Source organism: Peromyscus eremicus, chromosome X (assembly GCF_949786415.1).
Source record: "Peromyscus eremicus chromosome X, PerEre_H2_v1, whole genome shotgun sequence".
In the NCBI taxonomy this organism is placed as follows: domain Eukaryota; kingdom Metazoa; phylum Chordata; class Mammalia; order Rodentia; family Cricetidae; genus Peromyscus; species Peromyscus eremicus.
The window spans coordinates 127,893,869-127,965,957 of NC_081439.1; the positions used below are offsets into that span (position 1 = coordinate 127,893,869).

Sequence of the window (72,089 nt, forward strand, 5' to 3'; positions counted from 1 at the left end):
GTCAAATAAGGTTGCTTTCACAAGTATTATGAGTTGTATTTAAGACTTCAATTAGTCTGTTTGGAAGGTATATTTTCAACCTGTAATATTATCCAGGTTCACACACAGTAGGAGACTAATACCGAATATAAGCCTTCTCTCTAAGACTGTAATATCATTGAGACTGAGTCAGTATGTATCATATAATTCATATGTACATTAATTGAGGCAATTTTCCCCCTTCAAAATCTGTTATTAAATGAATGGCTCATCTCCCATCTTGCCAACATGTTATAAGTTGTTCTAGGCCTAGGGAGATAGGTCTGTCCGGAAAATGCTTGCTGCACAGCATGGTGACCTGAGTTTGGACTCTCTGCATCCATGTAAGAAGAAGGAAGCTAGGCATAGTGGTACATGCTTATAGTGCTAGTTTTATGGAGGCAGAGAAAGGAGGAGCCCTGTAGTTTGCTGGCCAGCTAGCTAGTTATGCCTATTCAGTGAGTTCCAGGTTCATTGAGACACCATGTATCAATAAATAAAGTGGAGGGTGATAGAGGAAAACATCCAATATTGACCTTTGGCCTACATATGCATGGCCACATACATGTATACACACCCACACACGTGTACATACAAAATACACATATATATGCACATGCATACACCACAGACACACATTAAAAGTAAGCTATTCTATAATAAGAACAAAAAGCTTCTTTGTGTCCATGACCTGAAAGAACCTGGTAGGAAAACAGGAGTGTGTGTGCCCAGAGGTAATGTCTACAGCCTCTAGAAACTTTGGAAGGAAAGAAGAGGTGTGATACTCAATTCATTTCATAGAATTATTGACCATATGTTGTATAAAAAAGCTTCAGAGCTGCAACGAGGTGGCAGGAGGCATCAGACTTCCTGATCTGAGTCTTCAAGGAACATAGACCTAGCACAGTAAAACAAGACTTCATATGGGCTATTTTGAGGCAGAGCTGGTTGCTCTAGGTGACAGAAAAAAGAAATCAAATGTAGGACATCAGAGGACTCCAGTATAGACATAATGGATACTGTAACTAAATGATTTACCTGAATTAGAAATTCCTCTATGGTTGCATTTGTACAGTGAATTCAGCATAGCTTAATTATGGCTAATTATAAGAGGGAAACAATTTTGTGATAAACGCTCAGATTCCAGACTGGATGGCTTGCTGGAAAAGAGGATGTTGCAGGCATCTTGCCCAAGATAATTTCCTCAAGTTGTTTGGGAACTGTTCAGGCTTGTGGCTAGAGATTGTTGTTCATTCAAGTGCCCTTGGCCATGTGGCTGCTGTTTAGCTATTGCTGCTCAGAATTATTTTCTGACCTAGTAAGCATAGAGAAGTCAAGGATAGGTACAGACACTTGTGAAGTGTTTTCTCTGCTTGTAATTTCCTTTTCACTTTTCACAGCCTGAAATCTTATTTGTCCTTTCAGATTCAACTCAAGTTCAGATTCAATCAGTTCTCAAGTTCTGGAAACTTAGTCTCAATGCTGTTTTTGATTATTCATTTCTGTTTGTTCTCATTGCCTCGTACAGCATCTGGCACAATGCAGAGGGTTTAGAAACCATATTCTGGATGAAAGAAGCTGAAGGACTAAAGGTTATAGGCTAACTCTGCTTAAAGGATGCTTAGAGAAAATAAAGGGAAGGAGAGGACATCTATCTAATTTTAGGCAAAAGGTCCCAGAAGAACAAGACAGAAGCACAAAGGGAAAAAAAAGAAAGTGAAGGGGAGACTGAGAAATGAGATCAAGATGGGGATGAGAACAAATGCAAGTTTTGTGTGAATCTAGTCAATGACCTCTGGTAGACCCATCCATCCTGTTTTCTGTGAGAGCAGAGGAAGCACTGAGTAAATGGCATGGGCACAATCATGCCAATGACTCCAATGCCTCAGCCTCATGGGAGTGGCAAAGCCTTTCTGGGTGAGGCTCAGAGGGATGGTAAAGCTTTCCTGAGGGTTTTCAAAACTACTGATCAGTGTGTACAAAAACTAGCAACTGAAGCTTCTTCTTTCTGGCTGTTTACAGCCTGTGACTGCTCACCTATAGAGACTTCCTACTAGGACTATCTAAACCCTCCCCCCTCTGCTGTGCCTAATAAACATGCTGAGGCTCCCTCCTATGGTGGCAGTAGTAAGTGTCACTCTGTCAGAGTGCACACCACACTTGACCCAAGCTTTTCTGTATTCATCCATCTGTTCTTTTCACCATTCCTTTCGACCCCTAGTCAAGATTCCAGGACCTAAGCAGTGCTGGATGCAGCAGTCTTCCATTTATGTTTGGCTATGTTCATTTGACCTTGGCATTACAGAAATAGAGTCCAAAATAGAGGTTCCCCAGATCCTATCCTCCCCATCTACTTAAGAAGGCTTTTTAAAACCCTTGGCAGCTGGGAAAGTTTAGAGAGGAAACAGGGAGACCATGTTGGCTCTGAAGGTCAAGGTACAGTTTTACCACTCTGCTTCCCAATAGAAAACAGCCTTTGATCCTTCAGTAGGTAGGAAATCCTACTAAGAGAAGGTGATCACCAATCCCATGAGGGTTGGTGGCCTATCTTCCTTTGGTGTTGTCCTGGATGCAAGAATGGCCACTGGCTCTTTAGAACTCTCTTGTCCTCTCTAAGGCTTTTCTGGTTACAAGTCCTAAAAGAAGCTTCCCTAAGTTGGTTGCTACTTATAGTCTCTGGAAGAAGGCAAAGGAACAGTTGTAGATGTCATTAGAACCATAGGTATTTTCATCCCTTCTACTGGCCTCCCAACTCCTCCAGATTGTCAAGTTCTCAAATAGAGCTGTGTAATCTATTAAACTCCTCTTGTTCAGACTTCAGACACAACCACCTTATAGGAAGATCTCAAGACAAGAAAATTCACAGGTTTATGAAAATCACACTAAACTCAGGAACAATAGGTTCTCTTAGGAAAATACAGGTTGCATTTTTTAAACGAAGTCTCTCTATGTATCTCAGGCTATTTTGGAACTTGATATGTAGACCAGACTGGCTTTGAACTCTCAGAAATTCACCTGTCTCTGCCTCTTGAGTGCTATTAAAGGTGTGTGCCACCACACCTGGCCCAGGTTGCTTTTTGTAAATGGACAACATCCTGGGGTCTGCAGCAATTCTTTAGTTGGTGGGACTTTAGGGAAATAAGTTAGGTCAGTCTTGGGAACTGGTATCTGTTTCTTGTCCGAAGAATTTGTCAATCTATCCTCTAGGATAGATCAACACACTTTAATAGGTCCAAGAATAGATACTAGCTGTCACTTCTCCCACTGAATTTAGTGGTAAAACTAGTGTTTAATCTAAGTCTTCTAAATCTATACCCTTTCCACTTTACTAATGAAGCCCATGGAAGAACCACTGGTAGTGTGTATATCTGAACCACAAAGAAAAGCTTCCTTCCTCTAATCCAGGTCTCTTAATTTAAGTGTCATAATGCACTATGATTCTCTCCTTTAAGTCTCTGATCTTCAGAAGTATGTCACAGAGGCCAATGTGAATACTAGTAGAGCATAGGGCTAGGCATCTAGTGCATTTGAGGCAGTCAAGGTAACTCCCAATCTTGAAGACTGAAGATCCGGACTTTGTGATAGTCCAATTCCTTCAGTATTTTTCATGGCAACTGGGTTTGTCAAAATAAAAGAACATAATGACAATAGTTGGCATACTTTTGTCATGGTATTCAGGATAAGAAGTCCCCATGGCCTATCGTAGAGAGAACTACTAAAATTGAATTCATGAGCCTGTAGAAAAGTATCTCAGTTCCAGGAATACCCAAGAATTCACCAAAAGTAGCATTTGGACTCTAAGTAACTGGCCTGGCCACTTTCTGTGAAGCTTTTGAGAAAACTGTGATACAAGTTATTCAAGCATTAGAGTTGACAAGCTGTTTTCTTGATGTCTGCTTGAGGTGAAACCCTCAGGAAATAAGGTGACGCTGGCTACTCTGTACATTGGCAGTTAACTTTTGTTAGCAGTGTAACCTCTAGTTTGCTGGAATGTTAAGTTGCATCTTTGTTCCTCCACCTTCACTAGCTACTTTGTACAGGACACATTATGCAAGTTTCTCTATACTTTAGCTTTTCTGTATTTTACTATTCACTAGGAGAGTCCTCAGGGCTAGACATTGGGCATCATCTGGAGGATGGTCAAGGAAGGTGCTATAGTTGGACTTTTTCTGTCCTGCCAGCTAGCTCCCAAATAACCATGTGGAGACTTCTTATTAATTATGAAAGCTTGGCTGAGAGCTTAGGCTTGTTTCTAACTACCTCTTATAACTTAAATTAACCCATATTTTTTATTAATCTATGTTCTACCATGTGGCTTTTACCTCTATCCCATTTTGTGTGTCTGACTTGTCCTATATCTGGCTGGCTTCTCATCCCTTCTTCATCCCAGCGTCCTGTGTGCCTGGAAACTTTTCCAAGCTATTGGCTATTCAGCTTTTTATTAAACCAATCACAGTGAGATATCTTCACATAGTGTAAAGGAATATTCCACAACAAGGTGCATCAAAATTTCTGAGAAAGGGTCATGGTGCTTCAGCAGCTGGATGCTTCATTCAGGTTACTCACTCATAAACCACTCATACAATAATATCCATTTCTCAGTGGGTGTTAGGGATCATAATTACCACTTGTGGAATGTTTTCAAGTTTCCAGAAGAAAGATGATACATCACGGCAAAGTATGATTCTCCAAACTGTGACCTTCTTAAACTTCCCCTGGGGCTAACCAACATAAAATTGCCATTCATGAAACTCAGCTATTGTAACGAAGTATGACTATTACCCATAATGATTCCAGATTAATGTTTAAGGTATTGGTGTGCTCATGAAAACAACAACAACTCTTAAATTGGTTGCAAGTAAAGATGGTAGACTAAGTCCTCTGTTATGAGGCTGTATTCTTGGATTTAAAAAGCAAATAGAATCCTTTAAAAAGGTTGTCACCTAAAAGAGCAACAGCATTCTTTGAGCATCTAACATATGGTAGGCTATGCATCATGTATGATCTCTCTGAAGTTTCCTAACCAAGGTGGAAAAGTAGGTTTTTTTTCATCTCCATTTTGCAGAGGACAAAATCTGAGCCCCCAAGGTGTTAACTTGCCAATAAGATGAACCTGGCAGTTCTAAATAGTATGGCTGGGAGTGGAAAAAGCCAGATTTGAAGCCACTACAAAGTCCCGACAGGAGCCAAGGAGACTCTTGAACTAGATTAGGATAAGGATGAGTTCTACATCTCCAGTTTGGGCATCCCGATGAATAGACCTGCTGCCAATCACAGTGGGGACCCAGGATGGGAAAATGGTTGACAAGGTAAATGACTTTGGTGCCGGATAATGTGAGTTTGGAATAGTCAGGATCATCTGGTTACGCTAGGGGCATGGAAAGGAAGTTGATATGCAAACTGGATTTACTGGCAACTCAGGTAGATGTAGCTCAAGGTTCAGTCAATTTTGGGGAAACCCTCAGTACGGGTCTGGGTGACAGGTGGCCAAGGGGTCGGGTGTCTGCGATGATCTCACCATGGGACTCCTGTTTGGCGTTCACTCTCCTTAAGGGCTTCCATACAGTCAGCTCTCCCCACCTCTGAGGTTCTCCATGCCTTCCCTCCTCTTTTTGTAGTCGCTCTGCCCGGCAGGCCGGGACTGGGGAGCAAATATAACCACAGCCAGCCAGCCTGTAACCTCCGGGTCTGGCGAGCTCTGGGACGAGGCTTAGAGCGCATGCGCATCCTAGCTACGGAAGCCGGAAGGAGTGTCAGAGGCGGTTGGTTGCTTGGGTTTCTGCTGGTGGCGGCGTTGGCGACGCGGCTGGCTTTGGCAGCATGAACCCGCTCTAAGGTGCAGGCTTCGCGGCGCGGGGGGCGGGAGGGGGGAAAGAGGAGGACGCCTCAGTGAAGTTTTCCGCCATGAACCTGAGAGGCCTCTTTCAGGACTTCAACCCGAGGTGAGGCGGTTACGTTGGCGGTGCCAGACGGGGGCTTGGGTTCAGGCAGCGGCTGGGAGAGGAAAGGCGGCCACGGTGTTGCAGCCTGAGGACCTAGGTACCGGCCCGAGGCTCCTCATGGCTGCTAGCTGCTCTCCAGAAAGCAGTGTTGGCCTCAGAGTCGGTTCATCCGCTTCTTCCTCCCGCACCAACTGGAACCAACTGACGGTGGCCCAGGTTGCCCAGCTTGAAGCTGTGTCCTCCTGGAGGGAAGCCCATTGCTCTCCACTCGTCTTCTTTTCTTGGTATTCCAACTTCTCTGTCTCGATTTCTTTTTTTTTTTCTTTTTTTTTTCCCCCTCACCGCTCTGCCTGTTCCTATTCTCTCAGCCAGGGCCATCTCACTTGATCCTGACATTCCCCCCCCCCCCCCCCCCCCCGCTCCCCAACCACCTTCCCATATGTTTCCTCTAGTTCCAGCCCGTGGGGTTTTCCTTGAATTTATGCCTGTCCGCCGTTTCTCTGCTTATTTATAGAACTGATATCTGAGATACTGAATTTTTAGAGTCATTGCCAGGGTATGGTAAATCTTACATAATACCTTTGGGGGTGAACTTGATCATTTCCATACGCATTATCTTAGCCTTTGCTATAAGTTTATTCACAAGAAGTAGATACTGCACTGCTTATTTCCCAGACTTGAAATACCTAATGGGCAGTGTGGAGAAAACATTGGCTAAAGTATAAATCCTTGTCCTTGCATTTGCCAAACTGTTGTAAAAACCCAAAAACAAACAAACAAACAACAACAACAACAAAAAACCTGTTCCCTCTGAGGGCTGTGAGCTCCTGAAACAGAAACCACTTCTTGGTTGTCCCCTTCCACAGCACCTCCCACCCACCCCATCTGTCATATAGTAGACACTTATAAAACGTCTTTGAAAGTAAACTGAGGCAAGACCTAGATTGGAGCCCAGGCCATAGTTAACTAGTGATTCTTTGCTCTTCTTCAATAAGCTGTGAGATGAGTTCACTTCACTGATCTCTTTAAATCCATTACTATGTAAAAGGAGTATCTGTTCATTTATTTGTAATTCGAAGACATGCACTCAAGTAAGCTAGTCTTGCTCTGTGTGCTAGGTCCTGTGCTAGGTACTTAAGATGCTTGTCAGTCCCAGCCTGGAAGTAAAGGGAAGGTAGATAGATGATTTGCTGTATTGTGCATTCCTGAACTTTTCCAGCCCAGCGAAATCACTTTCTTGGCTGTTTGTTGGACGTGAAAGGAACTGGAGAGAGAAGAGGGGACTATTTGTAGTGCAATTTCCTTGAGGGTGGTGACATTTTAAATTATAAAGCCACTGGTAGTGGCTGGGTGCTCTTATTTGTCTTTGTGTTCATATTCTGCCCTTGATCTATGATCATTACTGTTGGCCTTGAAGGTATTCTGCAGAGAGGAGAGTTCATTTAGAGTAAGTATACTATAGTTTTTCCTCTGGTGCTCCTATGAGTTAGGTTTTGTCTATATGACAACTGCGATAGTACTGAAGCTGGACACTTTGTGTATTTTCATTATTTGGAGAGGATGATAAGAAAGAGAAATAAAGGCTGAATTGTTTTGTGTCCTTGGGAAACTCACTTATCTGTCAGTTTCATCTGTAGAATGAGTAAAATTTTTCACAAGGCTATTGAACCTGAATTAATGGCTGATTGCAGTGTTACAAATAGAAAGTTCTTTTTTATTACAGATCAGCTAGTCCAGAAGCTGCAAGATGATGTTCCAAGTTACCTAGGAGTTATGGAAGCAAAATAGTGGTCCACTTATAATGAATGCCCTTAACCAGTTTTTCCTTTAGCATTTTTTCCCTGCAAATACAAGTTTAAAAATTATAATGAAATACCTTGAAGAGATTTATACTGATCATCAATACACTTATTAGTGCTTGAATTCTAAGTGGGGTAAAATGCATCTCTCCCTAAAAAAATTTAAAGGTCTCTTGTAGCCCACCATTGTCCTGACTCAATGTTATTAGTGGGAAGGAACAGTGTTACCTTAAAGATGTTTCAAGAATACAATGACCAGGTGATACTAAGTCAGAGTTTTCTTAGCTGGTGGTGTTTCATGTATTGTGGATGATCTAGCTTTTAACATTGTGTTTTAATCTTGTTCCATGCTGACAAAATCCTTTCAGATATATGGGGAGCAAAATGAGGGAAAACACCCTGTGCTAATAACCTCAGATCTTTATACTGCTGTCTGGTTCTCTGTCTCTAATTCTCAACCAATTCATGTATGTTCCTCTTACTCTAGGACTTTATCATACCTACTTATTTAATAGGAATGATTCCTCCTCTACTTGACTTGATTAACTTCTATTTATCATTGAAATCTCTGCTCACTTAATAGTTGCTGAAGAATGTTGTCCTGACTTCTCCAACCTGGTCCACTACTCCTTGTTTGTACAATCTCTGTAGAATCCATAGGTTCCCTGTAGAGCACTTACCTGTGCCCTTGCATTTGTCTTTGTTTATTTAATATTTCTCTTCCCTACTGAAATTCAAGCCATGTGAGGCCAAACCCATGACTTTTATTACTGTTGTTTATTTGCATGAGAAAATAGCTGGCTCTGTAAGTATTTGTGAAATGAATTATAACTCACCACAGCCTGTAGGAAAAGTCTAGAGCTGCTTCTTTCAATGATTGCTTTCCTGCTCATTGTATGGACTATTTTTCCTCTATCTATGTCCCTTCAGAGTGCAACTGTTCCATTGACAAGATGGGAAAGACCTTAACAGTATAGGAGAATGTTCTCTGGAGATTATTTATGTATCACAGAAATAGCCACTGTTATGGTTTGGTGGTCCCTACCTTTCAAGTCTTGGTCAGTGAGAATTCACTGCAGTATTGTCAGTTTTCTAGAAATAGTAGTAACAGAATGATTCAAAAGTGTTTAGCACCCAGCTATGAAGGGCTGACAGCTGACCCTCTACCTATTTCCAACTGCTACAGAACTGGTTGATCATGAACTTATTTTCATAATGGCCTTTTAGTTGCACAAGTTAAAATTCTTGAAACATACTATGTCTACCAAGAATCCTGACTGCCTAAAGCCTCTAACATCTTTACAGATTAAACAGACTATTAGAAGTATACAGAAATGGAAAACTGATTCCAGAATGTCCCTGGGAGGTAGAGATTTGGGAGTATGTGGCTTTAAATGGGCAACCTGACTACATCACAAGTCCTCAGGATTGTCTGCTCTTTTGGTAGAGTTGTTATTTCTTAGAGAAGGCCCTTCAGCCCTGGTAGCTATACAGCATTGGAAGGCTGTGAGAACTCTGCTTGGCATACTGGCTCATTTGTAGTGGGCTCCTGATGCGAGTGAGGTATATCCCTTGGGTATTATATACTGGAACAAAGACTGAAAAATGCCTTTTGGGGTGGGGGGTGTTATGTGGACATGTGTAGATGTAACAGTCTTATTAAATAAGAAACACAGAGCCAAATGCAGAGTTAAAAGCCCAAGAGGTCAGAGCAGTAGCTAAGAGCTGATACTCAAAAATTTTTCTTACCCTTCACTGCTGCTGTCATCCTTCCCCTCAGAAAGAGACCTACTTCCTGTGTATCTGTCTTTTTATTGACTTTCTGTACTGCCTTCTCATCGGTTGTAAACCCAACCACATGACCTCCTCATCACTGCCTGTCTATACAGACCTCCAGGTCTTCTATGGTTGGTATTGAGATTAAAGACATGTGTTTCCATGCTAGCTGTATCCTTGAACACACAGAGATCTGTCTGTCATGTGATCAGGATTAAAGCTGTGCGCCACCACCACCTGGCTTCTGCTATGGCTTGCTATTAGCTCTGACCCCCAGGCAACTTTATTTGTTAGCATACAAATAAAATCACATTTCAGTACAAATAAAATATCATCATAGACATGTAATTGTAGCAGGAATCTTAGTCTTATTAATAAAATCAAACCTGAGCCCAGTTATTGGGGTCAATGCTGGTAGATCAGAGAGACAGAACAAGCTACAGCTATCTCACCTGGCCAACTTCTCGGCTGGTCCTGTTTCCTCAGACTGGAAGCCTTTGTGTCCTCATATCCAAATGGCTCTCAGCTGAACTGCTGCTAGAAAGCCTGAAAGCTTAACCAGCCAAATGCTTAACCAGCCTAATGCTTAACCAGCCAAATGCTTCTAGTTTCTGGTCCTCACGCCTTATAAACCTTTCTGCTTTCTACCACCACTCCCTGGGATTAAAGGCTGCTTTCTGGGATTAAAGGCGTGAGTCACCATGCCTGGCTGTTTCCAATGCGGCCTTGAACTCACAGAGATCCAGAGGGATTTCTGTCTCTGGAATGCTAGGATTAAAGGCGTGTGCTACCACTGCCTAACCTCTATGTTTAATATTGTGGCTTTTCTGTTCTCTGACCCCACATAAGTTTATTAGGATACACAATATTTTGGGGAACACAATACCACCACATTTCCTCTCTTTTTGCCTAAAATTAAAAAAAGCTTGTAACTAATACAAGAAAAACTAATAAGTATATACAATATATACAGTCAAAAATTACATTAATGATGTCTAGTCCATTAACATTTGACAGATTCAGATAAAAAATTCCATTATATATAACAATGTCCAGTCCAGTAACATTTGACAAATTCAGACAAAAAATTTTCATTACTTATCTTATTTAAAACAAGTAGTTCCTTTTTAAAAGTAGATTCCACAATCTCCCTTTTTATCTTATCATATCCATATTCTTTCTTTTTTCTTTTCATAATACATTCAGTAGTCTACCTTTTGTCATTTTATATCTTCTCCTTTTTTTTCAGTGTAGATTCAGTGATGTACCTATTTATCCTATTATTTCTTTATCTTTTTTCTCAGAGTAGATTCGATGATATATCTCATACCTATATTCTCTTTTTTCTTTTTGCTTTCTAGGGGTGAAGATATCTTTAGGGAATCTTGAAAAGAAAATTTTTGAGTTACTTGTCAAGTCCTGTATCATTTGTCCAGTCACTGATAATAGGAAAGTTCAGGGCTTGTTACAAGTTCTTGCTCGAGTAGTCTGTCAGGCTGGATCATCTCAGCTAGCCATCTTGAAATTGTCCTAAACAGTTTGTAGTCCAAAGTCAATCTTTCCTTGGTGTTAACCAGCTTAACGGCTTTACCATAGTCCATGTGGATTGTCATTGTGGGATCCTGTCATCTTTTTGAAGATTTCAAAGTCACTGTTAGGCGTGGTCATGGTTCCTTGCAGACTTTTTTTTTTTTTTTTTTTTTTTTTGTGCTTCCTCTGTGGTTTGGAGTAATCACAGTCTGATAAATGTCTGTCTCTCGGAACCATGAACATTCTTCCCTAGAACAGAAAATCTTCACAGCAATTTCTCCCCACCATTTGTCTTGACAAACTTTTCCAAACTGACCTTTGCCGATGCTTTCTTGTAACACGATGGTCCTGGCAATTCTTCTCTGAACCAGCAGCAGTAAACCCTTCGTCCCAGGTGGCAGCATCACCGCAGTCACCAACACAATGAGAAAGAGCTGGCAACGTGGAGCAGTAGCCACTGCTTCCATGGTCCCACCACTGTTTGTGGCTCAGTCCGGGCCGAAGCTTCTCCCAAGCCTCCTAGGCCGGCCTCAAACTGCCTCTGCCTCCTTCAGCAAATCCTACTGGCGTGCGCCACCACAACCGGCCGAGTGTAGCTCGGGCCTGAACTGGGGCCTAGAAGGTCACAGGCGAGCACTTTTTCGTGAATTCGTACCACGAATGTTGGGTGCCAGATGTAGCATGAATCTTAAAAATTCTTATTAATAAAATCAAACCTGAGGCCACCACATGTAATATTACTGAAGTAAATTATCTTTGCAAACTTATTGTATGCTTCATCTTCTGAAGCCATTCTTTAGTCTTTGTAAGTTGTCTTTTATCTGAAATCAGAAAAAAAAAATTAATGTGGTTGTTGGTGACAGTTCACTAAAGGCCTCTGCAGGCACCAGGTACTTACATGGTGTACAGACATGCATACAGGCAACACACCCATTCATACAAAATAAAGTAAATTTCTTGAAAAGAATTGTTTAAAAAGAAAGGGCAGTGTTGTATGATCACTGCAGATAATGTGTGCAGTGTTTTAAAAATACATGTATTTTTAATACATGCTGTTGAGGTTAGTGTATAGTTCAGTGGTAGAACTCTTGTCTAACATGTGCAGGGCTTTAGGCTTGTTTCTCTCCAGCACTGTAAAAAAGTACATAGTGTTAGTTACTCCAAATAACCCTTACAGATTGTATTTTTTAAAAGCAGGCCACTGATCTGTCAATATGAGTGTACTGTCTGTACTGATAATGAATTACTGTCTGAATGACTGCACATCTGTTGTTGGGGTGTATAAAGACACTGATAGAATATTCTCATGACTTTTATTGATTAATAGTTGTTAATAAATGCTATGACTTAAGAGCATCCACCATGTGTCAACACAGTATTGGCACTTTACTTTTCATTATCTTTACTCTTTATAATAGCCCTACATATCAGAAAACAGCTTCATCTTATTTTATTTTCTAATTTTAATACATTTTTTGTTTATTGATTGTGTGTATATGTGTGTGGATGTACATATTACATAGTGTGCATATGGAGATCAGAGAACAGCTTGCAGGAGTCAGTTCTCTTCTTTCAGCATGTGGGTTCTGGGATTTGAAGTCATCAGGCCAGTGGCAAGTTCTGTCTGTTGATTCGTCTCTGGTCCCAAACAGTTTCATTTTACAGAGTCTGGACTACTCTAAAGTCAAACAGGCAATTATGAACCAAATCAGGATTCTAATCCAGGTTAGATTTCTTCTGAAGCTTTTTGTTCCACCCTACATGTCCCTTCCTTCTATAATAGAGTATGTCCAGTGTACTGAGGGGCCATTTTGGCTAGTGTTTTGTCAACTTGGCATCAGCTAGAGTCATTTGGAAAGAGGGAACCTCAATTGAGAAAATGCCCCCCCCCAACAGATTGGTCTGTGAACAAATCTGTGGGGCATTTCCTTGATTAACAATTGATATAAGAGGACTCACCACTCCTAGGCTGGTTGTCCTAGGTTCCGTAAGAAAGCATGTTGAGCAAGCCATGGGGAGCAAGCCAGTAAGCAGCATCATCTGTGGCCTCTCCATCAGCTCCTGCTTCTAGGTTCTCTGTCTGCTTGAGTTCCTGCCTTGACTTCCCTAAGTGATGGACTGTTAAACTGGAACTGTAAGATGAAAACCCTTTCCTCTCCAAGTTGCTTTTGGTCATGACGTTTTATTACAGCAAGTGAACCTTTTATTTAGGAGTTGTAAAATGATTATACAAAGCATACCTTATATTGGTATTTATATATTCAAAAAAGTTGGGAAAAGTAAAATGTACCCATTCCACTGCTCGGAGCCCTTGTTAATATTCTAGAATGGCCTTTAGAGTCACTTCTACAAATCATTTAAGAAAATCTGTCTTGGTGTATTATAATAATCATTTTTGAACGAAAATAGTGCCACCTAGTTTGATCATATATCTTTTCACTAAATTTGGCTCTGGTTGAATTTTGGCAATTTCCAGAACTCAAATCCACTCTCAGCAAAGATTTGGCACTATTTATTATATTCATAATAATGTACTTCAGGCTCTTAAGGCACTTTTGAGAGGAATGTTCTAAAGATGATTTGAGCAATGACAGTAGAATTAATGCTTTACCTCCAATGGGAATGGTCAAAGGATGTAAATTCCATTTGCATGTATAATTTCTGGGTTTGAAAATATTGCCATTACTTGATAACTTATATTCATAGTTTTTATTGGCTGTGATTTCTTTGAGGGCCATAACTTTGAGGCACTGAATAAATGTGCTGAATGAATACATGTTGAGTACAAACTGGCATAAACCATTGGAAAATTCTGTTGTAGGAAGGAAGCAGTATATTGGAGAAGTATTAGTTTCTTAGGACAATGGGAACTAAGTTTACTAATATTATGCTATGACTTTCTGGTTGCTTTGCCTAGTGATGGATCATAAGTGTACAAGGTGACTAAAATTTTCAGATAAAGGTCTTGTATTGAATTTTAGGTGTAGATGCTGTATAACTGATAACATATGATTAGTCATGTCTGATAGTTAAACTGTGATCCATCAATGAGGAAAATTATTACCATATAAGATTTTTACAACTTGTGTCATTAATAATAAATACTACAGCAATAATATATAAAATATATTATTTGCACAATGTTTTCACTTACATTTATCTTAATGAGTCAATGTGTAAGAAATCAGATGAGATAAATAGGAGATAAAGAAGTTGAGTGTCCATCTTCTTACTGGCCTGGACCTTTCTAATATGGTTTAAGAATGATTTTTTTATCTGCATTTTTGTGTATATATATATATATATATATATATATATATATATATATTCTATTTATGTGCTCTTAAATATTTTTCATCTTAATAAAAATTTCCACTAAAATATTTCTAGTTTGGTAGTAAAGTTTTGTTTAATGTAAGAGGTATAGTCCTTTTAATAGTTTGCAAAAATATCAATAGTTTGTCAGTTGGAGCCAGTCTCTCAAGTCATAAACAGGAATATGTCACTTAGAGTATGGTGTGTGTGTGTGTGTGTGTGTGTGTTACTTGCATTCATATATACCTGTATCCATACTCTCTAGTTAAACCAGGAGATTTCACTGGAAAAAACCAGTGAATCTAAAAAGAGTCCCATTGTATCCTTTTAATTTTCAGAAAATAATATTTAAAACTTTTATAGTTAGAGTCAGCTCTTTGGTGTCTATTCATGAGACTGAGCAGTAAGCTCCTTATACATTTCAAAAAAGACATTAGCTTTTGTGTTCTGATCCATGATATACTGCCCAGTGGTAAGACACTAATGTTAATAATTCAGATGTGGGTAATAACTCCATTTTAAAGGCATTTCTTTGGTTTGAATATAGCACCAAACTTTTGTGTTTTGGAAACTTAATCCTCAAATTAGTGTCTTTAAAAAATTTATTTATGCTGGGCGGTGGTGGTGCACACCTGTAATCCCAGCAGTCAGAAGGCAGAGGCAGGTGGATCTCTGTGAGTTAGAGGCCAGCCCGGTCTACAGAGTGAGTTCCAGGATAGCCAGCATTGTTTCAACAGAGAAACCGTGTCTTGAAAATCCAAAAGTTATTTATTTTATCTGTATGAGTATCTTGCCTGCATGTATATCTATGCACCACATGCATGCAATACCCACAGAGGACAGAAGAGGACATTGGATCCCCTGGAACTGGAGTTATAGAAAGCTATTAATTTTCATGTGGATGCTGGGAACCAAAGGTGAGTCCTCTGTAAGAACAGAAAGTGTGCTGAGCCATCTCTCTAGCCCTTTCAATTAAAACTTGATGGCATTTAGAGGTAACTTGAGAGATTATTAGGATTCCACATACTTGCATTTAAAAATGCCATCTTCAGAAGCAGGAAAAAACACAATAATTTCATTTTATCTTGATATTTGGGTATAAAACTAATTTAATACTTCATGTGATGAATTGGGAAGAACAGTAAGTCTGCAGTAGATTGATACAGCAGTGAATGAATGCAGGAAAAAAACAGTGGTGTGCCTGATTTTAAAGCTATTGTATACATGAGATACTTCATTTAGTATTGAGAGCTGCTGGTAGTGAAAGTCAATGAGATTATACAACAGTGACTAAAAATAGAGTTCAGAAGGTCAACCAATCAGAACTAAGGGTTCTGTTAGAGGAAATAATCACGCAAGGCGTTATGGAATTACTGCCTTTTGAATGAACTGGCTGTCTCTTGTTGTAAACTTCTTATGCAGTAATAGATATGAGTCTCCCTACTTACCATGCATCTCCATGTTATGTGTACATGTAATCTCACAATTGCATCTCAATCTTGGGCACAACTTTCCCTGTACATTTGGGGTAATTGGATAACTGTCCCCAGCTGTGTTTTTTTTTTTTTTTTCATTAACATATATCTGGCCAGGGCCACTCTCCAAACAAAAGTATTTCAGCAAAGATACTTTTTTCTAAGGACAAATGCAGAGAAATAAACATTAGCTCATCTCACCCACAGATAGAGAAAAGAACCACTAACAATTAAATCCTCAACTCCTTACCCTCACCCTGGGTTATTTACACAAGACCCTAATTTAAGAGATTTCCTGCTCACATTCCTGGAATGATGTTTTAGCCATTTGCTAGATACTGAGTTAAGGCAGTTACTTCCCACTGACCCAAGGAGACTGCCTACAAGGCCAGGCAGGCAATAGGTGCCAAGCTTCTTTCTTGTGCAAATTAAGTTTTTATTCCTCCTCAGCCAGGTGCTATTCCTAGATTTTCTCCTCAGCAATTGCTCTGAGTGAAAGTGCTTTTACTAACCAAATACTACATGCTCTGACAGAGGTTGCTTAGCCACCTAGCATATGTCCCCCTCCCTATCAGAAAGCAGCTGCAGCCGGGATGAGCAGGAAAAGTGGCGCCGCCAAAGACAGTTTACTTTCTTGTGACCTATTGACCCCTAACATTCTACCTAGCCATTTCTAGATTATAGTTTGAGCACATAAATTCCCTAATTGGTCTTAGCCTTTAGGTGACCCTACCAGAGAACTCCCCTTCAGTCACTCCCCTTTTGGGTTGTAATTGGAAGCTGACAGTTAATTGCTTTATGTGTGGATCCTTATCACCTCTCTCTGTGACCCTGAAAACTTCAAGCCTCTCATTGCTTTACCAAAGAATTACTGTGTGGGTGTATATACTGGTTCTCTGAGAGCACTGGGAGGATTGATGGAAATGAACAAAGATGAGGACGGAGATGGAAAGAACTAGGTAGAATGATGAGAGAACAGCAGAAGGGACTGAGAGCAGGAGGGACAGAGAGGAGCTAAGTAAGAGAGCAGAAAAGAAACTGTGCAGATAGAATCGCCATAGAAGAATAAAGTGAATGGACTAAAGAACTCAGTGTGCTTAGATTCATTGAATATCCCTCAGATTAGAATCCTCAGCTGGTTGGTAGACTCTTTGCGGACCCACGGAACAAACAATATAGGCCGGACCTAATATTGTTTGGGTTAATTTAGAAGAACAACTAACAGATAAGTGATTAATTGTATTAGGGTTATTTGTATTAGGGTCTTTGACAAACATCTTGAAAATGCTAGAGGTATACCTGACATTTCAAGGAAAAACAATTCATGATAGTTTTAAAAATGGTAAACTCTGAATTTTTATAGGAAAATAAGATATTTGTCAAAAGCTTGTAAACACTACCATTGGCTTGGACAACCTCAGCATTTAAACCACTTGAGTGAAGTAGGTAGTTATAAGTGATGTGTTTGCTCTTGTATAGTGAAATATATACTGTAGAAAAAATCTTCATAACTTAGTGAACAGATATTTCCTATCAACCTTCATAGTATTGCACAGCTATACAGGGATTAAAGAGCTACTCAGCTCACAAGAAAGACCAATGCATTTTAATATAGCAGAGCACAAAAAGTTCACTGATGAGATTTCAGACTTATTGAAGTTCACCTTCAAGAAACCACCACTGTGGCTGGAGAGATGGTTCAGTGGTTAAGAGCACCTACTGCTTTTGTAGAGGACCATATTTCAATTCCCAGTACCCACATCAGGTGGCTCACAACTGCCTGTAACTCCAGTCCACAGAATCTGATATCCTCTTCTGGCCTCCATGGGCATCGCACTCATATTCACAACCCACCCCCCAGACACACATACACATAATTTAAAATAAATGTTTTCAGAACAGAAAAGTAACCACCATGCATTGAGTTGCAGTGTGCTCTTGAATTCCCACCATTATCTGAAGGAGCTATTAAAACACTCATTTATTTTCTAACTATGTATCTCTGAAAAGCCAGGTATTCTTCATATACTTGAACTAAAACAATATACTACAATAGAATGAATGAAATGTGGATCTTATAATTTGCATTAACTTCTGTGAAGCAAGACACTTCATGTTTTGTAAACTTATAGAATTGATGCTACGTACTAAATATGTGAGGTTTAGAATGCAGTTTTGGAAATGAGTGGTTTTGGAGAATAAGATTTTTGTAAAATTGTAGTTGTATAGTATATAATGTGTTTACTATTGTTCTTTTAAAATAACAACTTTTTTGGTCTCCAATTTACATTTAAGATTCACTCTTTTTTAAAGATTTATTTATGTTTTTTTTTGTGTGTATGTGTGTATGGTGTTTTGTCTGTATGTAAATCTGCATACCAGAAGAGGGCATCAGATCCCATGGGAATACAATTATAGATGGTTGTGGGTTGCCATGTGGGTTCTGGGAACTGAACTCAGGACCTCTAGAAAAGCAGCCAGTGTTCTCAACCACTGAGCCATCCCTCTAGCCCCAAGAGTCACTCTTAAAGTTGAAAAGTCAATGTTTTTAAAAATTCACACAGAATTGTGCAGCATTCAATACTGTGTAAATTGAGAATGTTTTATTATTCACCTCATAATCATTAGCAGTCATTCACATTCCTCAGACTCAGAAACCACTATGAAGTATGTTGTTTGTATGAATTTGTTCTGTTAGCCTTCATACATGTATAGAGTATACTTTGTTCATATTCAGCCCTTTTATTGTCCTTTTTGCTGTCCCTTTTTTCCCTTTTCCCATTTCATACCTCCTTCATGTCATTTCTCTTCTACTTTCCACAAATGACAGAAAACATGTAACAGTTGTCTTTTGGAGTCTTGCGTATTTTACCTAACAGGATAATCTAAAATTCTATCAATTTTCTTGCAAATGACATAGTTTTATTCTTCGTTGTGGCCAAATAAGACTGCGTTGTGTATATATTCCACATTTTCTTTCTCTATTAATTCCCTTGATGGGTACCTTGGCTGATTCCATGATCTTACTATTGTTAATACTGACTGCCACAATAAACTTGGTTCTTCAGCTTATCTTATTAGAAGTTGATTTCAATTCTTTTGATTTTATACTCCATAGTACAGTTGGATCATATGGAAGTTCTATTTTTAAATATACTAATTTCCATAGTGGCTGGTCTTGTACATTCCCAATAGCAGTAAATAAGATCCCACTCACTGCATCATAACTAATATTTATTTTTATTTGTTTGAATTTGTTAGGGTTTTCTTGATGATAACCATTATGTCTGGAATGAGATAAAATCTCAATGTAGTTATGATTTGCTTTTCCCCTTTATCATGTATTCATTGGCTGCTTGTATTTCATTGTTTGAAATTATTGGTTCAGTTTATTGGTTCATGTATTAATTGGCTTATGTACTCCTAATGTTTTGAGTTTTTATATATTCTGGATATTAATACCAGAAGTTGAATGGCTGGCAAATATTTTCTCACATTTTGTAGGCTCTCTGTTCACTTAGTTATATATCTCTTTTACTGTGCAAAAACTTTTAAATTTAAAGCAATCTTATTTTTCTATCCTTGTTATAACTTCTTAGACTATTGGATTCTTTTTCTGGAAGTCATTGCTACTGACTATATCTTGAACTGTTCCATATGTTTTCATTTAGTAGTCTTAAAGTTTCAGATCTTTTGTTGAGGACTCAGCCATTTTAAGTTTATTTTTGTACAGGATGAGAAATATAGTTTCAGTTTTCTCCATATGGCTATCCAGTTTTCCTAGCACCATTTAACTGACTAGCTTTTATCCTTTTCATGTATTTGGCATCTTTGTCAAGAATCAGATGGCTCTAGCTGCATGGACTTATTTCTGAGTCCTCTGTTCTATTACATTGGTCTACATGTCTGCTTTTATGGTAGAACTATGTTACATTTGTTATATGTGGCTCTGTAATGTCATTTGAAATGAGGTATTATGGTACTTCAGCATTGCTAATATTGCCCAGACTTAATTTGTGTGTTTAGAGCCTTTTCTGTTTCATATAAATGTTAGGGTTATTTCTTTTCTATTTCTGTGAGGAATGTCATTGGAATTTTTAATGGGAATTGAGCATTGTATCTGGAGATTGCTTTTGGTAACATGGCCATTTTGACATTAGGAAATCTAACAACTCATAAACATTAGAAGTTTTTCCATCATCTAGTGTCAATAAGTGACAAGAAAGAAACTGTCTTTGATGCCACTTTTCCTGCTCTTCCCGGCTGCAGCTGCTTTCTGATAGGGAGGGGGACATATGCTAGGTGGCTAAGCAACCTCTGTCAGAGTGTGTAGTATTCGGTTAGTAAAAGCACTTTTGCTCAGAGTAATTGCTGAGGAGAAAATCTAGGAATAGCACCTGGCTGAGGAGGAATAAAAACTTAATTTGCACAAGAAAGAAGCTTGGCACCTATTGCCTGCCTGGCCTTGTAGGCAGTCTCCTTGGGTCAGTGGGAAGTAACTGCCTTAACTCAGTATCTAGCAAATGGCTAAAACATCATCCCAGGAATGTGAGCAGGAAATCTCTTAAGTTAGGGTCTTGTGTAAATAACCCAGGGTGAGAGTAAGGAGTTGAGGATTTAGTTGTTAGTGGTTCTTTTCTCTATCTGTGGGTGAGATGAGCTAATGTTTATTTCTCTGCGTTTGTCCTTGGAAAAAAGTATCTTTGCTGAAATACTTTTGTTTGGAGAGTGGCCCTGGCCAGATATATGTTAATGAAAAAAAAACACAGCTGGGGACAGTTATCCAATTACCCCAAATGTACAGGGAAAGTTGTGCCCAAGATTGAGATGCAATTGTGAGATTACATGTACACGTAACATGGAGATGCACGGTAAATGGATGGGGAGAATCATAGCTGTTATTGCACAAGAAGTTTACAATAAGAGACAGCCAGTTCATTCAAAAGGCAGTAATTCCATAATGCCTTGCATGATGGTTTCCTCTAACAGAACCCTTAGTTCTGATTGGTTGACCTTCTGAACTCTATTTTTAGTCACTGCTGTATACTCTCATGGACTTTTGCTACCAGCGGCTCTCAATAGGTAAGGTAAATCTTATTCCTGTTTTTATACTAAGGCTAGAATTAGAAGTGCTTGACAATGTAATATATTATTTCAAAGACATCTACCAAAGTTCTTTTCTATTTGTGATATGAGTGTGTGTATATATAGATGTAGCTGTAATTTACTCAGCCATTTAAAGTATTTTATATATGTACACTTAAATGTATCATATGAATATGACAAATAACTGTTCATTTTTCCTTTTGTGTGTTTTTTGTTTCTTTTAAATATTTTTGATTTATGCATATGTATACACTTGTGTAAATGTATACCACTAGTGTACTTATACCTATAGAGGTCAGAAGAGGGTGTCAGATCTGTTGTTCGAATCTTAGATGATCTTTTAATAAAAAACCCAGAGCCGGATATTGGGGTGAAACTTGAAAGATCAGAGAAGCAGAGCAAGCCACAGCCAACCTCATGTTGCCAACTCCAAGAATCCTCTGACTGAAATCCTCTGAGTCCTCACCCAAATGGTTCTCAGCTGAACTGCTTTAGTTCCTGTTTCCTAAAGCCTAACATACCTTTCCCCTCCCAGCCATGCCACTTCCTGGGATTAAAGTCATGAGTGCTTCCCAGTACTGGGATTAAAGGTGTGTGCCACCATTTCCTGGCTGTGTTTCCAGTGTTGCCTTGAACTCACAGAGATCCAGACGGATCTCTGCCTCCCGAGTGATAGGATTAAGGTTGTGTGCTACCACTGCCTGACCTCTGTGTCTAATCTAGTGTTCTGTCTTCTGATCCCCAGGCAAGTTTATTAGGGTACACAATATATCACTACACAGATCCACTGGGATTGGAGTGACAGGCAGTTGTGACACAACTTGTGTCCATGCTGAGAACCAAACTCAGATCCTCTAGAAAAGCAAGAAGTACTCTCAACTGCTTAGCCATCTCTCTAGCCCCGTTTCCTTTGTCTTTGAGACAGAATTTCATGATATTTTTTCAGGCTGGCTTGGAACTCACTATTTAGCCCAAGATGGCCTGGAAGTTACAGTGCTCCTTCTACCTCAGCTACTTAAATGCTGAGATTATAGATGTGAGCCACCATACTTGGCTATTTTTATTGTTATCAGGACATTAATGTCCAAAGGGATACCTTCTTGAGAATTGGATCAAAAAGTCAATGACAAGCCGGGCGTTGGTGGTGCACGCCTTTAATCCCAGCACTCCGGAGGCAGAGCCAGGCGGATCTCTGTGAGTTCAAGGCCAGCCTGGGCTACCAAGTGAGTTCCAGGAAAAGGCGCAAAGCTACGCAGAGAAACCCTGTCTCGAAAAACCAAAAAAAAAAAGTCAATGACAGAGCTTGACCTTATCCTAAACATGTCAACTTTCACCACTATCCATATTGTGGTATAACTAGTTCCTACTGCTTAAGATACTTCCTCATCCAATTTGTTTTTCTATCTGATAACCCTCCAATTACTTCTGAAGCTCTGTGGTCACCGCATCTCTTCTTCCTACTGCCTCAGTCAGATACCATACTTTCTTTTCCTAGCTCCCGTCTCACTTTGTCCATACCACCATTTACACAAATATTATACTGTATTTGAATTGCACCTTTCTGTGTGTAGAGTCCATCAGAAATCCTTTGGAAGCAGGAGACTTAATTACTTGCTTTTGTTTTCTCATCCCCGACACAATATGTTTTCTACATAGAACTTTTAAATAAATGATTGTTGAATTAGTGACTTTAAATATGTTTTTATTTATTTTATTTAATGTGTATGAGTGTTTTGCCTGCATGTATGTCTGTGCACCCTGTGTGTGTAGGGCCCTCAGAGGCCAGAAGAAGAGGTTTTACCCCCAGAAATGGAGTTATAGATAGTAGTTAGCTGCCTTTTAAGCACTGGGAACTGAACTTGTGTCCTCTGGAAAAGCAGCCAGTGGTCTTAACTGTTGAACCAGCCCTGAATTAGTGACTTTTTTATGAGCTGAATATGTTTCTGTTATTTCTCCTCATTTCATTATCAGCTATTTATTACAAATTAATTCTTTTTCATCATTTTGCTTTTCTCCTAGTAAATTCCTCATCTATGCCTGTCTGCTGCTGTTCTCTGTGCTACTGGCCCTTCGTTTGGATGGCATCATTCAGTGGAGCTACTGGGCTGTCTTTGCTCCAATATGGTTGTGGAAGTTAATGGTCATTGTTGGAGCATCGGTTGGAACCGGTGTTTGGGCACGAAATCCTCAATATCGGTAATACTGCTTTATAAAACCCACTGGTCTATATCTTGAGAGAACAAAATCTTGGTGGTTCTCACTAGAGATACCATAAGGACAATTTCTTCCTATTCAAGATTTTATGAACACTGCAGTTTTGCAAACATTTCTCATCAGTGTTTTAAAAACTTAGATGCTTGTTATGAATTTTCTTATAAAAACAGTGTGTTAGTTTAGGTGGTTTAGTGCCTAGATAGCCCACAGATGTAACCTCAAACATCCCAAATACAGAAATGCTATACCATTGCAGAATAAGAATCATGGAAACACTCTGTATGACTTCTCCACTTTACTTTTAGAACTAGGGTTCCCTTTCTCCTACTCTTCTAGTCCTGGGGTAAATTGGTCATGATGTCAGGGAGTGAGCTTGGTCCAAAGGCCATGAGTCCTTGAGATAGGAACTAGGGAATGAGGTAAACTGAGAATCAGATGTTATGAAAGAAGGCAGATCTTTGGGAGTCATGGAAGTGGAAGTAGCCTGGTGTGGCTGGATTCTATGGGAATCTCTCCCTTTCCTTTCTCAGAGAAAAGGGAGGCAAGGGAAGGAAGTGGAGAGAGAGGGCCATTATAAACCTCTATGAAGAAGATGAAGAATGCAGTAGTTCTTGATAGGACAATGAGGAAGGTAGACAGAGAGACAAACAGCTGTTTAAGGAAAAAAGTATAGAAGATGGGGCCACTTCAGCTTTAAAAATTCTTGATTATCAACTTTTAAGATAAGATAGGAAAAAAACAGGCAGTGGTGATGCATGTTTTTAATCCCGGCACTTGAGAGGCAGACCCAGCACTCGAGAGGCAGAGGCAGGTGGATCTCTATGAGTTCAAGGCCAGCCTGGTCTATAGAGTGAGTTCCAGGACAGCCAGGGCTACACAGAGAAACCTTATCTAGGAAAAGAAAAAAAGCTGTAGTTTAGACTGTGTAAAATGCATATCCCATAGGTATGTAGGACTTCAAAAAAGGCTATACACTAAGAATCATAGCAAATGAAGGACATTCTTGTGTGAATGTTTTTTTGTTTTGTTTTGAGATTGTAATATAATCTTTCAAGATTTTATTTTTTGAGGAAGAATTTCATTGTGTAGCCCTGGCTGTCCTGGAACTTACTTTGTAGACCAGGCTAGCCTCGAACTCACAGAGATCCACTTGCCTCTGCTTCCCGAATGCTGGGATTAAAAGCATGTAACACCACTGCTCAGCTATTTTTTATTTTTAATCATGTGCCTGTGTAAATGTATGCCCCGTGTATGAGGGTACCCGTAGAGGCCAGAAAAGGATGATAGATCCCCGGGGCTGAGTTATAGGTGGTTGTGAGCCACCCAGTGTGAGTGCTGAGAACTGAAGTTAAGTCTTCTGGAAGAATTGCAAGCACTCTTAAACACTGCACCATCTGTCCAGCCCCGATCTGTAGTTGTAGATCTATCTCTTTTTTATGACAAAAATTTCAGATATCTAATATTTGTTTCTCAAAAACAAATTAACTAATTGATACTGAAAAGTTATACACATCTTTTCTCTGTTTTGATACTTTTCAAGTAAGGAAAGAAATTTTGTTTATAGCTGGCTAGATGCATGTTATACACAGGTATAGTCATTCCCCTGTGACCATTAATCAGCAGTATGCTAGTGAGTCCTACAGGAATTACCTATGACTGTTTTTTCTCTTTGTCCTAATTTCTAGAATATTTATCACCCATAGGGCAAGTGTGTCAGGAATAGTTATCTGTATTTGGAATGAAAATTTTAGGCCTTTAAAAATGCATTATAAGCATTTTCAATTTTAATTTATTAAAAGTTTATGTTTATGTTTATACAGCTAATTAAACTTATTTTGTTAGAGCACAACTTTAACTTTAATTTGCAGGTTTTAATTCATTATTATACTGGAATAAAGATTAATGAAAGACTTTTATTACTTTTTTATTTGCATTTTAAAGTAGCATCTAAGAAAAATGGCATATCTACTTGAATGTAACCTATACTTGCAGATGAAGCTAAAGTTATATTTCTAGTATTGTATGAAATGTGATTTGTATTGTTTTTAATTCAATGAGAAGTGAAGATCATGAGACTTGAGATACCAGAAGTTTTTTACAACAGAAGTAATTAATAGAATAATCTTGGACGTAACTTTTATAGTTGAGTTTAAAGTTATAAACATAAGTGTTCCTGGATGTTTGAAAGATTCTATATTAAAGATAGGTTTAAGAGCTCTCTACTTCATCTTTGTGTTTTTTCATATTTACAGTTGAAATTCAGAATGTGAATTGAGTTGGTATTTGCTGTGGACTTTTTCCTTGTACTCAGGATTCTGAACTGTGTTTTTTCTTTCTTTTCTTCTCCTTCTATCCCCTTTTAGAGCAGAAGGAGAAACATGTGTGGAATTTAAAGCCATGTTGATTGCTGTGGGAATCCATTTGCTCCTGCTGATGTTTGAAGTTCTGGTCTGTGACAGGATTGAGAGAGGAAGCCATTTCTGGCTTCTGGTCTTCATGCCATTGTTCTTTGTTTCCCCAGTGTCTGTTGCAGCATGTGTCTGGGGCTTTCGGCATGACAGGTCACTAGAGGTGAGATCTGTGTATTTAATCATGTTTTTAAAATAGTTACTCTAATGTCAGTCCCTTACCCTAGGTAAGAAACAGACTAATCCTTAACTCTAAGTTGTGGTTTATAAGGGAACAAATGTCTTCAGCTTTCTCCTAGCTTTCTGTCTTATAAGCTACCTGTGTCTGTCTGCCCGGTCCCGCGGGTCAGGTTATTTGATGAGACCCGAGGAGGCACCTCCTGAAAGATCAATGGGGGCGAGAGAGAAAGGAGACCAGGCGCGTAAAGGAAGACAGAGACATTCTGAGTTGCGTCGAGGTCTTGTTTATTGACTGGGTATTGAGGCTTATAAACAGGGCTTCAGGCAGGGAGGGGGAACAGGGGAAGCACGGAGAGAAGGATGGAAAATTCCTAAGGGAGGATGAGGTCACTTTGGTCCCAGGCCCCTGCAGCTGGCTGATTAGCAGGTACTCCAGGAAGTTGTACAGCCCGCGGTTAGGCCAGGAACTTCCTGCCTTTGTAAGGCTTGATAAAGTAAGGACGCCGCTGTCCGGAATCGGTCCCCAACAGTTCCCCCTCTTTTCTCAAAAATGGATCAAGTCCATGTGATCGGGGTGGCTAAGGTCTGAGAGAGTCCCTGTCTTAGGCTACACAGGGGGCTTCCCACGCTCGGCAGCGTGCCGTGTTGAGCCGGTCTCGGGTGACCTCTGTATGCTGTTGTCTCCGGCGTGGGCCCTGTACTATTCCCGTCATTGAGTACCCTCTAGCAGGACCGTGGGGACATTAGGGCCTTAGGACACTGAATCTGAGTCCTTGATGGGGCTCCTAGCCGGCCTCCTCGGAATCTACTCTGTGATAATGAATCGAGACGTGTCGTTGTAAGGCCGAATCAATCTGATTTTTGATAAACTGAGTCAACCGCTGAAAGGCCCAGGGACCAAAGGCCAAACCACCCGTGCTGATTTTCAAACTCCCTTTTTCTTTGAGCCAGCCTTTCCCTTAATTTTTTCATTGATTCCCTGACAATACCAGTATGGTCGGCATAAAAGCAGCATTCTCCCTTCAAGGCTGCACATAATCCCCCCTCCTTTAAAAAATAGTAAATCCAGACCTCTTATGAGCGAGGTTAAAGATTTCTCCAGAGCAGAAATGGATCTTTCTATGGCCTCTAGGTCAGTAGTCATAGCCATTTGTAACTGCATAAGGTGGTTGCTCTGCACGAGAGCAGTAGTTCCTGTACCAATTCCTGCAGTGATGCCCCCAATACCTAACAAGAGGGCAATAGTCATAGACACAGGTTCTCGAGTGTATCTGCCTCTCTGCTCAAAGAATTTCATATCGGAGACTAATTGGACCAGAACATAAGAGTTTTTCTATTATCAATGGCAAAGCGAGCTTCCCCTTATTCAGTTTTTGCCATCTGCAAGTGTGTTATGGGTTCAGAGGTGGATATTGGAATTCTAGCATCCTCAGTTTAGTGGTACCCAGACATGAATCATCATTTAGTTAAGACATCAATGATATAAGAGCCAACAGTAATTAGCAGAAGCACAGGGCCAAAAGCCTTGTGATGGCTGACAGAGTTCCTTATCCTCAAGGAACCTGGAACTTTATCTCTGGTTCCCTATGACAAGAAATTCCCTTTTGATCTAACATTCCAGGGTGGGAGGGAAACAGGGACGATGTTTTCTCTTCTATAATTACTTCCTGCTGACATTGGGACGTTGTTATCAAGGTCCTGGAAAGCCAAAATGTTAGTCAAAGACAAGAGGGAACGTTTTATTGACCAGCTGAAGAGATGGTATGCGTATCGGCTGAATTGGTCCATATCAGCTTTCAGCAAGTTCAGGGCTCATAGTCATTTGCAGTAGGTTGTCACCAGCAAATGATGCTTGGATGTATCTGTCAGCCAAGTGGAAACCTCTTGAGATAGATATAAACTAGGAACAGGAGTTAAAACTTATGAACTCATTTGGAACTTTTAGACCCATAGTCTTAGTAATTGTAGTATTATCAATTTGCCCTGAAATCCATAGTGTCTTTTCTATCTAGAGAACCAAGTATAGATTGGACTGAAATTTCCTTGGCCCAATGAAAAGCATCTGTAAGTCTATATTTAGAACCTGTTTATCTTTTTTAAAGAGACATATTAGCTTTAATTAATTAATCCATTGATCAATCAATTACTAAGCTGAGAAAGCTATAGCTAGTCCAGTAATCAATGTCATCAAAGATCTGAGAAGGATAAACTTTACCTGAGTGCAGACTTTTAAGTCTATTTAAAAAAACAACATAGACTATCCATTACCCAGACTGTCATCATCCCAGGCTCCTATAGTCTTCATAGTGTTGGCAGGACAGGTGTCAGGACAGCATTGTCCACAATTCAGGTGGCATCTTCTTGTGGTTGTTTCATATCTTCTTTGGAGACCTTGGGAGTCATTGCTAGGAGCTGGGGAGCTCGGAGTCTCTGTTTGCTATAGTAAGCTTTTTATCAAATACTGTAAATGCCATATTTAACAGATCTTTGACAGGTTTGAGGACCATTATTTATTAAATGTATCTGAGCCAAACAAATCTAGGCCTAATCTTGAAAATATCTCTAAGTTTGGTAACAATAACCAGGCCAATTTGTTCTCCTATAGATATATTAGTCAAATATACCTCTTAGTTCTTTTTGGTTTTTTTTATTTAAATAGAACAGTTTATGCTTTAAACTAGTATCTGAATAGCCAGATGACTAGTATTAACTTGTATTCCTTAACACAAAGGACATGCAAACTCAGACATTCAAAACCAAACATACATGTGGCCACATTTTTCATTCATACCTGTAGAGTAGACAGACATTTTTACAACTATGACCCTTTGGAGTCTCAATGTAACAGCAGAATAGCAAGACAAAGAAATCTGAAACATGTTTCATTTTTTTTTATATATATCTCAAGTCATTTTTTATAAAAACATTATATTTTATCTTAACCAACAATAATTTGAAACCAATTCTCTTAAATGATGGCAAGTATTTGTAACCCACTGAGCTCAAATGACCAAAACCCATTGTTACAGAATGCAAAAAGCAAGGTTTATTCAGATGAAGTCAAAGTTTACAAGCCACGGCAGGGGGCTCTTTCCAAATCTCTCACACACAGCAGGGAGATTGGAAGGAGCGCACCCTTTCTTTGTGAGGCTAGTTCTTAAAGACACAGACCACATAATTCATCTCTCACAGCCTGCCTTCCTTCTTTCTGGTTCACATCAGTAATTTTTTATGTTATCTTTATTTCTTGTTTGTTAAACAACCGTGTCTAGGAGTTTTACGAGCTGTCTCTGGGGTTCGAGAAGTTTGGGATGTTTTATGACCACTTAGCCTCTGCCAGATGGTCATATATTTTGACTCTGTGTTTTTCTAAGTTTCTGTAGCTGATAAAGCCACCTGGGAAAAGGGGTCTAACTTCTTATCTACACTTAGGAATCCTGGTTTAGGCTCCTCTTTGTCTGTAGGGGATAGAGGAAGGGGGGTTATTGAGGTTTCACACCATGTAAATTTTTATATTTCCTGTGGAAACAAAAGCATAATTTTCCCAGTATCTTGAACTGGTAATTTAACATTTCTTTTTAAGCAATACCAGGACAGAGAAGGGTTAACAAAAGAAGCTGCTGGCCAGCAGAAGAGACCTTGAAGTTATCACAGTAAAGGAAGAGAGGGTCAGATTCTCTCTTTAGTGTTCACACAGTTTTTGTCAATTGCAGGCAGTTCCCCATTGCCCTGTCCAAAGCTCCCATCTTTGCCCGCCTGTACCGAGAGCACGCACCTCCACCCTCGTGAGAGCAGCCAGCTGGCTGCAGTCCTGATAGCAAGAAAGCTAGGGAGGGACGGAGATGGCCTTTGTTATGCCTCTCTTTCCTCCTCTTCCTCTAGGAAAATAAGGGAGGTTAGCAGACAGAAACAAATAACATCTACACAGACAATCCAAGAACTGGAACATCAGCACTGAGACAACGGCCTCATTCACAGCCAGCAAGCCCCTCTAGCAGTATGCAAGCCCCATCTGGCAGGAGCTACCTGTTTATCTCAGTTCAATCGGGGAGTGGGGATGGGGAACTCAGTTCCCTCTATTGTGGCTCACACATCCTTCCAGTGGGCTAGGCAAAGGTCTAGTAGAGAAGAAGGGAACTGTTCCATAGCGTCCGTCACAGTCAAGTCAACAATGAGAACAATTAATACATTACACACAAGACCACGGGCACACGAAAAAACTTTGCCCCAACAAAACAACCAACAAAGCTCCAAGAACAATGACAGCCTGATGTGCTCTGGGGGGGGGGTGGTAACCCTCCAGGCTCAATCACATCAAAAACAATCCAGACTCGAGGATCTCTGTCCTTGATCATACAGACATCAGGGGGCTTCCACATCCCTGTCAGACATGTACCTTTTTTTCTTGTAAGAGAAGGAGAGAGTAAAGTAACAATGATCACAACAAAACATACAAAAAACCCACAAAATGGCTCTGACAATTTCCTGGGACAAAATACAAAGTGGCACTTCCTCCCACCATGGGGGAAGATACCCAAAGATGCTCCTAAACCAAATCGTCACCTCTGAGGTGGCCTTAGGGCTCTGGGACGTCTCCCTTCGCCGCCAGGTTCACTGTCTGGACACGTCTGCCCCAGTGAGAGCCTGCAAAGTACAAATCGATGGACCAGTACAAAACAAAAGTCCATAAAAACTAATAAAGGCGTCGGGGACATTTTCCCCGTCTCTGATTAATTTGTTAATATCTTTTCCAACCTTGTTCCAAGTCAGAGGGTGAATTCCTGGTCCATTAATCACTAACCAGGGACATTTCTCCTCCACATATTGGAAGAATTTTATCAAATCCTTTTTCTTAACTCTTATTCCTCTCTCCCTAAGATTACCTTTTCATCTCCTTTAGAAAAACAGCCTCTTTAGATAAATTTTTGCCCATGATCGATGGGACGACACACTTACCTCAAGACTCTCCCGCGTTGCACGAGTGATGCAGTCCGGGTGTCTCTATCCTGATCCTCTCCGGGGCCCCTTCTGTTGTCCGTCGTCGTCCGGCAGGTCACCATGCCTCGAGCCCCACGTTCGGGCGCCACTTGCCCGGTCCCGCGGGTCAGGTTATTTGATGAGACCCGAGGAGGCACCTCCTGAAAGATCAATGGGGGCGAGAGAGAAAGGAGACCAGGCGCGTAAAGGAAGACAGAGACATTCTGAGTTGCGTCGAGGTCTTGTTTATTGACTGGGTATTGAGGCTTATAAACAGGGCTTCAGGCAGGGAGGGGGAACAGGGGAAGCACGGAGAGAAGGATGGAAAATTCCTAAGGGAGGATGAGGTCACTTTGGTCCCAGGCCCCTGCAGCTGGCTGATTAGCAGGTACTCCAGGAAGTTGTACAGCCCGCGGTTAGGCCAGGAACTTCCTGCCTTTGTAAGGCTTGATAAAGTAAGGACGCCGCTGTCCGGAATCGGTCCCCAACATCTATCAGTCTTGTGAAATAACCAATAGGACTGATAGAGATATAGACACAAAGAGAGAGATTTTAGGGAATGGATCCACATGGTTGCGGAGCTGGCAAATATGAACAGACAGGCAGGCTGGGGACTCAGCAGGAGTTGACACTCCAGATTAGAGGCTGACTTTCTTTCTTTCCAGGAAACCTCAGACTTTGCATTTAAAGCCTCCAACTGTGGATAAGGGCCACTTACCCTACAGTATTGAGAATAATCTCCTTTAAAAACTTGATGCTGTCACAGCAACACATACCCTGGTATTTAATTAAATAACTGGTATAATAGTCCATCTGAATTAATACATAAAATTTAACTCTCTCACTACCTAATCCCCTATGATGTCACTCCTTAGCTGTCATCCAATTGGCTTGTCCTGATATGCCCATGTGTTATTTATTCTTTCAGCAAATATTTTTTTCAAGTATCTATATATGCAAGCCCTTTAGGCCCAAGAAGAGGAGATATAGAATTAAATTAAAATACTAAGACTGGTAATAGTAATAGTGAAAACAATTGTAGAGGATATTCATAGTATTCTTAATCTGACTGGGCCAAGCATTTGGATGGTCACTTCATAAATAGCAGCAACTTAGTAAACGTTTACAACAACCTTATGAGAGAGGTGCAGTTGTTTTCCTGAGAAGGATAATTTATTCATGGCTACACATTAAGGAGAAGGGCCAGAATTCCATTTCAGTCAGCCCAATCCAAAGTCAGAGCATTTAACTACAAAGGAACTGAGGCCCAAAGCAATGTGCTAACAGATTTAGAGGACAATGGGAAATGATAGAAACCTGCCCATACACATACACACTTCTTATCTGAATTTCATTTTTCCATGGCTTTAGTTACTTGTAGTTAGCTGTGGTCTGAAAATGTAATATCATAAAATAAGATGTTTGGGAGAAAGATAAAAGATCACATGAATGCTACCTTGATTATAGTATTTTGTTAGAGTTCTGTTTAGTGATTATTGTTGTTAACCTCTTACTATTACTAATTATAGATTAAACTTTTATCATAGGTATGTGTACATTTGGAATAAAACAATACATAAAAGGTTTAGTATTGTCTGCAGTTTTGGACATCTACAGGGAATTGTAGAGCATATCCCCCACAGATAAATTACAGAGTGTGACTGCAAATGTCTTGTTTTGACCTGTGCAGGTAAAAAGGAGACTGCAGCTCATCTGGAAGGAACATAAAGGATTGGAAGCTGAACCTAGGTGTAGGTTTAAAAGAAAAGTCCCAAGAGAGAGGAATAGTGATAGAGCTAGGCCACAGGAACAGTACATAGAGTATCAAGAAAGACTTGGTTTTGATGGATGGGGATCTTACTATTATAGAAGTGGTGAAAATCCATGGAGTGAGTGTGGCTGGTAGAGACAGGTACACTGTGGTGGGAGAGTACCTTTCTCAGCTCACTTTTACATTCTCTGTTGTTCCTAACAACCTTCAGTAAACCCAACCACTTCTTTTTTGTATTACTTGCCTCAGGCTGCTTACCAGAGACTGCTGAAAAAAGTCCCCTGATTGATGGATAAAACCATCATAGGTTTATCGTCTGCAGCTTCAGCCAGATATTGGGTTAACAGGGCTAGCGCATTCTCGACCTCAGAGAGTAAATATTGATTTGTGGTTAGAAATGGAGAAAGCTGTGTTCTCATTATGGGTAAAACACAGGTATGCACACAGTATATTATCTACAAAATATATACAGCAGTAAAATTTCATGAGAGGTACACCTAGGAAACAAATGTAACAGTGGTTCTTAGAGTTGGGGAGTCAATATGGAAGCAATAGATCTAAGTGGTGCAGTCTAGTACCATCTGTTTGTGCATATGACCTCTAATTTCCCAGAGATAGTTGAGGCTTTGCCCTTTTTAAAAACCTCCATGTTCTCCATCTTCTCTCTTTGCAGGCCTGTCTCCTCAGCATTTGTTCTGGAAGTTGGCCACACTTATCCCAGAAACTTTGCACTTTGTGCCCTCTCTCTCTGTCTCTCTGTCTCTGTCTCTGTCTCTCTGTCTCTGTCTCTCTCTCTGTCTCTCTCTCTCATATCTGATAGAAAAAGGAAGTTGTCAAGTTTTTTCTTTCTACTTACAAAGCAGCTCTTCCATACTACTCTGTTTCCAATGCCTTATTCCTTACTTAATCTATACTTACTCAGCCCTACTCCACATTCTCCAGGACCTGGCACAAGTGCCTGGGGCCCAGTACAGTAGGTTCCTTTCAGTAATTTATCTTTTCAGACCACTGACCACTGTATGTTAGCTTTTGCACCTCAGTGGCCAAAATACCTCAGAGAGACAGTTTAAAAAAAAAGAATTAAAATGTGACGAAGTAATTAACCTTCCAGAAGAACTTTTTCATCATTCAGTCTTTAGAATAGATATTGCTGGCAGCTTTTAGTGATATTTACAGTGAGAATTGAGAGCAAAAGGCAGAACAAAAAGGGTTGAAAAAACCCTACAGTTAGGGTTTTGTACTAGTTATTTTTCTGTTGCTATGATAGCACCCTGACCAAGGCAACTCATAGACGAGTTTATAAAGGAAAGCATTTAATTAGGGACTCATTTACATTTCAGAGGTTAGTCCATTATCATCATGGTGGGGAGGATGGTGGCATGTTCAGATGGATAAGAATCCATGATGACAGAGACAGGAGGCGTGATGGCAAGAGCAGGAAGCTGAGATGTCACATGCTCAATTTCAGTCATGAAGCATAGAGAGAAAATTAGAAGAAGCAGGAGGCTTTTAATCTCAGATCTTATCCCCAGTGACATCCTCCCTCCAGCAGGGCTATACCTCCTAAACTTACTAAGACAGTACCATAAACTGGGGACCAAATGTTCAAATGCGTGAGACTATGAGGGGCATTTCTCATTCAAACCACTATGGATGTAAAAGGCCATGTGAAGTTGAGGGCTTTGTAGGAATTACAGTTTCAGTGGTATAAAATTACAAACTCATTTGAAAGATTTTTCTTTCTTTTTCTTTTTCTTTTTTTTTTCCATCCAGGTATTTAGTGGCTGCTGTAGCCATGGTGTGAGCAGTGGTAGACCTTGGTGTCATCCACATATTGCTAATTTTGAAGGCAGAATGCAGGAGTTACAAAGTCACAAAGGATTCTACTCATATTTCCAAAAAAAAAAAAAAAAGCCTGTGGTGCCTGGTGATATGTGCCAGTGTCAGAATCCCAGCAAACAGCCCCTGGTTAGGACAATGTGCAAAGCTATGAGAGGGAAGCCAAAATTCAGTGGAGACCCCAAGATGTCAGATATACCAAGAATGTGGAATATCTGTCAAGGAAAGCTATGGAAAATGAGGAGAGAGGTTTTCATAGAGATATAAAGGAGAAGCTAGGACCTGCCAGTGGGCTCCATGTTGAGAGAGTATAAGGGAGCTTATTCCAGGCATACTAAATAATAGAGGTGAGAGAAACTGGTCAACCAAGTCAACCCCAGAGTACCCAAGATGTTCCTAGACTAGAAATAGGAGAGAAATATAGAAGCTAGGGAATGGGAGACGTTGCACAAAAATAGCCTGAACAGGGACTACATCTTCATCTCTCAAACTGTGCACTGCTCAGCGATGACTCACTGATTAAGTGCTTGCTGGGAAAGATTAAGGACCTGAGTTCACATGCTGTCTAAGTATTCCATTGCTGTGAAGAGACACCATGACCAAGACAACTCTTATAAAGTAAAGCATTTAATTAGGGACTCACAGTTCAGATCATCATGGTGAAGAGTATGGTGACATGCATGCAGGTGTGGTGTGGAGAAGGAGCGGAGAACTCTCCATCCAGATCCAGAAGTGTGCGGGGAGACAGACAGACAGATGGAATAGGCCTGGCCAAATAAAATAAAATAAAATAAAATAAAATAAAATAAAATAAAATAAAATAAAATAATAAAATAAAATAAAATAAAATAAAATAAAATAAAATAAAAAATAAAAAAATAAAATAAAAAAATAAAATAAAATATAAAATAAAATAAATATAAAATAAAATAAAATAAAAAACCAAAAAAAAAAAAAAACCAAATCCCTCAAATCCCACCCCCATCCAGTAATATACTTCCTCCAACAAGGCCATACCTCCCAATCCTTGTAATCCTTTGAAACAGTTCCACTCCTTGGTGACTAAACATTCAAATATATAAGCCTATAGGGGCCTTCTTATTCAAAACCACTGCAGATCCCTAGAATCCATGCAAAAGCCAGACCTAGAGGCATATGCCTGGAATCGCAGTGCAAGGAGGCAGAAATAGGCAGCTCCTGAGGGCCTTGCTGTCTAACTAATCTAGGCAGTAGGTTAGCTTACAGGTTTTATAAGAGACCCTGTCTCACAAAATAAAGTAGGAGCCTGATATGGTGGCACACACCTTTAATCCTGGTACTCAGGAGGCAGAGAGCAGATAGATCTCTGAGGCCAACCTGTTCTACATAGTGAGTTCCAGGCCAGCCAGGGCAACACAGTGAGACCCTGTCTCCAAATAAATAAGTAAATAAATGAATTGGATGGAGAAGTTAAGTAACCGAGGAAGATATCCAATGTCAACCTCTGGACTCCATATGTACCATGTGAGTGAGTCCTCTTGCATACATACATACATACACACACACACACACACACACACACACACACACACACACACACACATATGCATGCACACACAGTAAAGAATTTCTTATAAACATGCACTGAGGTGCTCTCATCATCCTAGTGAACTCAGTGCACCAGGAAAACTGACTGATACCTGTACCATGCACACTCCTAGCTTGAAATTGAAATTGAAAAACTCCTAGTTTGTAGTTTTTCCCCTTATTTTACACTGTATTACCTGTATCAGTGCAACAATATAAAAGCAGAATTTTTAGCAGTTGTTATGACTAAAAGCTGGTATTATTGGAAGATCTGGGTGAAGAGCTGGTAGAGAGCTCTCTAGATTAAAAATATGTTTATAGACAAGGGCGAAATCTGTTACCAGAAGAAAGCAGCCTGGGGACCTTTGAGTGCAAAGGGTCATCCATCATCAAGAGACTAGAGCTATGGAATTGGTTTTTGGAGAGTTGGTGAAAAAAATGGGCCGGATTTAGAAAGTCATAATGTAAATGCAGAGTAAGTAAGGCCTTCATCAGAAGGTTGGCTGGGAGAATGGGCAGAATGTGATGATTGAATATGAGAATGTGGACACCACAACTGGCTACTGTGTTGTCTTACAGTGATGAAAAAGGGAGGGACAGGGTTCAGGAGACAGTGAGCTCAGTTTAATGGCAGGTGCTTTGTAGATGCAAGTTTCGCTGGTCCTGCCTTGCCCTGTGGTCCTAGCAAATCTCTCCTACCTGCGGTCCTGCAGCCACTTATAAAATAATCACTCAGAGGCTTATATTAATTCCAAACTGTTTGGTCTGTGGCTCAGGCTTCTTACTTGCTAGTGCTTGCATCTTAAGTTAACCCATTTCTATGAATCTATGTATCGCCACATGGCCAGTGACTTACTGGTACTTCTATAACTTGCTTCTCCTGGCTGCAGCTTGCAGCCTCTCCTCTGACCCCACCTTTCTCCTCCCTATAATCTTGCTTGGATTTCCTGGCTAGCTATAACCTGTCTTGCCGTAGGCCATAGCAGCTTCTTTATTAACCAATGGTAGCAACACATATTCACAACATACAGAAAGATCATCCCACAACAGTGCTTTTAGGAGAGTCATGTGGCACCTGCACACTGGACCTGTTGTACAGAATTAAGGCTAACTTGCAGGCAGATTTCAGAACCAGTCACTAGGCAATATGGTAAGCTGCAGTGTTGCTTAAACTTTTCCCCACCCCAGGTGGTGTGAATGAGTGTTTATGTGTGATTCACTAGTAGGGATCTAGTTTGGGGTACTAGAAATGTAGCCATGTAAGGAATGGAAAGGGAGTCTAAGAAGAAATCTCTGAGTACTCACAGGATATCAAGACTGTACAGTAGGATTCTTGAAACTCAGATAGTAGTACAAGAAAGAAGGATTGGCCAACCATAAACCATTCTTCAAATATCCCAGTAAGATGCGGATACAAATATTCTGCCTATTGGTACTGAGGGCCTTTGTGAAGGCAGTTTCCTTGAGGGATGAGAGTTGTCAGTAGCTTGGAATCTAAGATGAGACAATAGGGCCTCATGTAGCCATTCCTGTCATACAGAGCTGCACTGAAGCAGAAAAGGGGGTTAGGGTACGGGTGCTGAATTATAAGAAAGGTGAACTTACTTGTATGTGGACATTTTGGGTTTAATTAGAAATTGGCAATATCTTAGAGTTTCTACTGCTGTGAAGAGACACCATAACCATGTCAGCTCTTACAAGAAAAACATTTAATTGGGGCTGGCTTACAGTTTGGGGATTCAGTCCATTATCATCATGGCAAGGAGTATGGCAGCATGTAGGCAGATATGGATGCTGGAGTAGTAGCTGAGAGTCCTGCATCTTGCAGGCAACAGGAAGTTGACTGAGATACTGGGTGGTATCCTGAGCATAAGAAACTTCAAAGCCTGCCCCCATAGTGACACACTTCCTCCAACAAGGACATACCCACTCCAACAAAGCCACACTTCCCAGTAGAGCCACTCCCTATGAGATTATGGGACCAATTGCATTCAGACCACCACAGGCAACTAGTTTCTTACTGGGAAAGGTCAGTAGCATAGTCAGAAACCAATGCAACACCAAATCTATAAGAGTTGGATTGAGGTGAGATGGTCCTCAAGGAATTGGAAAAGAAGGCATGGGATTTAGGGCAGAGTCCTGGGTAGAAGTAAAAAGAAGTTTGAGGGTGGTAATAAGTATAGATGATTGCCAGTAGGGGCAGAAAGGAGGTTTGGAGGAAATCTACTGCAGATTACCTATTTTTTCTTTCTTTTTTCAAAAAAGGTCACTGTCTGGCCAACAGCACTCAGATCTTGAACAACGAAATGGCCAAGGCACCAGCGGACCATAAGGATGAGACAAAAGACTTGTGCACAATTCCCCTAAGCATGATACTACTGTGCTTTTCTGTTGAAAAAAAAAAAAAAAAAAAAACAGAAGCAGCACAGTGGTGTTAACATTTTACCATATTATAATTTGCATTGCCTACTAGTGTGTTAAACAAAATAACCACTGTGTTAAATGCAACTTGTTTAACTGGTTCTTTCTTCATTTTCAGCTAGAAATCCTGTGTTCGGTCAACATCCTCCAGTTTATATTCATTGCCTTAAGACTGGACAAGATCATCCACTGGCCCTGGCTTGTATGTAGCTTTTTAAATCCTTAAACATTTTATTATAAAAGTAGTTTATATTTATTGCAGAAGGCTTGTAAAAACCAAGCAAGCATAAGCAGCAGCCTAATGATAGTGCCAACACTGGGAGCTAACATAGTGGGTTTTATTCCCTTATACACAAGCTGTTGAGGTTCCTCTATGTGTAAGATTTTGTATCCTGCTCTTTTGTTTTAATATAGTATAAGCATTAGCTCAGATCAATAAATACTATTGTAAATATAACATTCTTTATTGATTCATAAATTGCATTTATGAAACATCTCCTTGTTTCTAGATGTTTCTGTTGCTGCTAGTATTTGTGATTTCAAATCGTTCCCGTGTATACATATTCTTAAGTTTTCAGAATTTCTAACTGGCATCCTAGTTATATTTGTTTATGGGGAACAGTCAGACCTTTCATTGTGTATTTATAATATGTCATAATTAAATCAGTTTTATTACCATATCTATTACCCCAGAAGTTTGTCATTTATTTGTGCAAGGAATATTCAAAATGCTATTCTCTTTTAGCTATTTTGAACCATTTAATTATTATCAATCATAATTATCCTGCTGTTCTATAAACACTACAAGAATTTTTTTAATCTCAAACCTCTGGTGTGTTTTGGTGTATAAAAATTCTTATTTAATATTTTCTTGTTTTCTTTGAAAGTATTCTATAAAAAGTATTACTGAGTTATAAAACGGAAACTTTTTAAAGATTTTTTTAAGATTTTATTATTTTTATGTATATGAGTATTTCCCTGAATGTATGTCAGTGTAATATATACCTTTAGTGGCCAAGGAAGCCAGAAGAGAGGGCATAAGATTCCCTGGGACTGGAGCTGCAGATGGTTGTGAGGCACCATGTGGGTATCGGAAATTGAACCCAGGGCCTCTGCAAGTCCAGCAAGCACTCTAATCCACTGTACCATCTCTCTAGCCTCACGATTGAAACTTTTTAACAGATTTATTTCCTATATTTATGTGTAGTTACAAAATAATGGCGTTAATTTTGACATTTTCACGTGAATAGCATTCATTATTGTTTGCCTAAATTTGTCCCCATTAACCTCTCTTGTTCCCCCATCCTGCTAGCTCTTTATCCTCTCCAAACAGATACCTTATACTTTCATGTCATATATACATGTTTAAATCTAATTCCACGTATAAGAGAAAACATATATTTGTCTTTCTTTTACCATGTTTTACTCTCTTTTGTCCTTTCCTTTAGACCTCTTCCTTAGCTCAGTTGGTAGAATGTTTGCCTAACATGCACAAAGCCCTGGGTTCAATTTCCATTACTGAATGAGCCAGGCCAGGTGGTACATGTTTATAATACTAACACTTGGGAAGTGTAGACAGGAGGATCAGAAGTTCAAGGTCAGCCTTGACTACATGCAAGTTCAGGGCCAGCCTGTGCTACATGAGACTGTATCTCAAGGGGTTATACCAGTGTTTTAAATTTTGGATGGATTGTGTTTTCTTTGATGCTTAATGCATATTTGGGGGGGGGTGCATGTGTGTCCATCCATTTGTGTGTGCTAGGAAAAAAGAAATCTTGAATTCCACATTAAGTAGAGGGATCCTGACCCTTAACCCTGTACAGAGCCAAATGGATGAAGCAGTCTGACTACATATATCTTACAATTGGTGAGAGCAAAAGAAGCTGTTAAAATCACTATCCTTCTACTCATGAAAAGAGTATCAATAAATTAATGCCATCACAGATGTGCTTTAGAAGAGCTATTGGAAGCTATACATAGACAACTTTGTGGCAAAACTTGTAATCAAGAACTTTAAGCTACTCAAGAGGCCTAAAAGTCATGGAACAATGCAAATCACAGGTATAAGATAAGATGTCAAAATTTTAGCACTCTTAGAGGAAAAGGTAGGAAAAATCTTTAAAGCCTGTAATTAAGTGAAGCATTCTTTATAAATGGCACCAATAATATGATCTATAAGACAAAATTATAAATTTAGACTTTGTAAAATAAAATAAAGGAAAAGACAGATTACTGGCTGAGGAAAAGGTTTTGCAAGTACATTGTAGCTAGAGTTTTCCTGCCTGGCCCACAGTCAGGACAAATCTCTCTCACCTGCCAGTCCCACAGCAGCTCAGACCCGACCAAGTAAACACAGAGACTTATATTGGTTACAAACTGTATGGCTGTGGCAGGCTTCTTGCTAACTGTTCTTATATCTTAAACTAATCCATTTCTATAAATCTATACCTTGCCACATGGCTCTGTGGCTTACCGGCATCTTCACGAGCTTTTTCTCATCGTGGCGACTGGCAGTGTCTCTCTGACTCAGCCTTCCACTTCCCAGCTTTATTCACCTCCTTGTCCCGCCTACACTTCCTGCCTAGCCAATGGCCAATCAGTGTTTTATTTATTGACTAATCAGCAGCACATTTGCCATACAGAACATCCTACAGCAGTACATGTCAAAACTTTGACTTCTGACTACTATATACAAAAGACTCGATTAAAAAATAAGGACTTACTTGTGCACACACACACCCCATACACATACACATACACATACACATACACATAGGTGATTGATGTAGTGAGTGGCTGTGTTGTTGAATAACTCCAAGTGAGAATAAGAGTGAAGAAGTGAGTAAGTGAGATTAAGTGTGAGTGAATGAATATGTGAGAAACTAAATGAGAGTGAAGGAGAAAGTCTGCAAGTGAATGTGAGAGTGGAGATGTGTGAGAAAGTGTGAATGAAAATTTGGCAGAATGAGAATATAACAGTGAGGGAGAATTCTTATGTTGGGTAGCTAGACAGAGAGAGACTGAGTGAGCATGAGGGATTGTTTGAGTAAAGGAATATGTGAATGAGTGATGGGAGGAAGTGGGGATGTAAATGAGAGTAAGTATGAAGAACTGAGTGAGAAAGTGACTGAAAGCAAGGGAGTGTAAATGAGTGAGAATAAGTAGTAAGGAAGAGACAGAGTGGCCAAGACAGTGGAGGAAGAAATGATTCTGATGTTATGGAATATGTGTATGAGTGAGAATGAGTAGGAGTGGGAGGAGATAATTATATGAATGTCCAAGAATGAGGGAAAATGAATGGAGTGGCAGTGGGTATGTGAGGGACAGTGAGAAACTATGAATGAGCATGATAGAGTGAATGACTGTGGGAATGAGGGGATGACCAGGTGTGCATGTGTGATTGAATAAGTGATTGAGAGTATATGTATAATAGTGAACATGTTAGTGACTGAATCTGGGAATAAGTGACTGAGAGTGAAGGAGTGTGGGAGTGACTGAGTGAGGAAGCATGGGAGTGAGTGAACAATGAAATGGGTGACTTGAGAGTGAGGGAGTGTGTTTAAAAAAAAAAAAAGAAAAAAAAACCTTAAAATATGGAAGGTTGTCACCTAAAGGGAAGCGGGCCTAAGGACAGCATTTCCTGGATAGAATCTCATGGTGAATATGATGTTTGCCATGCTATCTCTATGGTAGTCCTGGGCAGGAGGACTGTCTGTAGCCATGCTTCCTCTTCACTACCTGAACACAGCCAGCAAAATGATAATGATAGCCACCAGAGGATGCAGGGAAGCTCTGAAGACACTGTGTTTCTATTCCTCTGCAGGTCGTGTGTGTCCCTCTGTGGATCCTCATGTCCTTCTTGTGCCTGGTGGTCCTCTATTACATCGTTTGGTCCGTTCTTTTCCTGCGCTCTATGGATGTGATTGCAGAGCAACGCAGGACACATATAACCATGGCACTGAGCTGGATGACCATTGTTGTGCCTCTTCTTACTTTTGAGGTAAGCTTTCAACAGGAAACCTCTTGTGCTACCACACCCCACCCTTATCTGGGACGTATCTGGCATAGCTAGGTAGGTATGTATACTGCTATCCTTGTGGGAGACAAAAATTCCAGAGGGAATTTAGGACAGTGAGAATGTGCTTGCAGAACTTATAGCCAGCAGTACAACTCTGTAGCTACAAGGCATCTGCCCATGTCCACCTTCTGCTTTCTAAAAGTGTTGGATATCCTGGTTTTGTATTGAGTTTGATGGGGAATTCTAGACTAGATACTGTAATCAGAGGCTTTTCTTTGTCCCTCCTGGTCCCCAAGATACTATTTACTCCTTTGAACAAACCCTGTGAGGAGTTTCTCATAAAACTCCTGGCAGTGGGAATCTTTCAGCTGGATGGACTTTTGTTTGGCTCTAGGGAAGGATGCAAAATTGGTCTTTTCTCCCTGGATAAATGGTTTGTTACTGTTACCTATAGTGGCCTTCCCTCTTCCCAGACATGACATGTGTGACATAGGGAAGGGTTATAACAGAGACAGCTGCAGACTTGGTCCATTTTCTGGTGACACATCAATACCATCTTGACTTTGTCTTTTTCTAGATCCTGCTGGTTCACAAACTGGATGGACACAATGCTTTCTCCTGTATTCCAATATTTGTTCCCCTGTGGCTCTCATTGATCACACTGATGGCAACAACATTTGGACAGAAAGGAGGAAACCACTGTATGTCCACAGACTAAGAAACTCTGTGTGTGTGTTGGGCGGGGGAGGTCTGTGCCTGTGCTATACTTTATGAAAGGATGAATCTTAGAACCCCGGTTTAGAAGTTGTTATGGGTACTTTAAAGATGAGGAAGGAGAGTGGTGCTCCACAGGAAGGGCATGCTTTCACATTTGCTTTGGGATGCTAGTCTGTATTATACCTCATTTCCAGTGCATAATACAAGTAGACAAGTGGAGGTAGGACCAAACATGGCAGGTGTCTTTTTGAGTTCCCATTCTATCCTCCTTAAGAATGGGCTTGGCCGGGCGGTGGTGGCGCACACCTTTAATCCCAGGACTCGGGAGGCAGAGGCAGGCGGATCTCTGTGAGTTCGAGGCCAGCCTGGGCTACCAAGTGAGTTCCAGGAAAGGCGCAAAGCTACACAGAGAAACCCTGTCTCGAAAGAAAAAAAAAAAAAAGAATGGGCTCTAGATCCTTTCTGGATCCATGAAAAACCCACATTTCCCAACAAAATGACAAGAGTCATCCCAGGTCCATTTCTACCCATCTCTCAATGCAATAGAATCTTTTCCATTTCATGGAGCTAGACTACTCTGTCTTAACTAATATATTATGGCATGCACTTTGGAGGTGGTCTTTGAGTAGGGTACCATCCTCATAAGGCTGTGAGCTCTACTATGTGTAACCCAGAGAACTGCCCATCTGAACAGCCTTAGAAGGGAAAAGCCTAACCTGTAGTGGAGGCTGGGCTGCTATTTGTGTTCTGGGAGAGCCAACACCAGGCTGACAGTCACCTATAAAATAGGGAGAGCACACCCCAGTGACCTTGTTTGAGGGGTTCCCATAAACTCAGACTCCACTCTGGCCAATTCCTTCTTATGTCTACTCAGATTTCAGATGATTATAGGAATACTTTGCTTAAATATCACTCTGTCACCAAATAGTTTAACCTGGATCTAGAAGATTGGAAGAAGGTGGCATGGTCTAGGTTTTGCCAGTGTTTGAGAATTGCTATCATAGTCAGTGGCTCTGCAACTCCAGCTTCCATCTGAAATAATAGTTGGCTAAGTAAAGCTGTACTCTTTAGCCTACCTCACCATTTTTCAACCATGAGCTCTAATTGGAGGCTGGAGAATCACTTCCCAACAGGGACCTGGGCATGCTGCCACCACTGGCCTGGGGTCCCACTCTGAGAACTTTGGAGCTGGAGGTCTAAATTCCTCTGCTTATTGGGCAATTAGATCCTGGCTAGCCCTTACTTCTGAGGAAACTGAGTGAAGTGATACATAGTACCAGTAAAACTCATTGTTCAGGAAAGAAATGTGACATGAAAGCCTAGTGTTTGAAATGAAAATTTCTTATTTTTCAGGGTGGTTTGGTATTCGCAAGGATTTCTGCCAGTTTCTGCTTGAAATATTCCCATTTTTGAGAGAGTATGGAAACATTTCATATGATCTCCACCATGAAGATAATGAGGAAACAGAAGAAACTCCCATTCCAGAACCTCCTAAAATTGCACCTATGTTTCGCAAGAAGGCCAGGGTAGTCATCACCCAGAGCCCTGGCAAGTATGTCCTCCCTCCACCCAAATTGAATATTGAAATGCCAGACTAAAGCACACCTCTGGGGCTGGAGTATGAATGCACTGGAACGCACACTCCTACTTCCCTTGCCCCTGACCCAGGCCTGGAACTGTGGACCTCCATCTGAAGTCTCATTTTCATCGAGTGCCAACCAGCCACTCATAACAGAACATAGGTGGCAGGAACTAAGGTGTCTATCAATATGGATGCCAGTGACACATCAGAGAAACGACTTCTTTCTGTATGGGTACCTGAAGTGTATTCTCATTTCTGTGGTACCCACCTAAGGATGACTGCTGCCTAGACCTGCAGAAGGCACATCTGTGGTCTTGGCAAATTTTCTAGTGCTAAATTCCATCAAAGTATTGGAAGATGTGGTTCTTATGGGACCACTTCCATTTGTGGCTCAACTGTGCTGCTATAGGTAGCCAGTAGGGACTGTAACTAAGTCTGTATACACCTGTTGTGTTCAGATACAGTCCAGCCTTGCTTTCCCTGTACCTGCTGTACAGAAATTTCGCTTTAGGCAGGATGACAGCAGGTTTGCAGGGCTTCACCAGTGAGCCCTTCCCAATGGCATGATTCCATGCCTGTATAGTATTTATACAGCTATTTTAGCATTGTAATATACAGTGTCAAATCCTACTTCTGTACAGCATATTCTCTGTTAAAATATTTTTTTACAAGCTTGTGCTGGAGATAGATGGGTTAAGCCACGGTAGAAGCAGATGGCTCAAATGCTTTGGCCTAGACAGATGCCCCACCTTCACTTACTATGACCACCAACACCCTGGAGTTCCTTCTCTTGTATAGTAGCTGCTCCTGCTAGCACAGCTTCTACAAGTGAGTAAAGGTCTGTCCTTTTTCAATATGGAGGTGGGAAAATAAGCTTAAAATCCCAAGAAGTGACCCCTTGAGACCAGGGCACAGGAGAAGGTTGCCAAGGCAAGTCAGAATAGCCAGGGACTTCTGTCTGAGTCCAGAGAGGTCTGCCTACCTCCAAGAAAAATTAGACATATTGGTACCTAGATGTCATCACCTGTCAGCAGTTTCTCCAGGTTCTGTTGGTATAGCCAGCCCAAAACCCATCAGACAGGAACAATAACCTTTAGTCTAAATCAAATGATTCACAATGGAAGTAAAGGGAGCATTGATCTTCCTGATCAGGAGGTGCAATGGATTTTCATGGTCACCTGATCAGTGGCTTCAGTCACATGTAATTGAATTCTACTATGACCCTGATCCTACCCCTGGCACAGGCCTCTAGCAAGCCTGTTCTGTTTCAGGAAAAAGGGGGAACAGAGTATAGCATTTTTTGCCTGGTTTGTTAAAAATGTGGTTAAATCCACTATTTTTGCTCCTGTAGTTGCTCAATAAAGTTGTTCATTTTACACGTGTACTGTGTGTATTTCACTTTATGGAGAAACTGAAATTATTCTCACCCTATGCCAAGAACATCCTCTGGCTGCCACAGGCAAGTAAAGTAGGCAGGTAGGGTGAGCATCCTTCACTGAGTCTCTTCATGCAGCAGTAGAGGGTATACAAAGGGGAAAAAAAAAACACCTGCCATCCATCTGTAGTGGCTGCATGATGGCCTTTTGCCATTGTGAAAGCTTTGGAGGCCTCCTAGACTGTTCCTAGGGTTCTAGAACATGCCTGCAATTGCAATGCAGTTTTGTCTAGCTCTCTTAGCTGTCCCTGCAGTTCAAGAAAAATTTTACTAGGTGATCTTTCAGGTCATGGTTGACAGCAATTGACAGGCAAATCAAACAATTGCTGTTGGTAAGAGATACCCTGCATGTAGCCAGAGATAAGGCATTCATTCTTTCCTTAGATTTCAGAAAATGCCTGGTTAAGTCAAAGCAGCAGCTGAGACTCAACTTCCAAGTGCTTGACTCCTGTTTTATGCGCCATCAGTTCTCTTCTCCCTGTGGGGAAATTATGAGGTTTCTGCTGCTACTGCTTAAGCCTACTGCTCCCAAAGGCCTGGGACTCTGGGGTCACTATGTCTCCATTGTGGAGATTTTGTTTATTCATAGAAATGGGGGTGGTGTCTGGAAGAGTCCTATATGGGAGGACAATGGGATATCAAAGCTGCTTTGAGTAGACATCTCTGCTCACCTCTCAGCACCACATCCCAAATGAATGATTGCATAGATGAAATGCAAGTATAAAACCCAACTCACATCTTTATTGATATGTTTCCTGGTCAAGGGAATTAAAGTTAGCTGTGAAGGCCAACTGCCAGATTTTCTGTCCTTTGTATAACTGCAAAGACCCAGTAGTAGTCTATGCTTAGGAGGGGTACATATGCAGGTGAAAGAGATTCAGGAAGCAGGCCACCATCTACTTTTCTATGGGCGGTGACACTAATAGGTAGCTGATGCTCATGTCTACATAGCCATCTATCATTTTATCTCTTGGCCAACAGCATGACCAGCTTTGTTAGGAGGGTCTTTAGAAGATTTCATGCTACCCTTTATTAGTGTGGTGGTCAAAAGAAGCACATATCTGTAGCTCAATCACTGTTCACTATCCTTGAATTAACTATGTTTTGACAAGTGCAAGGACATGTGGTCTATGGGTTCTGACCAGGAGCCTTGAATTGCTTAGCCATTACATTCCTGTGATATTGCCAGACTTAAAGAGTGTTAAGACGTGGAAGCATTCCATGGCTTATGCTTAAACTTTGGTATATCACATTAAACAGTAAAGGGCAATGATGTCTTTTGCATGATAACTGTGGAGCAAAAGGTTCACATGCTGATATATCACTTGTCTAACCAGGACATTTATGAGGTGGTTGGCTGCATATGTTGTGATACCCCTCTCTCAGGAAACCTGGAGTCACTTTATGATGCCTTTGGCAGTATCCTGATCAAAGGGTGCTACTACCCACATTGCACTCTCGTGTCTACATCACCCAAAGGCAGGCCATCACTAAGTATGGCTAGACATGAGGAAGATGACCTAAGAGGCTTGGGACTAGTTTCAGGTTTGGAAAGGTACATTTTTCCTCCAGACAAAAGGGACCCCAGGATAAATGTAACCTACATGGCAGCTCATAAACATCTGCAATTCCAATTCTAGGAGAGCTGATGTCCTCTTATTCCCTCCTTGGGCTCTTGCACATGAACTCATTCAAATACACACACACACACACACACACACACACACACACACACACACACACACACTTCCTCTGCTAGTATTACACTAGAGCCTACTTTGTTAGGCCTATTTGTATTTCATTTAAATATTTTAGTGATCTGACATTGGGTGCCTCTATATTTAGATGGGAGGGTGGAGGCTCCCCTGTGATCTCAAGTGCACCCCCCTCTACCTCCACTGTCTTCCATTTTTCACCCTCACTGTACAGGACCCAGGTCATTCCCTCTGCTGAGGCAATGTTCTATGTAGGAAAACCCATAATCTCTCTCAGACCTGGATGCAGAAATCAGTAATCACTTATCACCTCTGCACAGTGCTTGTCTGGGCTCAGCAGGGATATTGCTAGATTCTATCCAGGGTACTCTCAGTCCAAAAGGAGTGGGAATAATTTAGAAAGCTTAGGATGAGGGTGTCTTGCCTGAGAAATATCCCTCATGGTACAGGACTGACAAAGAAGACACTGCTGGATTGCTTGGGGTCTGTGTAGTGGGACTTCCGTAGCCCACACTCAGGATATTACCATTTCCACTCACTGAGCCAGACACTGATTGCTTTGCAGATTCCAAGACAAGGCTTAATCCCAGAGTCCTTTGAAGTAGAAGTGAGCAGAATGCCTTCCTACAAGTCTGTCTCCTTTGTGGGCAGGGCTGCACTATTGGGGGTAACTCTTTCTGGGTTAGGGCTTTAACCTATCCTTAATTCATCACCATGTTTCCCCACATAGCCGGTTCTCTCTCCTCTCCTCTCCTCTCCTCTCCTCTCCTCTCCTCTCCTCTCCTCTCCTCTCCTCTCCTCTCCTCTCCCCTCCCCTCCCCTCTTCTCTCTCTCTGTCTCTCTCTCTGTCTGTCTCTCTGTCTCTGTCTCTGTCTCTGTCTCTCTCTGTCTCTCTCTCTCTCTCTCTGTGTGCATGTCTGTATGCTCCATGGACCTCAGAAAAGATGCAGCTGTGAGAATCCCTTCCTGAGGGAAATTCAAAAGAATGTTTACCCCCTCTTCATGAGGTCCCAACAACAAATCATAGTGTGATTCCACCATAGTTCACCCTGGGTCAACAATGAGGTTTTTGTTTTTTGTTTTTGTTTATTAATTTATTTTACATCCTGACCGCAGTTTCCCCTCCCTCCTTTCCTCCAAGTCCTCCTCCCCCCACCCTCCCTCTGTTCCCACCCCCAGTCCACTCCTCCTCCATTTGTGTTCAGAAAAGGACAGGCCTCCTGTGAGTATCAACAAAATATGACATATCAAGTTGCAGAAAGACTAAGCAGCTCCGCATGTATAAAGTCTGGGCAAGGTGACCCAGTATGAGGAGTAGGGTCAAAAAGCCAATAAGAGTCAGAGACAGCCCCTGCTCCCACTCTTAGCAGAAGAGGGAGAGAAAGGATTGTGGAAGTCAGAGGGGCCAAGGACACTGCAAGAAAATGCACAGAATCAACTAACCAGGGCTCATAGGGGCTCACAGAGACTGAACTGACAACCAGGGAGCCTGTATGGGACTGACCTGGTCTTCTACACGTATGTGACAGTTGTGTAACAATGAGTTTTTGATATATGGGTAGAGTACTATCAGCAAGTGTCTGGTAGGAGGTGCCTAAGCAGCTACAGTGGAAAGTAGGTACCCAGCATGGAGCCTCCCTGCATTTCTCCACCCTGATGAACTTGGTGGGGCTGGCCCATGCTGCTCCACCAAAGGCCGAAAGGAAATGAGGCCCTATTTTCATTTGCTGCTTAGGTTGGTTCCCTGGGTTCAAGAGGCTCTGCTTTAGGACTGTGGCTTTACCTGCATCTATTGACTTTCTGTTCACCACACACAGATGCTGAGAGATACCCCAGCTTGTCAACCATCTCCACTCCTAGCATAACTTTTGCTAGAGGGAACTATAATCTGCTTAGTCTCAGGAAGTATAATGACCCACTCCGGGACAGACTTGATCGTCTTCACCTATATTGTTTTATGATGGATATTTTCTTTGAACTAATTCAATAGTCTAGAGGGTGCCTGAACTGGCCTACTCTGGTAATCAAATTAGTGAATACCCTAACTGTCATCATAGAGCCTTCATCCAGTAACTGATGGAAGCAGTTGCAGAGATCCATGGCCAGGCACCAGGCTGAGCTCCAGCAGTCCAGTTGATGAGAGAAGAGGGATTCTATGAGCAAGGGACATTGACATTATGGGAAAAGGTACAGAGACAGCCAGCCAAACTAGTGGAAACTCATGAACTGTGGACCAATAGCTGTGGAGCACCCATGGAACTGGACTAGGCCTTATGGATAGGAGAGACAGTTGTTTAGCTTCAACTGTCTGGAGGCCCCAGGCAGTGGGATCAGGATCCATCCCTAGTGCATGAGCTGTCTTTTTGGAGCCCAGTGCCTATGGTGGGACACCTTGTGCAGCCTTGGTGCAGGGGGAAGGGCTTGGACCTGCCTCAACTGAATGTACCAGGCTCTGCTGACTCCCCATGGGAGACCTTGCCTTGGAGGAAGTGGGAATGGGGGGTGGGTTGGAGAGGAAGCCTGGGGCACGGGGGAGGAAGGAGGAGAGAGGGGATCTGTGGTTTGTATGTAAAATGAATAGAAAATTTCTTAATAATAATAAAAAAAGAACTAATTGATTTTCAGACTTAAAAGTCTTCCAGAAGCTCATTAGCATAGAATTTGGCTTTCTGTCAGTGTTTCCCCTTACCATACTCAGGCTTGATACAAATCTTGCCACATTTGCCTTCAAGTTACCCAGACAGACCTCTTCTTCTTTGACTTTTTTTTCTAATCTATAGGTTAGTCTTCTATTTTATGGACAAAATGTAAACGCTTGTGGAAGTCACTTAGATCTGACAAAGCCTCTCCTACATTATATAGATCCTGCCTCACTTAAGGGCCCAGCAAAGCCATGAAAGCTCCATACTAATTTTTCTATTGCAATTCTCTCTTGAGACAGCCACCTTGGCCTCAGATATACTTCTCACTACATGTATCGGTGATTGAGAAGCCTCTGTACTCCATTGCCAAGATTCCCATTCCTCTCAGGGATCATGCAATAAAGATGGCCTTGCTCACAAATGGCTGGATACTCAAATTAGGGTCTTGTGGTGATATTTTGTTTGTGCTCTAACAAATAAAGCTTGCCTGGAGATCAGAGTGCAGAGGTAGCCACTAGTTAACCATAGAGACCAGGAAGTGGTGGCACACACCTTTAATCCCAGAACTTGGGAGGAAGAAGCAGAAAGAGTCCAGACTTAAATTTATAAAAATCCAGGGGCCCAGGAGAGACACTACCAGTGGCATGGGAATGAATCCAGTTGCTCGGAGCTCTTTTAGTTCAATTAGTTTATTCCTCAGTCGTCATCATTCAGTCACCAGTTCAACTCTCTCAGATCTCTCTTTATTTCCTTAGTTCCCTTCTTGTTCCCTCAATTCTTAATTCCCTCTAATCTTAATTTCCTCAATTCCTCAAGCCTTCAATCTTCAGTTTCTAGTTCCCTCAATTCTTCAATCCTTCCATTCCTTATTCCTTCAATTCTTCATTTCCTCAATTCTCTGTTCCCTCCATTCCTAGTTCTCTCCAATCCTAATTCTCTCCCATCTTCAATCCCTCAATCCTCCATCCTTCAGTCCTTCTCTCTTCCATCCTTTTGTAGCTAGAGTTTTCCTGCCTGGCCTACAGTCAGGACAAATCTCTGTCACCCGCCAGTCCCACAGCCGCTCAAACCCGACCAAGTAAACACAGAGACTTATATTGGTTACAAACTGTATGGCCGTGGCAAGCTTCTTGCTAACTGTTCTTACAGCTTAAATTAATCCATTTCTATAAATCTATACCTTGCCACATGGCTCGTGGCTTACCGGTATCTTCACATTCAGTTTGTCATGGTGGCGGCTGGCAGTGTCTCCCTCCCCCAGCTTCCTGTTCTCTCAATTCTCCTCTCTGTTAGTCCCGCCTATACTTCCTGCCTGGCCACTGGCCAATCAGTGATTTATTTATTGACCAATCAGCAACACATTTGACATACAGACCATCCCACAGCATCCTTTGGTCCTTTTCTTTTTTTCCCCTTCTCCCGGGACTGGGCTATATCCTATCCCAAACAGTAACACCTTATATTTTGTATACCCCATAAGATTGTAGGGATCCCCGCTAGAGGCTTCCTGGCAATTTTATTTGCAACCCAAAAGGGGAGAGATAAGAGTGGAGTCAGTTAGTAGTTGGGATAAATCAGAAAAGGAATTTATGTGCTAGAAATATATTCTTATTGTGGTTAGATGAAGGCATTATGAATCTATCAAGTATAGATTTACAGATAATAGGGTAGGAAAAGTCTGTAGGTCACTAAAAGTTAAAACTGTCACTTTTTTCCTCTGCTGCCAGTTTCCTGACAGGGTGGGGGAAGAGTACTGATAGCTAGTCAGTCTGCATCACAGCTTGAAACACTTGATGAAGGGAAACTCCCTTTGATCTAAGAGGTTCTCTGGGGTGGGGGTGGGGGTTTGATTTGCACAAGAAACAAAGCTTGTTCGTCTAGTTGGTAGGCATTTGGCCTGTGAGACATGTAGTCTCAGAAAGGACATTTTATCTAAGTTGGGGAGTTTTCAGGCATCTAACAGATGGCCTGGTAGCTTGCTTGTCTTTTAAGGCTTTGTTTGGGGTTGACTCTATCTTAGGAAGTAGCTCAAGGAGGGTATTTGCAAATGGCAGATACCCAAAACAAATGCTAAAGAGGGGGCCTGGAGCTCAGAGGCAGAAGATTCTGTTTACATGACTATCCAGGTGCTTTGAAACGGAGACTCACACACATACACACTTTAGAATTATGAGCACAAGGAATTCATAGCAAGATACAACTGAATATTAAGCCTCATTACACCAATAGACCTTGCTGATTGGCTTTCCCACTCGGCTGACCCTTGGTCTCATCCAAGTATAGCTTATAATATACAGCTGGACTTCTATTTCATATTCCTGTGGCTCGCCACAGTTCCCTCAGGAGATGAGAGGTTGTGGATTCCTTCAAGGTTAATATGGATCAAGTTTGATCAGGCGAGACCTCCTGAAACTTGACAGGTGATATCTATTAGCAAAGGTTTTTGCTGGTCTTCTCAGGACTCGGTCATTGCCTCAAAATTTTCTTTCTAGGGCCCTAAAGGTAGTTTGTCCACAGACAGCAGGAAGAAGTATGGAGAAAACTACACCCATATTCCCAAGAAGGAGCTGGGAGGTGTTAGTATCCTGCTCTCACTCTTTCGGGTGTAACATCCTATGTCATCAGGGTGTTGCAGGCAATGTGTGATCACACAATCTCCGCCTTAAAAAGCTGCACATGGACCCCCCCACCCTCCCTTTTTCTGTTTCCTCTCTGCTGTCTGCTCTGCCCCACTTCCCTCCCTCTCCCAGGCCTGGCTTCTCCTGTCCTATCCCCTCTTCTCTCTAATAAAGCCCATTCTAACTCTGGTAACCATGGCTTGTGACTCTTCTGCTCATGACTCTTCCGCCAACCAAACCAGCACCAATTTATCCTTTTAGTGGTCTGTGATATCAGATAGGACATTCTGCACAATTTGGCATCCAGGGTTGATTGCTGTTGGAAACCTATACCGAGGACCTGCCCAGCTGGCACCACCGCCACCACTGCAGTATGCATCTGGACTGTGCACCTGCAACTGCTGCTGCAGCCGAGTCCCACCGTGTCCAGCCATTTCTGCCATGGCTCCTGTTGCCACATCCTCCACCTCACCATGTGATTGGTAAGTCCTTCGCTGTTCCCCACGGCTGCAGCCTGACCTATTTTCTTCATGATGGACACCCAGGGGGTGGTCCTCAGACTGCGAAGGCAGGGACACATTCTATCTTGACAAAGTATAGGATGCTGTCAGACCAGACCACAGGGTGGTCCATGTGCTGCGTATGTCCCAACCCATAGCCCTCCCTTGACAAGTGGGTGACTAACTTGTGCTGATTCATAGATCTTTCTCCTTGCCTCAGGGATGTCTGGGATTGTAGTCTGATTCTTGTTTGTTATTTTAATTTTTTATTTTTCTCTCGGTTGCAGCCTTGGGACAAAGGGGCAGATACCAGTAAAATCGGAAGATACCATTAAATCTGGCCACATAACAGCTTTGCGGGAACTTCTGCCAGTGAACAGGCAAATAAAAGAGTGACTTTATCCCCAAGCTTTCTGCTAAAACTCTGAACCCTTCTCCCTCCCAATTCTGATGTTTTCTCTTCCAGGTGCAACCATTTCTGTCTGACTTCTGCTTTCAGCTCTCAGGCAATGGGAGGGCTCTCTACTGTCTTGTGGGCAGGCTAATTTCACTTCACCTTAACTCCTGAACAAGTGGGTGGGCTCTGTACTGTTGTACGGGCTGCTTCTCCTGACTGTTGCCCTAACACACCTTAACTCCTCCCATTCATTCTCAAGCTGCCATGAGGGGGTCTGGAAGCAGGCTAAGATCCATGCAAATAAGTTTACAGTAGTCAGGATGGCTCTTAAGCCAGAAATCAGCTTATAGCCTTAGGCAAGTCTTCCAAAAGAATTAGTTTATAGTCTGCCTCCTGGCAGATCTTCCAAATAGCTGTCCTCAAGCCAGCAAACATCAAGGGAAAAAAAAATCAAGACACAGAGTAAAATCCATCTCTTATTCCCCAGACCTCCCCGACTAAAACTTAAGCATCTGAAGAGCAAGGCTCCTGACCCACAGGTGAAAGTGTCATCTGTGGCATTCAAGGTGTGCCAGGAAAGAGATAAAAAGCCCGAGGACAAAATTACCAAGTGCTAGCACTCGCTGACTCCCAAAAGCTGTTGGGTCCCTGTTTCAAATAAGGAAAAAGGCCACGGGCTAGCGAGTGCCCTGCCAGACCATCAGTAGCCTTGTTGAAAGTGCCACCTAGAAAGACAATCGGTCAGCTGACTGCCCCCAGGCACCAAGAGACAGGGGGACAGACAAAGACCTCCAGCAGACCTAGGCTTGGCTAAAGGCTTGCAGGGAACCCAGAATGCAGCAGGGAAGCAATCCATTTCTTTCCTTCTGGACACCAGAGCCACTGACTCGATCCTGGAAGTTTTGGGGTGTCACCTCTCCTCGTTTCCCTATTGTCGGGGTAGAGAGGACAGCCTTAAGCACCTCACCAGATTTAATTGCACTTTAGGGTTACTTAATGGGAAAAATTTTCCAGCTAAGATAGGAGCTCCATGTGCCTCACTCCAGATCTACCTGCCTGTGTTTCTCATGTTCATACAGACAGGGCCCTGATCTTTGCCTTGTCCCTAATTCCAAAGAAATAAGTTCCCTGTTCTAACTCACTGCTCAGCTGATGGTACAGGATCACTACAGAACCAGAGTCGTGAGATCATCAAGTAAGAAACTGTAACAGCTAAAGGTATTTACACCCCCAGACCCAAAAGTGTCTGGGCTCTACAAAAACAGACTTTAATATAACCATCTGTTACTGTTAAATGCTTTTAACAATTGATCACCTATGTTTCCTGGATGCCAAACTAGTAAAGGAAACAGGTGCCTTAAACAAGCTGTCTCTGATAAAGCTTAAAATGTTCCAATCTCTCTGTCTCTCCCATTAACACTAACCAATACAAGCAGAGTACTAAGCATCACATATGATCACTAATTTTCTCATGGCTGCTTCTTAACATGTTCAGATTTTTCCCAAGCTCCAGAAACCGGCTTAAATCTATTTGGACAGGTCGGACCTACTTCAGGTTTTTCCTGTCTCACCAGCATCCTGACAGTTAAAAAAGCAGCCAGAATGCCAAGCCAAGAGGGATGCACAGCTCCAGGATGGACAGCCCATCATCCAACAACACCTGTCTACCTTGGAAGACCCTCTCTTCCCTATTCCCCCTAAGAGCCAACTGATGCCCTCCAAGTCAGCTGGAAGCAGTTTTGGGGAGAAATGACACCCCTATTCCTATTTACTTGCTTTTTTATACTAAGCAAAATCTGGAATGTTAGTATCCTGCTTTCACTCTTCCAGGTATAGTGTCCTATGTCATCAGGGTGTTGCGGGCAACTGCGTACCGCTGCATGATCACACAGTCTCCGCCTTAAAAAGCTGCACACAGACTCCCACCCTTTTTCCATTTCCTCTCTGCTGTGTACTCTGCCCTGCTTCCCTCCCTCCACCAGGCCTGGCTTCTCCACCCTATCCCCTCTTCTCTCTAATAAAGCCCATTCTAACTCTGGTAACCATGGCTTGTGACTCTTCCACTAACCAAACCAGCACCGTTTATCCTTTCATGAGGCTTTCGGTTATTTGGTGGATTATGATTGTGTTGGAGCCCACCTAGGCTTCCTAGTGGCGTACCCAGCAGGACTGCATAAGAGGTTTATTGGACATGGGCCTGAGTACCAGGTGTTTGTAAGGGTCTACACTTGGCTGTAACTAGCAAGGGGGAGGTCCTTTGCCCCTCCGCTTGGCATTGTTATATATGGCCCTTTGGAATAAAGTTCTGGGCCAGTGGATAAGGATCTGGGCCCACCTGAGGCTATCCTGTATTTTTTATCTGTTTCTCTCTCGTCTTTATTTCTACCTAAATCTCTTATCCCTCATTCTTCAAAAATCCTTGGGATAAATAAATATGGGAGCTGGTCCCCCACATGGATATTTGTTATCATTTAGGGGAATATAGAATATTGACACAAATTTAAAGTTATTTTTGTTACACTGTATATATCTTTCTACTTGTTTAAAGATTTTGGTATATTGATACAAATTTAAAGTTATTTTTGTTATAACATATTGCATGTATGTTTCTACTTTTATTTGAAGTATTGCACCTATGTAGTTCATTTGGAGTGTAAGGTAAAGTTCTAGTTTTTGAAAGCTATTATTATAAGCTATATAGAATAATCAGGAAACATAGGTTAGTGGTTAGTTATCTATAATAATCAAAATTGTAGATATGTTAAGTATGCTTTCCAGATCATAAAGAGATATATTTAGATAAATGGTCTTCAAATCTTTCAAAGACATATAGAATATGACATTTTAAATGTTTTGTTAACAAAGTTTTTCATGATAATAATACACTTCTGCTCCTGGCAGCACCAATTTACTTCAGAGAGGATGGGCATTGAAGAAACTCCTTATGGAGTTTGCTTTCATTGTGGCAAGGTTAGCCACTGAACAAAAATCTGTTCTTGCTTTTGACTGCTGACAATGTACTGTGCAGACTGGACATGCAGGACACACAGGAAAAAGACTGTTGAACTTTGACAATGCAAGGCAAGACAGTCCTTCAAATTTCCTGCTTCACTGAAAAGCCTGCTATATACTTTGGGCCCATAGGCTAAGGATGGATGCCCCAATGTTGCACAAGAACTTTGGGTGACTGTTGAGGCAGCCAAATGTCTCTGGTGTTAGGTAATACTGTATATATCCTTCTGGATCTTTGATGGAGTTGAAGATTAAATAGTTATAGTTGCAGTTTTCCTTAGTTATGATAGAAAGTAAATTAGGTATAAAATTTTGGATTCACTACGATATAATAGATGATGCATTATTTTCTTTGAATATGCTAACTGCAAATGGACAGAATATTGTGAATATAATCCTTACTTGATAATTATTATTGTATATAGTTTTACTATGTTAAAGTTAAAACATTTATTTTTATTTAGACAAAAGGGAGAAATGTGGGGAATATTGTTTTAAGGTGTGTTACTTTTGTTTATGTTTCAGTTGTTTAACTCAATGAAGCTGTGTTCCTGTGCCTATGTAAAATACCTGATGGTCTAATAAAGAACTGGCCAATAGCAAGGCAGGAGAAAGGATAGGTAGGGCTGGCAGGCAGAGAGAATATATAGAGGGAGAAATCTGAGAGGAGAGATCTAGCTGCCAGAGAATGAGGACTTCAGGGGCCAGCCAACTAGATACACAGCAAACCATGAAGTAAGAGTAAGATTTACAGAAGTAAGAGAATGGGAAAAGCCCAGAGACAAAAGGTAGATGGGATAATTTAAGTTAAGGAAAGCTGACAAGAAATAAGCATAGCTAAAGATGGCCAGGCATTCATAAGTAAGAATAAGTCTCTGTGTGTGATTTATTTGGGAACTGGGTGACAGGCCCCCCAAAACAGTAAGAAACAAACAACAGGGAGGAGACAGGAGTTGAGCCCTTTTCAGTCTGAGGAGTAATGGAGGTAAGAGGTTGCCCCACCTGCAGGGCTACAACAAGTTCTCAACCACCCTAAGGACGGAATGATAGAGACAGGAGATACAAAGGAAATACACTAAGTCTAGATTCTAATTAAGGTGCCAACTTTATTTTTCTCCAGGAGGTTTATATAGTTCCTGCAGGGTGGGGGGAGCAAGAAGCTGTCATCTGCATAAGGTGGGGCAAGCTAACAGGATGTTTGTATAGGATGTTTACAGGGTGAAAGGGTCAAGGGCTCTGACTTAATGTCCTGTTGCTAGGCAACCTGACTGTAAGATGATCTAGTTCCCTGTCTTATCGGGGGTCTGTATTTTTCCACTAACTAGAGATTCTATCCTTATCCCTGACAAGAGGTAACTTTGGATGCTGTTTTACTTCCCTGATCTTTCAGCATTTACCCCAATATCTGACTCTGGGTTTTTATTCTTAACACCAATTAGGATTTGTGCTACATCTGGCTCCCAACATGGGGCATGATTCACAAAAAAGCTGCTTATCTGTTGCTTTGTAGCCACCAGCACAGGTTGGAGCTACACATGGCTGGAGTCACTACCCCACCAACTAGGTTTCCTCTCTTTTTCCTAAGCCTCTGAGCAAGGGATTTTTTTTCTATTGCAGCCTCTCTGCATCAAACTTCACAGGTACGTGGGATCAATATGCTGCCAGAGTTAGGCCCTCACCACCATCCAGCTCTGCTTTTAGGCAGTTCCTACCACATGTGTTTCTTCCCAATGATCCCCTGTGTCTATTTTTCAGACAGTGGGTTCCCTCTCCTGGTGGGAGTGGGTTTTCCCTGGACCCCCTCCTCAGGCTGCTGTGACACTAGGTACCTGCCTTAACACCCACTTGGGCTTCTACCATTCTAAGCAACAGCAGTCAGCCTCACAATTCATCATCATCTGAAACACCATCATAGGCAGATTTTGGGAGATGATTGGATTTGTTAAAGGGAGTAATTAGTTAAAAAAGAGTTTTTTCCCACATTCAAAAATGGGAAACTATTACAATGGAGGGACTTAGGTCTCTCTATGATAACATGCTGGATGGTTTTAAAATGGAACAATTAAATGAGAGGATAATTAATTTAGATGGGATTTATATAATGTCAATTATAAACATTATTGGTTTTATGATTTTTGTTTTATCACTAAAAAAGTTGGTTAATGTGAGTCCTAAGACACGAGTTTTAGAAAAACTTATTAAAACAGATCATAGAGACATTCAGACCCAACCAAACAGGGGAATTTAAAGGAGAACCAACCTCAGTGTTGCATTACAGGGTTAGAGAGGAACAGTCTAAGGTTTTCAAATAACCAATTTTAATTTATCCAGTAACCTTAAAGAAACTACCAAATGATAGATATCCCTAAGGCTGTGTAAAAGCTGATTGGACTCCCATGGAAATGTTCGATTTAAGGAGATTCAAGGAAGTGATAGTCTAATATGGCATGAATTCACCTTTTGTGAAGCAGATGTTAAACTCATGGTTAACTTGTAGTAGAATTATCCCTCAAGACTGCTGAGACTTGGTTACAGCAGTCTTGGAGCCTGGTCCTCAATTACAGTGGTAGACCTTATGTAAAAATGAGGCTAAGATCATTGAATATTGAAGTAGGGCTAGAGTTATAGAATTCCCTTAAGAACAACTTCTTTGAGAGGAGATTATGCTAATGTACAAAGGCATCTCTATATGATGACCACAGCTTGGCTTTATGCCAGACAGCAGCATTGAAAGCTTAGGACAGAATTGAAGAAGTTGGGAAAAAATTGATTCATTTACAAAAGTTATACAGTGCCCAAAAGAAACCTTTACTAATTTCTTATAAAGATTGACTTCAGCAGTAAATAGAATGATAACAAATTCAGAAGCTAGACAAATAATAATTAAATTTCTGGCTTTTTAAAATGGTAATGCACAATGCAAAGGGTTAATTAGGCCATTAAAGACAAGATTAGCACCCTTGGAGGAATAGATCTGAGATACAATCAATATTGAATTTCATAACCATACTGTTGTGGATATCGCTCTATATAAATAAAACACTGATTGGCTAGTGGCCAGGCAGGAAGTATAGGTAGGACAAGCAGAGAAAAGAATTCTGGGAAGTGGAAGGCAGAGAGGGAGAGACACTGCCAGCCGCTGCCATGACAAACAGCATGTGAAGATGCCAATAAGCCACGAGCCATGTGGCAAAGTATAGATTAATAGAAATGGGCTAAATATGCGAGTAAGAGCTAGACAGTGATAGGCCTAAACTAATGGTCAAACAGTTTAAATAATGTAAGAGTCTATGTGTTTATTTTATAAGTGGGCTCCGGGACTGGTGGGATTTGGCGGGAGCTGGAGAAAAATTCTCCAGCAACAAATGGCACCCAACGTGTTGGCAAGAGTTTCCACCTAAAACCTGAGTAAAAAGATACTAAAATGGAGCTAAAAACAGTTCCTAGTTGTCTCTTTCAAGTTAGCTACAGCCTGCATGTTTGACCTACTATCTACTATGGCAGGTTCCTGGTGTGTGTGCACGACCTGCCCTATGGCAGGAATGAGACCTCTACAAATGACACATTAAGCTGCATGGTAGATTTAGCCTTTGCTAGTACAAAACAAAAAGAGGTTTCTGGGCTACACGCCTCTTTGATAAAAGCATAGACCCACTATTTCTGAGAGTTGATGGCTCCCAGAGCTGGCAGAAAACATACCACTGCCATGTTCGGAAGCTGAAGTGGGTGGAGCCAGCAGCCACACCACTATTTCAGTCTTAGAATGCTGCAGTTTAAAGCAATAGGTTCACAATAAAACTGATTCAGATGGAATAGTTTACAATGTATGTAAAAATGTATGTAGACTTGAAAGAGAAAAAAAGAGTATATACAGTTATATAAACAAATAGTTTTTAAAAATAAAGTCTTTTAAAAAACAGTAAAGGTAACAAGCCACGTAAAGATGGCTATCACACAGAAAATCTGGATTATGTTGTCTTTGACATTCATAACTGAAAAAAAAATTTGATTGTAAAAGCTGTTGAGTTATGCCAAAATGTATACTTTAAAGGTACCTTGACTTCAAAATTTGGATGTAAGGATATGTTGCTTTGGAAAGGAGGCTCTGCTTTTGTTTCCACAGAAGGCCAGAGGCTATGGATTTGTTCCAGATTGAGATACATCAGGTTTGACTTGCCAAGACCCCCTGAAAGGTCTCTGATGATACCATGGTCCAGATGATCCAACATCCAGAACTGCTTCAAGGCGACTAGCTCAAACGATATACCCTCACGGACTACTCCATAATCCTAAAATTTTCTTTGTGTCCCCATAAGATACAGCGCCCCCTTCCAGCAGGAAGTAGTAAGAAAAGCCACGCCCAGATTCCCAAATATACCAAGCTGGCTTTGGAAATAAAATCGGCTCACTCCCTCTAAACCCAGACATATTCCTAAAATAAAAGGTTAAAAGATTCTTTTGTCCCATATCAAAAGAGCCCTCTGGTGTGGGACAGAGAAAAACCAATATTTTTATTTAAAACAGTTTGATTATAAATACAATCTCTTTCTAAAGAAAAGGGGATATGATATAAATATATAGAATGTAGATATGATAGGATAAAAGGGTAGATTAATAAACCTACTATTAAAGAACAACTTGTTTAAAATGTTTCATATTTGGTATAGATTTTAGTTTATGTTTAAAATGTTTTACATTGGTATAGATTTTAGTTTATTGATACAAGTTTAAACTTAATTTTGTTATAATATATATATATATATTTCTATTCTCGTTTGAGGTATTATGTTTATGTAACTCATTTAGATTAGAATGGATAATTAAGTAGATTAATAATCATCTATGATAATTATACTTATGGCCATGTTAGTTAAGTCTTCTAGGTATACATAGATATATTTCAGATAGATAAGTAATCTTCAAATACTTCAAAGACCTACAAAATATGGCATTTAAAATATTTTTAAAAATTTAGACTTTCTGGACAGTGAGACATGTCTGCTCCTGGCAGCACTGGATTTACTTCGGAGAGGAGGATGGGTATCAAAGACACTCCATATGGAGTTTATCTTTACCTTGATAAAGATAGCCATTTGGGCAAGAAACTGTTCTTGCCTAGACTGCTTGATCGACTGGACATGCAGGACCCATGGAAGGATGACCACTAAACTTTGCTTGACAAGATGGTCCTTCAGGTTCCTGCTTCGCAGAAGAAACTGCCAAACATTATCTATAGCACACTAAAAAGAATGACCGAGAGACCCTAGCCCTGTGGGCTGAAGACAGATGCCCCAACTTTACAAAGGAACATGAGGTGACTGTCCAGGCTGTCAGCTGTCTCTGTCTACCCTGCAAGACTCCTGAAAGTTGCTTACATCCTTCTCCTGTTTCTCAGGTAATGTTATATCCTTCTGAGGTCTTTGATGTAGTTGAAACTAAATAGTTACAATTTTCCTTAGTTATGATAAAAGATAAGTTAGATATAAAACCTTAAACTCACATATAAGATAGATAGGATATCTTCTTTAATATTGTAACTGTAATTCTTGCTCAATAATTGTTTTGTTATATGTAATTTTACTATGTTAAAGTTAAAACCTTCTTTTTTGAAAAAGAAGAAAAGGAAGTGCTGTGGATATCGCTCTATATAAATAAAACACTGATGGGCCAGTGGCCAGGCAGGAAGTATAGGTGGCACAAGGAGAGAGGAGAATTCTGGGAAGTGGAAGGCAGAGAGGAAGAGGCACTGCCAGCTGCCGCCATGACAAGCAGCATGTAAAGATGCCAATAAGCCACGAGCCATGTGGCAAAGTATAGGTTAATAGAAATGGGCTAAATATAAGAGTAAGAGCTACACAAGGATAAGCCTGACCTAATGGTCAAACAGTTTAAATAATGTAAGAGTCTGTGTGTTTATTTTATAAGTAGGCTCCAGGACTGGTGGGATTTGGCGGGAGCTGGAGAGAAATTCTCCAACAACATCATACTGATGCTTGGATAGGAGAGGTGATTTCCAGAGGTTTGAAGAAAAATTGAAATTTCAAATGTTTCAATTGCAGTAAACAAGGTCACTCTAAAAGGGATTGTAAGCAGAACATTTCTAAAAACAATGCTTTTTCTAAGCATAATCCAAACAGAACACCCCTCCCTTCTAGAGTATGCAGAAGGTGTGGCAAAGGCAGGCATTGGACTAATGAATGTAGATCAACAAGGTAAAGTCATGGTAACCAATTGTCATCAGGAAACTCCTTGAGGGGCCTCTCACAGGCCCCCATGTCAAATTCAATTCAGTTGTTTCCTATCACCATGGGGAAAATACCTTCCCAGAGCAACTAAAATACCTAATGCCTATTGTAAGAAACCATACTGCTCTGGATGATAGAACAGCTATAGAAAAGAACAAAAAATTCAGGAGAAACTGTAAAGCAAATATTTTGACAAACTTCTATAAATGAACAAAGACCAAAATTAAAAATACTAACATATGACATTCTCATTGAAGGTCTTGTAAGCACAGATGTGGACATAACAATAATTGCACTAGAATTTTCGCATCCAAATTGCCCAAGTCAGGAGGTAATAGTTCAGCTTGTAGTGATTGGAACCTTATCTCAGGTAACATACAGCACAAGATGTATGAAATGTATAGGGCCAGAAGGAAAGAAAGGAAAATTAAAGCCATATGTGGCTAACATAGAAATTAATTTATGGGGACATGATTTATTACAGCAATGGAATAATCACATTAACATTCCTCTAATCTCAGAAACAAACCATAAATTAACGTATGTTTCTGGGAAAGATATTAGAAGGTATTATAAAGAACAATCACCAATCATTCAAGTTATATAAGAACAAGGCACAACATCTACTGATCTCTAAAAGGGACCAACAGCCCTACCTTTAAAATGATTGATGGACAAACCTATATGTGTTGAGAAGTGACCTTTAACATCAGAGAAACTGCAGGCCTTAGAACAGTTGGTATAGGAGCAGTTAAATGCTCAGAATGTTGAAGAATCAACCAGTCTTTGGAATTCTCCTGTTTTGTTATTAAAAAGAAATCTGGAAGATAGAGAATAGTAACAAATATAAGAGCTATTAATGAGGTGATTTAGCCAATGGGTTCTATAGAGCCTGGAATTCCTTTGCTTTCTTTGTTACCTAAAGAATGACTTCTTATAATTATCAATTTAAAAGATTGTTCCCTCACTATACCTTTACAAGAAAAAGACAGAGAAAAATTTGCCTCCACAGTACTTACTTACAATAATTTTCAGACTGTTAAGAGATATCAATGGAAGGTTCTCACAAAGGGAATGCTAAATAGCCCCACCCATTGCCAATATTTTGTATGTTAGCTGTAGGAAATGATACATAAACAATACCCTCAATCTATAATTTATCATTATATGGATGATATTTTACTAGCTGACTCAAATGTAGAAACTTTAGAAAGAATGTTTGAAGAAGTAAAGAAAATTTTGCTTTGTTAGGGATTACAAATTTCTCCTGAAAAAAAAAACTACAAAGAGGAGATTCTATTAATTACTTAAGATCTAAAATAGGTCTACACAAAATTTGACCCCAAAAGGTGCAAATCAGGAGAGATCAATTGCCGACTATTAATGACTTTCAATGATTGCTGGGAAACATTTCCCATCTATGGCACACTATCAGAGTAATAAATCAGGAACTGAGTAATTTGTTCCAAACTTTAAAAGGTGACAACGACTTAAGTAGTGCTGTGGGATGTTCTGTATGTTAAATGTGTTGCTCTGATTGATTAATAAATAAAATACTGATTGGCCAGTAGCCAGGCAGGAAGTATAGGCAGGATAAGGAGAGAAGAGAATTCTGGCAACAGGAAGGCTGAGTCAGGAGATGCTGCCAGCTGCCATGATGAGAAGCAGATGTTAAGATACTGGTAAGCCACGAGCCATGTGGCAACTTATAGATTAATAGAAATGGGATGATTTCAGATATAAGAACAGTTAGCAAGAAGCCTGCCACAGCCATACAGTTTATAAGAAATATAAGTCTCTGTGTGTTTACTTGGTTGAGTCTGAGCAGCTGTGGAATTGGAGGGTGAGAGAGATTTGTTCTGAACGTGGGCCAGGCAGGACCAGGAAAACTCTAGCTACAAAGTAGTATAATAGAATTATCAGCTGAAGTTGAAAGATAATTGGCTTTGGTGGAAAAGAAATTACAGGATGTGCATGTGGACCATTTGGACTCAGAGCTTGATTACATTTTGTTTTTTTTAACCTCTACACATTTTCCTATGGGAATATTAATACAGAGGGAAGATATTATGTAAGAGTGGCTCTTTTTTTCCACATAAACAGAGAAAAAATTAAAAACTTATGTGGAAAAGATCTCTGAGTTGTTTATAAAAGGAATATTAGGACTTCATCTATTAGCAGGAATGGATCCAGCAGAAATTGTAGTACCTTTAATTAAGGATGAAAATGACAGATTATGGGCAGAAAGTGAACATTGGCAAAGAGCTTGCAGTAATTTTTGGGAGAGATTAACAACAAATATCCCAAAAGCAAGACAATTCAATTTATAAAGAGAACTAACTGGGTTTTTCCCCAAATTGTATGGTGAACACCAATATCTGGAGCCCCTATGTTTTATACAGATACAAACAAATCAGAAAGGCAGGTTATAAACCAGAAAATTTAAGTAAAGTGGTTCAAAGCCCTTCTGACTCTGGCAAAAGTCAGATTTATATGTGATTCTCATGGTATTAATGGATTTTTACAGAAACTCAACATAGCTACTGATTCTCAATGTGCAGAAAGAATTGTTCTGCATATTGAAACTCCTAAATTTATACCAGATGATACAGAATTGACTTTATTGTTTATTCAGTTACAAGAAATAATCAGGAATAGGGATCATCCCACATATATAACACACATCCAATCTCATACGGGTCTAGCAGACTCTCTAGCACAAGGTAGTGAAGAAATTGATCAACTATTGATAGGAAATATGCTAGAGTTCTCAGAATTTCATAAAACACCATATCAATAACAAAGATTTGAAAAAAGACTTTTCTATCTTTGGCAACAAGCCAAGGAAATTATGAGGCAATGTCCTACTTGTTCTTTATACAATCAAACTCCACTACCTGCAGGAAACAACCCAAAGGGCACTAAAAGGCATGAAATCTTGCATAGGGATGTGTTTTATTTGTAGAATTTGGAAAATTAAAATATGTATACCACACCATTGATACCTATTCAGGATTTCAATGAGCAACTGCTTTGAGTTCTGAATTGCCTGATTCTGTAATCAAACATTTGATAGAAGTTATAGCCATCAAGTGTATACCTGTACAAATTAAGCCTGTCAATGCTGCAGCATAAGTCTCTAGAAAATGAAACAGTTTTTTGCTTATTACAATACAAAGCATAATACAGGTATACCACACAATCCTATAGGACAAGCAGTTATAGAAAGATCAAATTGAACTTTAAAGGATATTCTAAACAAAAAGAAAGTGGTAATTAAGACCCCCAGAAATAGATTGCATAATGCTTTATTAACTTTGAATTTATTCAATGCTAATAAGAAAGGAACAACAGCTGAGGAGAGACACCGAATAATGGAAAAAACTACTGAATTCAATCAGCATTTATACTTTAAAGATGTGTGTGTTACATTGGAGAAAGAGTTTTGCTTTGTTTCCACAGGAGAAGAAAAGCTATGGATACCATCAAAATTGATAAAGATTACATTTGAACAAGAGAGACTTCTTGATTAGATAAGGTGCTAGTTCATCAAACAGCATGACCATCAAATCTAAACTAATTTATACTTATATCAAATGCTTCACATTTGATCAGATATAACTTGACAAAGGGGAACCTCCTGAAACTTAGGGTTGAGGCAGGGTTTTGTTTTTGTCTTTTCAGGAAATGAAGGCAGTCACCTAAGGAATCTCAAGAATACTGGACAAAAGAGAAATTTGAAGGACAATTCATTCAGAAAACATGTCTCAAGAAAAAGAGTAAATTGGCCTATTGATATATCACATTTTCAACAGGATAAAATTTTATAAGTCTTTCCAATTTACCTATTGATACAACACATTTTCAACAGTATAAAATTTCATAAATCTTCTGAAATATTTGTTTCTCCCATTCTGTACAGACATACACTGCAAATGTTCTTTTTGTAATCCCAGTCCAATTAAAAATTAAAGCTAGCCGGGCGGTGGTGGCACACGCCTTTAATCCCAGCACTCGGGAGGCAGAACCAGGTGGATCTCTGTGAGTTTGAGGCCAGCCTGGGCTACCAAGTGAGTTCCAGGAAAGGTGCAAAGCTACACAGAGAAACCCTGTCTCGAAAAACCAAAAAAAAAAAAAAAATTAAAGCTAGCTTTGGACTTGGAGTTTAGCTCTCTCCTCCTCTAAACCCAAGCATGCTTGTTAAAGGAAAATCCAAAATCTATGTCTCATATCAAAGAGCCACCTGATATAGGACAGAAGAAAAACCAAAATTTAGGGACTATTTTATAGCCACTAATCTCATATCTCTTTGATTTTATTTTGACTCTTTAAAACTTTTTCATAAGGTATAAATATTATCTCAAAATTTATGAGATTAATATATATATTTTATACTTTTTGTCATGATATTACTGGTTATATAGAATACTATCTAATTCTAGATAAAGGCTTCAGCTAGCTTCCTATACATAATTTCAGGTTTCAGTCTCTATCAGGTAACTAGGAATTAAGTTATTGTACTCTTGATATACTTAACAAATCATGGTCCTTTAGCCTCTTCTAGATCTGTTGCATATGACATTTAAGATGTTTAAGTTTTCTGTAGTAAACCAAGACCATGCCTAGCAGTGACCTTTGAAATCTCCAAGAAGATGATGGAGCCCCACAATGATAGTTCCACCAGGACTATGATAACACCACTAAGCTGAAAAACACCACATAAAGATCAGCTGTGGACTACAAACCGCTCAGGTAATTTTCAAGTTGGCTAGCTGAGATGATCCATCCTCTCAGATTACTCTAGCCAGGACTTGAGAAAAGCCCTGCACTTTGCCATTATGCAGAGGCTGATTATGCAGAGGCTGTACAACAAATGATACAGCTACCTATTCCAGGACTTGACAATTAACACGGATTTTTCTTTTGAAGATCCCCTAATGATGCCATTGCTCCCAGACAGCAGGAATTAAATTTAAGAACATGATGCCCACATTCCCAAGTGTTGGGTGAGTGACTTTTTCTCATTCAATGGATTATGGATATTTGTCATTGTTTAGGGTGGTGGGTTACAACTTGTTATTGATAATGGACAGGAAAAATCGAACAAAGCAGATTAGATACAGAGTTCTTGTTTTGAAAAGAAAAAAATGGGGATACAGATATGACAGATTATTGAATCTACTTTTAAACCAAAAGAGCAGCTAATAATCTTTAAAATTTTACATTGATAAGAATCTTTGTATATTGATACAAAGTTGAGATTATTTTTGTTAGAACATATTGTACATATGTTTCTAATCTTGTTCAAGGTATTGTTTTATACAACTCATTTAACAATGTAATGATAATTTTTAGCAGTTGAAAGTTATTATTACAAACTATTTAGGATAATAAGGAAATGCAAGTTAGTAGTTAGTCATTACAATCAAATTTGTAGTCGTATTAGATATATTTTGGGATTATATTGCTAGCCATCCACGGAGTCTATTTAATGAGCAAAGGAATTTATTTGGGGGTCAACTCACAAGACAGAATAAAGGAATTTGTTGCAGGATCTTGGAAGGGTGAGGCACGGTCCAATGCTGTTCTCTGGTGAGCTCTGCCCTGGTTCATTCCAGCCTCCAAAACCATGAGGTAGGGAAGAGGGATGCACATATATGCATCACAGGTCTTAAGGGTTCCTCAGTAGCCACACCCCAGGAGTATGTACCTTAAGGTAACAGGCAGGTATAACAGTTACCTGTTACCTCACTAGAGGTGGAGCTTCAGGGCATGCCTCAAAAAGCAACCCACTCACTACAGGTATGTTTTCAAGGGCAAGCAGAGATATATTTTAGATAGATGGGTCATCTTCAAATACTTCTGACATCTGCAGAATATGGCATTTAAGATGTATTAGCATTTAAGATGTATTAATAACATAGGTTATTTTTTTTTTTTGACAATGAGACATGTCTTCTCCTAGCAGCACCAATCTACTTTGAAGAAGATGATGGGCATTGAAAAAATTCCATAGGGAGTTTACTTTCTTTGTGACAAAAGTGAGCCACTGGGCAAGAAAGTGCTCTTGCCTCAACTGCTGACAGTATGCTGTCCAAATTGGACAAGCAGGACACAAAAGAAAGTTCCTGCCAAACTTAGCCAAGACAAGGTAAGAGAGTCCTTCAAATATCCTGCTTCATAGGAATGTCTGTCAGATATGCTAGGCCCATTGTTTGGGTAATGCAAGTTAGAATAGAAAGTGAATTAGGTACAACCTTTTGGACTCACCAAAATAGGATAGATAATGGAGTATTTTCTCTGAATTTGTCAAATGTTTATGGACTAGATATTGTTTATGTATTTGTTGCCTGTATTTGTTATATATAGTTATTGTACTTATTGTGTATAGTTTTTCTTATATTATAACCTTTTATATTTTAGACAAAAACAGGGAAATGTGGTGTTACTTTGTTTGTGCTCTAACAAATAAAGCTTGCCTGGAGATCAGAGTGCAGAGCTAGCCACTAGTTAACCATAGAGACCAGGCAGTGGTGGCACACACTTTTAATCCCAGCACTTGGGAAGAGGAAGAAGGAAGATCAGGAGTTCAAGGCCATCCTGGGCTACACAAGATTGATCCAGCCTAAAAGAGAAACAGAGCCAGGTTCGGTGGAGGCTCATGACTTTAATCCTAACACTAGGGAGGTGGAGTCATTAATTTAAGGTGGGAGGAGACAGGAGCTCAGCCCTTTTTGGTCTGAGGAGTCATGGAGGCAAGAGTTGACTTTAGCTGCTCCTTTACTTCTCTGGTCTTTCAGTGTCTACCCTGATATCTGAATCTGGGTTTTTATTATTAAGAGCAACTAGAATCCACACTACAGGGGCCAGTGACCCTCCTCACCCTCTCATTCTGTGGAACCCATAGGCTCAATCCTTTTTGATGCCTGAAAGCAGGCACAGCTGATCTGATGAGGATCGTGGCTGTTTTAGTCAGAGGAGAGTCCTCTCGAGGAGCCTGCTGAATTAACTTGTCTTTTAACTCTCAGATGAGTAGAATTCTATCGGGCCCAGTAAATTGGGCATCATTTATTGCTCTTCTCATTCCAAGTTCCCTCAGTAGTGCCTCTCCTTCCTCTACTGTCCTCTAGCCCCTGGTATCCATGGGAACCCCGACCAATAGTAACCCCTATCTCTAATGGCCCATATGAACCACTCCATCAGGGACTGATTCCCCTCATACTGCCTCAGGTTATGCAGCTTGTGTCTCAAGGAAGGATGAGTGGTTATACTGCTTAATTTCTCTGCCTCTACAGCACTCAACCTGATCTCATCTGTCCCTGTGTCCCACATCCTCGAAACACGGGTGATTAGAGACTCCTTCACTACTTGTTTAAAGTGTTTCCCTAATTCCAGCATCCCAGTGCTGAATCGTCCCTGATCACCAGAGTCTCTGCATTGACCCATTGTTAAGAGTACCATGGGCCTGTTGGATCACGTTTTTTTTTTTCTTTCAATCAAATGTTGGCACTGTGGTGATCTTTGTAGCCTCTGTTTCTCTCTCTTCCTCTTTTCTACCTGACTCCCTCCCATAGCTTCCAGTTTTTAGAGCTTCAGAAAGGGCACATTTAATACAGATCCAACTTGGGCTCTCTTTACCTTTCCCCAACACCTCTTCCTACTGTCATGAGAAGTGGCAAGCCAACAACATCTCCATCTCATCTTTCATTTACCAATTTTCCCCCAAATTTGGAGGCTAACATGAAGGATGTCCCCACTTTTCTATTGCACTTCCTCTCTTGGAGCAGCCAGCTTGGCCTCAGATATATTTCTTAAGGAAGCCTCTGTCCTCTATTGCCAAGAACCCCATTCCTCTCAGGGTACTACTATTAGGGACTGTAATGTCTGCTGCCCTATACCTTAGGGCTTGACAAAAAAGAGTGTAAGAGCCAAGCTGGAGGAAAGAGTTTTGTAGAGGACTGTCCTCTGACTAAAACAGCTACTATCCTCATCAGATCAGCTGTGCCTACTTGCAAGCATCAACTAGGATTGAGCCTATGGGCTCAATAGAATGAGAGGGTGGGGAGGGTCACTGGACCCTCACCTGAGTATCCAGCTATTTGTGTGCAAGTAGACCCTTATTGCGTGCAGCCTGTGGTTTGTAGGAGGTGCTAGAGTACACAGGCTGGAAAAGACTAGGGAAAGGAGGCTCCATCTATGTGGCCATGGGGAACCAGTCATTGATGCTGGTTGCAGATGGTACAAGAGCCCACAAAAGTCCATATCTCAGTTTGTTAGGGGGTGCAATGGGAATACAGACTCGTTAATACAAAACAATGGAGATGCACTGCTGATCTGCTGCTGATCCTGCGGCCGTTCTGCTCAAGGCCAATCGGAGCCAATTGCAAGCTGCTCCCCTGCTCTCCCACTCCCCTGCTTGATCTGGTCTCGACCACCCAAGAGAGGGCACAACCCTTCTCCTTCTGCTCTTTAGTGGTGACATAAGCAGACAAGACCATGCCCTGAGGCTTGTTACCTCAAAGCTATTGGCTGAATGGAACAAATTCCCACGACATGCAGACCTTCCAGTAAGGCTGCTTTAAGGGGCACCCACGTTCCTGCCTACACAGAATCTCTAACCCATCCTGTCTTTAAGTAAGCCTAATAAACTCATTGGCTTGCCAGAGTGAACTATGGTGCAATGGTACTTTGGTTTGTCATCAGCACCTTAGAAGAGGGTAGATCTTGTTTATTCCTTCTCCATATTTCTCACAACAAAGGCCCTAAGATCTGGAGCCCCTGAGGTAGATGGAGGAAGTACTCTCCTGACTAGTTTGCCCACATTTGGTGGAGGTCTGATGACAATGCTAGATTATTTAGATTCCCTCTATT

At 40.6% G+C, this 72,089-nt stretch overlaps 1 protein-coding gene across 1 annotated transcript; it reads left to right on the forward strand.

Annotated features, from left to right (window-relative positions):
• The first annotated feature begins 5,774 nt into the window (after positions 1 to 5,774).
• Tmem185a (transmembrane protein 185A) lies at positions 5,775 to 46,038 on the forward strand. Its single transcript, XM_059250780.1, has 7 exons — positions 5,775 to 5,960; positions 22,981 to 23,157; positions 25,539 to 25,746; positions 38,456 to 38,539; positions 42,161 to 42,337; positions 42,933 to 43,056; positions 44,426 to 46,038. The coding sequence occupies exons 1-7, from the start codon at positions 5,923 to 5,925 to the stop codon at positions 44,668 to 44,670; spliced, it is 1,053 nt and encodes a 350-aa protein (XP_059106763.1). The 5' UTR covers positions 5,775 to 5,922; the 3' UTR covers positions 44,671 to 46,038.
• The last annotated feature ends 26,051 nt before the right edge of the window (positions 46,039 to 72,089 follow it).

What these genes read in the sequence shown, in the direction of transcription:
- Tmem185a (XM_059250780.1), top strand. Translation starts at nt 5,923, where the DNA reads ATGAACCTGAGAGGCCTCTTTCAGGACTTCAACCCGAG. An exon ending in GGCATGACAGGTCACTAGAG is followed by an intron (nt 25,747 to 38,455) that starts GTGAGATCTGTG and finishes CTTCATTTTCAG; the next exon opens with CTAGAAATCCTGTGTTCGGT. An exon ending in TCATCCACTGGCCCTGGCTT is followed by an intron (nt 38,540 to 42,160) that starts GTATGTAGCTTT and finishes ATTCCTCTGCAG; the next exon opens with GTCGTGTGTGTCCCTCTGTG.